Here is a 72,089-nt window from a genome sequence, read left to right on the forward strand (position 1 = left end):
GCTGGGTGCAAAGTGCCGGGTGCAAAGTGCCGGGTGCAAAGTGCTGGGTGCAAAGTGCCAGGGCTGGGGCAAAGTTTCTTGAACAGTAATAGTCCACCTCTTTTCAGAATGTTTGGGGTTATTTTGTTTCATAAATATTGTGTTTGGGTTTTTGTACTTTGAACATATTGTTTTTTTATTACATCATAACAAAATAAGAATGTTAATGTAAATTTTAAGTTGTTTTTTAACATCCAGTTCATTAAATTTTAAATAAACAAAAAATTTGCATATTGTTTTTTTTTATCCGATTAATCGATTAATCGAAAAAATAATCGGCCAACTAATCGATTATTAAAATAATCGTAAGTTGCAGCCCTACTTAACAGTAAGGATTATTTATAACTTTATTATGTATAATATTATGTATTTAGTATCTGCTTCATAATGAATCCGCAGAAGAAAAAACAGTATGTTCATGTCACAGCCAATATGGGTGTAATATATGTGATTTTTTTTATGTTATTTTCTGTACTATAACCTTTAATTTTCACAACAATGAAGACTTTGAGGATGACACTTTTAATGCAGAAGCGTAATAACAGTTACGTATGCACCTCTCATTGAATAATGTATTTATCAACCTGTGGTTATGTCAAGATGCCCTCACACCTCCATTTCTGGGGGCTCACTAGTTTAATTCATGCCATATCTTAAATTGCATCAGCCTTTTATTTACACCAGGTCTTAATTTTATGTCAGACAATACATGTGCAAATGGCATTAAGCTGGAATTCTCGTAATATTTTGTATTTACTATTGCATATCCAATCTCAGTCTCTCTACCACGGCAAAGTGTGTGGAATTACAGAACATAAAGAAAACACTGTGTGCGACTTGCCATGTTTAACTCTATTACAAGGATTCTCATGTGCCAGATTTCCTTCACAATCAGTTCCCTTATTTTATGGATAGATTCATGCTTGTTTCAGCAATTGACAGATTGTACAGGTCTTCGAAGAAGCTACAGACACATTTTAATGGGAATCCTCTATGTAAGATAGCTGAAATGCTTGACTAAGCCAAACTATATAACTACTAAAAAGCAATACAGTAATTAAACTTAAAATAAGTAACAGTATTTAATTATAAATGCTTTGCATTTTTCTGTTACGACATTCTACAGACCATTTACATTGGCATCTTAGCTTTGGTATTCACCCAACTCTTGGGTAAGACAATGGCAAATTAATAAATAAATTAAACTATTTAGTATATAATACAAAGTTAGACATGTATGTCCACTTCTGTGTATTATCTACAATTCATCCAGTTTGAATTATCACATTTTCTAGACTGTTTTTAGGAAAGGACTGGCCATTGGACACACTGTGAAGGTGTTCAGTGGGATTTTGGGGATTACATTGTTTTCTAATGCAATATAATGGAATATGTTTGCCATTACATATTGTGCCAGCTTTGATGATGTAATCTCCTTCAGGGCAGTATCGTTGTAACTTCTCAGGACACGTGTTTCCCAGAAAGCACAATGTTTGATTTGTAATATATCATTGCCAAAGACTTTTACTTTAAAGCGATTAAGATTAAACAAGCAAGAAATGACTGCAATTGTATTAAAACTGAGAAACACATCAGTATAATTAATGGCAACTATGTGGCATGCAGTGCTATAAAATAATTAAACACCTATAGATAATAAACCATAGCATATTTTTGTCTAATTGTCAGTTTGTTTGTAGCTGTGTTTTCTGAGAGTTTTTGTCCCTGTGGATTAGTTGCTATACATTTTTCTCATTCTCTGCTTCCAGAAATAAAGATAACTGGACATTGTTACTGCCTCTAGTGGCACGCGTGCCAGAGATGCAGCTGCCATCATATATATATAAGGAACATTATATTTCTCATTATTGAGGTGTAAGGGACCAGAACACACATGGTATTTGGTCTTCTCTTGCCTATCTTATCACTGACGTATGGGAACTGATTAAAGACTCCAGGGACAATTCATCTGCTCTGCAGATAATTCATTCACAGTTAAATAACTCACTCATCATATAAACATGTTGTCTGACATTAAAAACACAAATACATATTTTAATATCACCGCTTTAATTAGAGTTTAATAGTTACATTTAATAGTTTAATAGTTACATTTCTAATATCAGCATTAGACACAGGGTACTATGTGTTCTAAATACATGGCAGACACGTTCTTGATTGCCAGAAAAAATATTTGCCTGTGTGTAACTGTCTCCACGTGTTTATGAGTGTTTCAGCTCTTCATCAAGTCAGCTTCTTATCTGAAAATTTGAGTGAAGAACTTTAAGAGCCTGATTTGAAGAGGGTTACAAGAAACTACTCATTCATAACGTATGTGTTTTGATTAAAGCAGGCATTTAAAATTATGGCACCTCTTATCAACGAAGGGGAAAGGACATCTTTTATTTAACACCAATTAGCTTTATTTTTATAATTCAAACTTTATGTAGTAAAAAATCAATACACCTTTTTTAGAAGCAACTGCTTATGTATATATTCATTAATGCTTAAATAAGCATTAATATATATATATATATATATATATATATATATATATATATATATATGGGGCCCCTTGGACCAATAGGGAATGGGGAGCATGATTGATGGCCCATGGCATTAAACAGTGTTGCAGCTGGAAGGTTATGGTGTAGATATGCTGTTATGTTGTAATATGATGTTAATTTCTCTTACCCGCTCTTGTGTTGGGATTGGAAGTTTATTGTCACAGCTGCGGTCTGGGTCCCCTGGCCAATGTGGAATCTAAGGTCATAGGAACAATCACCCATAACAAGCATGGGGAGGTGTGTTCTGCAGGGGCTTAGGGCACATGCAGGGCTAGGATTCTTGGTCAAAGTGTCATAAAGAGCTGCGTATTGGGCTTACTGCTCAACAGCTGACAGGTTGTAATTAGTGTGTGGATTTCCAGGTGTATCCCTGGCTTGGGGAATTGATGTGCAAAATTGATGTTGTAATGAAGCTGTGGCCAATGCTCCACCCCCGCAAAATGGTGTTAAGTGTCTTTATATTGGGTCTGGTCAGGTGTGGGATAGGGTTATGCTATGAGTCTAAGCAGATTATGTGGATGTACATCAAAAACATTCATTCTGTTTTTAAAATTAGGCTGTCAGAATGTGTGTTTTCTGTGGGTGATATCTAGAAGTGTGTCAATACCTTAGTTTCCACCCTGGACATTGATTTGTTATTGTAATTAGTAAAAGCTTGCTGACTCTTCTTAATTCATAAGAAAGAGGACAATAAACAAATCAATTTATGGACATAGTTGTATATGCTGCAATATGTGGTAGGTCTCATTGTATTTTATGATTTTAAATGGGTTCCAGGATAGGGTGACCACATTTTATTTCTCCCACTCAGGGACACACTATGAAGCGCATGAGACTACACACACAGGTGTGTGTGTGTGTGTGTGTGTGTATATATATATATATATATATGCATTCAAACACTTGGAATAGGGTCCAGGACATGTGGTCACCCTATTCCAGGACCTGCATGTTGATAAGGTCACAGAAGATGTGCCATTTAGAATATTTACACAGACAGCTGTAAGCTGCCTGTAAACACACTGAGATTCTCATGACTCCCTTTGTTTTTTAATGGAGAAATGAGAAGTTGTGTTTAAAGACATGTGGAGTGATAGAAATGAAAGAGTACAGAAGTGAACAAAAGGATACAGAAAGCACATATGCATACGTCTCCCATACTTACCAACATTACGGTATTTCATGCAGAGACATTAGTGTGCTCGATGCATCCTAAACTTTCATTGGACCCAATAAACGAAAAGTTCAGACTTAATTCTGATGGTTGGGGCTATTAAGTCAAAGTTTGAGACCATTGGGCCAAAGCATTCTTTTTATTGAAAGTGCAGTGAATAAGAGACACTTGATTAGAGACACTTACAGGAGAGGTGTTCAATAACTTAATAATAATGTATGCTTTCCTGTTACATGATAACGTCAATTGTGCAACTTCTAATCAGTTTGCATGTACCGACCGGTATTTACTGTGTGTGAGTTAAATATAAATATATAGATTTAAATGTATAGATCTGTGTTTAGAATGTGTTTGTACTGTAACTGGAGGACATCTCATGTGTGGCTGATTAGTTCCCAATGATAACCCATTCAATAACCGCATACTATGCAATTGGCCTGATTGTGGAGATGCTGTAAACCCTGGATTTAATCTAAATACCAAAGTATTAAAGGGGACACAGACTGAGACCAACTCCCCAGAGAGCTAGCTACTTGCAGATTTCCAACTGTTCCTTTTCTATTGTGTTAAACGTGTGAATATTTCCTTTCTAGTAGCACACTTTCTATTCCACAATCCATGCTGTCTAATCAAACTGCAGTTTCTAGGACCCCATAAAAACTGACAAGAGAGAGAGATGATAAGAATGAATTACAGCTGTCTAGAAGGTTGGGTTTTGTTTTTTTTGTCTCCAGCTTAGGTATTGCAAGAACCTTGTAACAAAACCCTAGGCTGTATTGCTTTAAAGGGGAAGCCCCATGGATGGTTATTGTTGACAAAAGCTTTGTTATACTTCATTCTGCTCATAAAAACTTCCTTTATCTGCAGACTTGAAAGCTGCCATTGTTGTCAGTTGGGTGATATTTTGATTGACTTTCTCCACTTAAACTCTTTATGGTAATGCAAACTAAGTCTGTGCCTCCATATACTTTCATGTGTCTGTAGGATCGACATACCATATCAGGACACATATCTTCAACAGTACCAGGAATTATATTTCTTCTCAAATATATGTTAAGTATTTTTAAATTTCAAAACAAGGGGAGAACATGGTAAAGGGGAGGGAGGAAGGGATTTAGTATTTCCATCCACCACAATATAAGAATGTCACAGCAAACATTATACAAAATACAGTTTGCATATAATAATATAAGCATGAATACATTCAGACACAAATACAATTTGAAAGAACAATATACAGGTATTACAGATCATACCATTTAAATACGGTATATATGATATAATGCAATATAATATACAGTTCCATTCTGTCCTTAAGAAAACAAATCTGAAGACAGCTAAGTCTGTGGTCATGTATAACCGTCTGATATCTAAGTACTGTAAACCACAAGAATTCTTCCCAATCTTCATAATTTTGCTACATGAGGTGAAGGTTGCCTCAGTGTCATTTCATATGCCTTGTTCTCCACTACCATTTAGACACGATTGAAAGCTCCAAAGAGCAGGGCTATCTTCTCCTTTTGTACCCTGTTATTGTTTGTGATTTTGAATTGAACCTACTGACTCTGATTTAAAGCGCTACAGAATCTGCTTGCGCTATATAAATAAATGTAATGTAATTTAGCTTGATGTTCGCTAAACCATGATGAGTTAGCAACATAAGACCTTAAATATACAGTAGATTCTTCATTTTATGTAATATTCTTATTAAAACCAGTTTGTCTAATTCTGTCCGTATGTTAATACTTTCCATAGCATTTTTTTAGAACTTTTTTATTCTATGGTTATTATTATAATTTAATTTTGGGGAAAACATTGCCAAGTCAACACTAGAGGGGAAAAAAACATTGTTCCAAAGAAAACCTCTCTGTAATTTTTCTCTCACGGACCATATGTACCCAAATATGTTAATAATATTATATTTTAAAGGGCATTTGATCACAGTTGAACAGGAATCACATGTCGCTTAATTGGAACATTATGCAAAAGACTGATAACTGTTAAGATAGAGATTTTAGCAGTTTGATCACTTCTTTGTATTAACTTGCTCACTAATACAGAATAATAAATCTTACTAAATGTTCTTATAGGTTTTGTAATGAATGATCACATTACATTACATTACATTGTAATCAGTCATATTTTTTCCAAGTTTCATATGCCAAACAAAAAAGTCTTAACCAATTAAAAAAAAACAATGCAACGGGGCTCTTTGGGGACCTTGCTGACTGTGGGCATCAGAGCTTCTGGTAGCTCTATCATCATCCTACAAATTACCCCTTGCACTTGTCAGACTCCACCCTATATATTTAGCTGTGTAACATTAGAGAGGTAGCCCTTCTGTCGCATAAAAGAGGGCCATTCACCCTACAAGATGATCAGACTGCCAGGCAAATACTTTGGGGAGATCAGATATTGACCTTGCAGCTGGTCCATTAAGTCTATGGAAGTGTTTCCTTAGCCGGCACAGCCTGCAAAGTACGCAGTATCCATGCTTTATACACCCAATCAGTTCTCAGATGGCTGGGAACTGATATCATATCCCAGCAGTCAACAGAGAAAATGGTGGTGCGGAAATACCCATGGTGGAAGACGGGGGATCACTCATGTCTAAATATGACCAGGTTTTGCATCTGATATATTATTCCAGTTAAACCTTCTGTGCAGCATCCATTCCCATTCTACTGTGTCACATGGCACATGAGCACCTCAGAGGGTTCTTATGTTTTCAATGAAACATTAGAAGCTTACAAAACATTTAGTAGCAATGAAAGAAATACAAAAAATCTTCATTGAACATATACAGTATTTGTACTGCCTGCAACAATATATGTCTACCGTAGATAATAATATTATAGAAAATGGTTTTCCTTCACACACTAATGTATAATGTAATTATTAGTAAGCATACTTTACCATGGGGAAACTTGTGTCAACAGGTGCCATAAAATTACAATTTTTTCATTTCCAACAGTTTTATGTTGTTCAAACTGCAAGTTAATGCTGACAGCACCCTCTGGATACTTCACCTCTCCTTGCTACCCTCAAATGTACTCAAATAGTCAGGACTGCAGATGGACTTTACGTGCTGCCCCTGGATTTATCATCCAAGTGACTTTTGTGGATTTCGATATTGAAGAGGCTCAGAACTGCATGTATGACTCACTGTCAATAAACAATGGGGAAACCACGTCAAAATTTTGTGGAGTCACAGCAAACGGCCTCTCGTTCAACTCAACTGGGAATGAAATGATCATAACTTTTGTAAGTGACTTTAGTATCCAAAGAAAAGGATTCAATGCAACGTATAGTCATGGTAAGTACAAATTAAATTTTAAATATACTGTAGATGCATTGAAAGGAATTTTGCCTGTGGTTTGTCTTACATTAAAAACAAAAAAGGAGGTTTTTATTTTTTAGTAAAGGAATTTATAGGTTCTACTAGGCGAGATGCGGGGACTAGAGTGCTTGATGTTGTCTTTTTCTCAAATGGATGATCTTAAACATATGGACCATAAGCATGTTGTCCTGTCCTTGAATATCACCAAATCCATTAATTGGATTACATTTCTGTATTCTCCCATTTTGTGATTCATCTGAAACTGCTCCATGGTGTAACAAAGGTCTTCTACAAGATAGCACTCTAAGTGAAATATAAACACAATGGTGCTGTCATCATCCCAAGTTAAAAGTTCAGGCTCTACTCCAAAGAAAATGAGTAACACATATTTTTATGACTGTGAACATTAAACAGTTTCAGTGTTGCTGAAAAAAAATGAGTGTGGAAGGAAATGTGGGCATAGGAGGGGTAGGTAGAAAATGGTACAGGGGGAAAGAGTTGTGACAAAAGCGCAAGGGCTGAGATGGGTCTGGGGATTAGTTTTTCTTCTGGGGACGTCAGTGATGCAATAGACTTTAAGAAAGCTGTCCGGTGAAAACCTGGGGCTGAATCCATGTACGATCATAAGATACTTACTGGACCATAGTGTCCCCAGGAGTGACATGCAACTCCTTTTGAGATATAAAAAAGGCTAGGCCACATTCGCAACCAAAAAAGTAAAAACAAGCCTTCAGGGGCCTGGCTCACAGTGTAATTTCTGTTGAAACCTGTACTTATTTGGTTATACAAGTAACGTATTTATATATTTTTTCTTTTTTTAAACAGTGGCAGTATCGCTAAGAAATCAAAAAGTCATTCTACCGCAAAACCAAAATTCCAGTGTTTCTGTTTCAAACAAAGTGACTGTGCCCAATCTAAGCCAATTAACTGTATGCTTTGAGGCCACAAAAACCAGTAACAGCACAGACGACTGGAAAGCATTCTCCTACTGGATGTCCTCAACAGACTATTTTAGTTTTGGGAAGTCAACAAGTGGACATTTTATTTTGATTTCAGGCGTGCAGTGCATGCTTGATTCAATTTTACCTCTACTTCCAAACGGGGAGTTTTTGAAAGAGAGATTTCAACAGCTGTGTATTGTCTGGAATAGCCTCTCTGATGAACTTGGCGTGAGTATCAAAAACAGATATCAGAGTATCCCTTGCCCGCAATTAAAGGGCTTAACTATTCCAGGTAAAGGAAACTTAATATTAGGATCGTATGACAAGATTGGGCCACTTCAAGGAGATATATATAATTTTCGTCTTTGGGACAACGCAATGGACTCCGTGGCACTCTCAAACCTCAGCTGCGATGTGAAAGGGAACATAATAAACTGGGAAAATGATTATTGGCGCATCCCTTCATCCGCAAGAAAAGCTGAAAGCAGCCTCAGTTGTGGTAAGTTGGATTCACATCTGCTTTTCTTCTTCTGTTCCCTAGGGTATTGTGCAAAATATTGGTTTTCTACAAGGTAGAGCATATGTGTTTTATTGGCAGCATATTTTGGTGTTAGAGAAGAGAAAAGACAGCAGTTAATATGAATTATGTTCTGAATTTCTAGCATTAATAGAACAAAAAAACCCAAAACAAAAAAAACAACCCAAAAACAAAGAAGACAAGGTAGATTAACCATGAGGCAAAAGGGGCAGTTTATCAGTCTCCTCACTGCGATAATAAATATGTGAAACAAGCAGCCAGGATAGACAGTTTTCACAAACGTGAATGACTAAGAATGTAGAACATTCTAATGTTTGTTTAAATTGAGTTTTCCATGGGTTGCTGTAGAATGTGCTTTCATAGTATATCATGAAAACACAAGAGGTTTAAAATTTAGTGGAACTTCGAACTTTAGAGTTAAGAAGTAGTTATTATTTACATCTATACATACATACATACATGCTTCTTCCCTTCAGTATGGGAATATATACATGAATGCTTAATGTAGTTCTCCTAAAGAGAGAATGTTTAATTGTCTGATACTCTGTGCAGTTATCTATTTACTTGTTTTCCAGGCTACTAATTAGTAATTTTTCATAGGTTATTTATACATAGAACTGAGCAGACATTTAATTTCACTTATTCTAGAGGTGTTTTGCCTAACCTCAGAAATACTACATTAAGTAGATTATTTCATGTGCCTGCCCAATCTATTTTTGTAAAAAAAATTACCATCAAAATATTTTTTTTTTTATTCAAATCAAAAGCATTTCTTTCTATATTTCTGAGATTTATAAAGTTATTAGGTGCTGATATTTTATTTTTATGTCAGTCCCTTTCATTTATTTTTTAGACTGATTTATTGAGAACTACGGTAAGTCTGCTGCCAAAAACCATGGCAAATGTAAATATATATTTGCAATATATTAGGGTTTGGTTTTTATATACTTTGAAAGTGCTAGCTATGACATTGATTTATTATGCATACATAAACAAATTGAACAATAAAATGCATGTGATTATATGTTACGCGCTTCTTAGACTGCTTACACCCACTTGTAAAATGAATTCATTCTTCACAGCCAGATATATGTATAAGCAATTTCTTCCATAACACGCAGCTTAGAAAAGGCCATAGAGGGACCCTTTTGTTTTATGCACTCTGCTTAGATGTATGTCTTAGATTTCTGTAATTGAGTAAGTTATGTACAAATGTAATGCATTTTATTTAGGCAACTTAATTTATAAACCACCTTTCTCCTGTTTACATACACATTATTGGGATTTTTGGAGCCGTAGAACACTTTGAGATAGAGACATCAGAAGAGGAAAGAGGGACAGAGGGATTGGAACCCCAAAGAGGGCAATAACTACGCCTGGGAAGGTCAGTGGGTCGGAGCTGTGTGTTCTCATGCCCACCTGCTGACCATGTTCCTCCTGATACTCTGCTGGGTTCCCTCCCACTAAAATGTGGCCATACTACTAAGGTATCCCACACAAAGCCATTCCCCAAGAGGAGGAATAGCTTTGGAAAGCATGCCCAGGTATGATTATACTGAATCTCTCCTATCTAGAATATTGGAACCTATGCCTCCCGAAATGATGATACCTATTATGTTTGGTGCTACCATACTTCTTAGCAGAAGTTACAGTTGTTTGGGTTACAAAATAATGCTAGTTCTTGGCACACCCTCACTTATATTCATGAATATAAATAGATGCATCTTGGAGGGATAAGAACTAATAATCATCCGTAATATCAGTTAAGCTTTTGTTGCTTCAGTCATTCACATCAATGGTTGTTAAAAAACGAAACAGGTTATATCACATTCATATATGTCAGTCATGTCTGATTTGTCATGTTTTGATATTTTTAGCAAGCCTGGTTCAAGGGCTCTTACAAGTGTATTTGTGGGTACAACTGTAAATATATCATACACCAAATGACTTAACCTTATAGCCTTTATTGATTCTTACAGTATAACCTTATCATGTAGCTATAAAGTACACAGTCATCATCATTACGCATACATTTTATCTTACAGAATTGATCATAATGTGTTTTTGTGGTTTTCTTAATAGAAAGTAAGTTTGCTGAATTATTTACAACTAGCAATAGGCAGACAGTCTTCTCTTTAAAGCATATGCTAAAAAAAGTAATTGCTTTAGCATTATACATGGGAACTTCCCAGGGTAGACTACCTGGAGCTTTCCCTTTTCCATGGGGTGGCCTAGTGTAGAGCTCGAGTCCCAGACAGCTGTGCTGGGAGGGATCAGGGCAGGGAGAAGGAAAAAGTTGAGTAGGTAGAAAAAGAAGAAAATGATCCAGGGGAGCAGGATGAAACCTTGAGAGTTCAGTTACATTTCAAAATGGGCACAGAGGAACGCTTTTGTTTTAGTTTACCTCTATGCGATGGAGTCTGTTCCTCCCTGCGGGAGTGGGGTTTTCAGTCTGTGAAGCCAGCGCCACCTCCTTTATTACCATTACAGTGCATAGGTACAGGAACTGGGACATCATGTGTGACATCACACCTGACAGCCCTATAAAACCCCTGGAAACCCTAATGTCAGTGCTCTTGTATTCAGTGCCTAGCAAGTGTTTGTCAATGTGACCCTACCTCTGTGGTACCCGTTTGGACCTCTTAGTTCCTGCCCTTTTAATCCCTAGACTGTGTACTCTGATAACTCTTTGGCTGCTGCCTGCCTTTGGACCTCAGATGGTTACCGGTTAACTCTTTGCTTGCTGCCTGCCTTTTGTCCTTGAATTGTTACTGATTAACCCTTTGACTTCTACCTACCATTTTTTTCACCATTACATGTACTGTAGTAACACAATCTAATTACACACTTCTACTGTTCCTATACACATTTTTTTTCTTACTTTGAAGCAATTAGGGTCCCAAAGAGGGACTGTCCCTCATAAAGAGCTACACTGGGGAAGTATGCTTTACCAGTCTGCAACTTACAAGTTGCCTTTAACTTGGAGCCTGTGAGTTATGGCAGTGGGGATCAGTAGATCAACTAGATCTATAGCAGCTTTTGAGTTGATTGTTGAATTCCTGTTGTCTTCGGTGGGCTTACAAGGGCTGCGTGAGAATGAAGCCTAATGGCCTAATGACAAGTTTCTGTGTGAGAACCAAAATTTTGCTCCTACCTACAGCCATGGTTTTTTTTTTATTGTTACTAGCAGTTTAGATCAATCAATAACATAGAATTAATAAATAACAGATGGTTTTACAATATGTCAGGGGTTGTATGTGTATACATAATTTATATCACTTCAAACACTGTGTTTTTTTTCTTTTTTTGCAAAGGTACCTCTCTGCCGGTCACACCCTCTACAGAACCAACTACCTGTGAGAAACTGGCAGGCGTTTGTCAAGGTAGAAATGATCCATGAACATAGGGCTGTCTCTTCATAAAGTTGTTTGTGTCACGTACAATGCTATTTTTAACAAAACCTATTTAAGCAAAGACAGACCTAACATGAGATGTTAGAGATTACATTACATTATATACTATAATATTCTCTCTCTCTCTCTGGTATTGTAAGCTATGCCCCACTTTGTCTCTAAGCTATTGTACAGTAATGTGACTTTGACCTTTTTTTTTTTACAATTCTTCCTAATCTTTCTTCTGGGCTTCCCATTGTTATATGAAATAATAGGGTATTTTAACAGTATCACCTACCTGTAGAGGTGTTTCTTTTTCTAGAAACGTTCTCTGCTTGGTGAGCTGTAACAAATTATAAGCTATTTCACTGTAACAGCTATAGTTGACTATAATGTTTTAAGTGTTATTTTTTTTTGGTATGGCTACATTTTCAAGCTATGATTAACAACAAGGAGATTAAACATTGTGGATGTGTGATTTTTTTTATTTTTTTTTTACTGTATCAACAAATATATTGGTACCTAGTTTATCTATGTCATGTGCATAGGAGATAACGTTCTTCTCTTTTTCTTGAAATGTTTGTAACCTATTTTGTTATTTGGTGGAAGTAGATTAACAATTGGTAAAAAAAAAAAAGAGCAGTTGTCCCAAGTACTCTTGATTTGCAAAATCTCTTTCCAAAAGGACTTGGCTGGTGTCTATCTGAGATGTCTGCCTCATTGACCATATGACATCCTTTTGAACAATAGAAGGATAAGATGATAGGGAATATTGCATATCTGCCTTTTATTTTCTTAAGAGTAATGAAGACTACTAGTGGTGTGGTTTAAATTAAAAACACAAAAAGGGAATTCTGACTTTAAGCCATTTTTAAAATGGCGGCAAACCCAGTAAATCATTTAGGCTTAGCTATGGTACTTGCACAGGAATTGAGAATAAGGTGAGGTTCTTTGGGGTATAGTATGACTAAGGTATCTTAAAACTAGAGGTTAGAATGTAAATGTACATCACTAAGGTTTCACATTTTATCAATAAAAAATGGGTTTGCAGCTTAGATCAGTTTTCCCCAGAATGTTAAAGCATTTTGCAAAATGTCTATATAATCTTGTACTTGATGGTATATAATTCCCCTATATTACATTACAAGTATTTCTTTCATTTCCATTATCAGCTACAGTAACATCTACTATAATTCCTTCATCAACCATTGTCATCACTAACACGCCTGACATTCATACTACCAGTGTCTCATATGGTAAGAAAACAACTTCTTCCATATTTAAAATTAACACCTGCTTCGGATATTTCTTTTTCTGTATACCAGAAAAAGAATGCTTTGCTATGTACAGATGTAGTCACTTTATTCCATAAATGGCATGATTAATATACCATATCCTTAAAACCTTTTTTCACAGATCATGTCATTTACTGTTATAACCGTTTCCTTGTGCAACATCTGTGTCATTTTTGCCGTTACCAGTCTTATGAAATGCATGTGGAAATTACAAATTTCAAAATATTGTTTGCTATGCAAGGGACACTGTCAACAATATTAGCACATACGTATCCTGTTACCAGAACAGTAAATCTGCAAATATAAGCCTTTATATACCCATAGACTGAAACACAGCTAAATAATTCAATTACTTTTTGATAAATAGCAATTTCATTATTTTTTAAATTCAGTACTAACAAAAATGTCTCAGCAATATTGACAATTAAGAAAACAAATGCATTGAGGTACTTTTCTTTTTACCTAAGTGTTATTACTTAGATTATTTTATTTTTTATTTTTTTTTTAAACTTGAGCCAAGGTTGCTCAGAAGTTAATGTGAAGTTCCGGCCTGTTGATTATTTATGTGGCCGGATGGAGGGGTTCCAGTATAGTTGTTAAGAAGCCCAAGGTTTAAATAATATGTCTCATGGAGATCTTTGTAGAATGCAAATACAGAAATATTTATCTAGTAAGTGCAACACTGTTTAAAGCAGCAGTAGCCACTGGTGATTGCTATGATTCTTACCTTCTGTTGGTCTCTTTTTAGATCATGAAAGGGCCAAACCAATCACAGCAAACTTTTACTTTGCTTACTTTGATCTAACACTAAAAATTATTTTGATATCTAGCCTTTTCAGTGAATCCCAATATCAATGCTAAAATACATGATTTGCATTTCTTGACAGTGTCCTTTTAATGCATCAACAACTTTGTATTGCATAGCATACAAAGGTTTAACTTCACCTTTACAATCATTCTTACAGTTTCATTGTCTCTTTTACCAGCACATGTAACCTCTTCTTTACCGTCTATCTTGGGCCCTTTTAATACGACTGATAATATTACCACCTATATTCCTATATCTGGTAAGCATCCAATCATATAATTCGCCATGTTATTAACTCTGCCAAGGAACCAATTGTCAAGAATATATATTACAGTGTTATGGGGACTATTCTGTATGTATATGCCATTACATTAACTTAATACTACTGAAAGTATTTTTTTTTCGTAAAGATTTGTTCATTTTTACATGGTTAAGACTGATTATTTGACACTTCCAATATCAGATGGACTAGCAGGTCTTAATCTCTTATATTTAACCCTTAAATATTGCTTGGGCATAGAGTATTATTTCCTCTTGCAGCATGATAGTTTCACAAGACTTCCTGAAAAAAAACAACCGTTTTTTTCTGTTTCACTTCAAGTGAACACGTATGGGTCTCTGTTATAGCCTAGCTATGATTAAGTGAGAGCGGAGGATTTCTGCTTCAAGTGACCGTCTTATATGTATGTGTTGATAGGAAATAGGACATGAAATGATGTTGCCCTTATATTGCAACATAAGATTAAAGCTAAATATTTTTGTTTAAAAATATCATTAATTTCTTTTAAAATTATAACCCGTAGACAACTAATATGACAGGGCTGGGTTTTCATTCCAGCTGCTCCATGTGACCCACTCATCATCCCACAAGGTTGATACTTAAAGAGTGGGATGTATTTGTGAGAAGCCTTGCCCTGAAACGGGTTGAGTATGTTCAAAATAGTTTTAAGAAGGTCAGAAATTAACATTGCATGGGCAGGCATGGCTTCAGTGAATTGATCTCCCTTTGCGGTATGGAGCACCCCTACAAAAAAATTGTTCTAGGTACTTGCCTTACATGCCTTATAAAAGTAAAGTCCTGAGTTTTGTAAATTGTGTACCATGATAATGCCACATATAATTAAATATGTTTAATGTTTTCTTTCTTATAAAAACTTAACGAATATCTTATCTCTGGATAGAGAATATACAATTGATCATAGGTGAATTCATTTAGGGAACCATTGACCTATTTTCCAATGTATTTTTTCTAACATACAATTACTGTATAGGGGGCAAAATAAATCAATCTTTATCTCCAAGCAAGAAATGCATGCTCACTTTTTAATATTTTAAAATACTTAACTTATGTTCTTCCTTTTAATATTTAAAATACTTAATTTAACTCTTGAAAGACGTGAAATGGTACTATTCAAGTTTACATATTTATTGTCTTTTTTACCAGCTACTGTAGCTTCGCCACCTACCATGATAACCACTAACATGAATGATACTAACAGCACCGATATCCCCAAACGTGGTAAGAAATGCATTTTATAATCTATATTTTCAGAAATACTTTGAAATATATGACAAAACATATATTGAAATAGAAATTATCACAAAGCACTAGCTACAATGTTTACACTTAATACAGCTACCAAGTTTTGTCTGTCACTTCTGTGGAATGGAGTGAATTTGGTGCAAGAGCTGGAACGGATCTGTTCACTAAGCCCCCAAGGATGCCGAGTTCTCTCTCAAATTATTATTGATAGATCAAAATCTGATTTTCATTCCCACAAAGTAAACTTGGCTGGGACCCTACTGGAGTCTGCAGATAAACTTGGCAGCAACGCTTGGCAGCATGGATACCCTGTTTGATCGACTGTTGGTTTTAAGCCTATAAATGCATGAGGAATTAACATTTAAGACCAGGTTTTGAGGCTTCCGCATCAGTTAGTAGAATCAATACTGCTTCAATACTGTTTTTACTTATTTAAATTCGTATAAAAGCAAATAATGATTGTTCTTACTAGTTAAAAAAGTAAAATCCAACGTGTCATGTTTTGTTAAATAAACAAGTGGTAAAATGTATTGACTTAATTTGATTCTAATCTGTTGTTCTATTAAAGAGAAAATGTAAAACATAAAAGTAGGGGTAATAACATAACAAAAAATATTTTTATTTTTGCCACCCTCTCATCAAGTAACACTGTAATATACCTAACCCCTGCATGACCAGAGCTATGTTGAACTCAAAGGACTTGAGGTTTATTGCCATTTTTTGTTTTTGTAACAACCCACGCAGATTATATATTCTTTCAGGGCAAGGTGGGTGTTGCACACCCTTTGCAATTTTTCTTAGGATTTCTTCCACAGAGTGGGTTTTGCTACTGAAAAAGCATAATATCCCACATGAATAGGTTTTGCACTAATGTTGAGGGGGATTAGTGCACAAATTGATGTCAGCACTAACACCACAGTGAAAGAATGCCAAATTCCAGGAATTATCCAGGACGTAATAGTACTTTCTGGGGTCCTGAAATGTTTAAAGTGGTTCACCAAAATTAAACTTGTGATTAATCAATAGACAATAATAGCTGCCTATACGTTTATCTGATATTTTTACCCTTCTTTGGTGGCACAAAATCGGCCTTACTCTATTCTTCTTAAATATAGTGTTTTGGTAAATGACAATCACATGGAAATATTATTTATACACCATTACTATTAAGAAAAATGAATACAGTAATGCTTAATAAGCAGTTTGAACTGATTTATTATTGGTTTGTTATTAATGTTTTCCTCTTTGCATAAGTAACAACTTTTTTTCCGATCCACTTACTGTTTGGCATAACATGCAGATTTGCAGGAACTGAAAGTTCCTGGTACATTTCCCATCAGAATGAAGAGAGACGCAGTGACACGTTCCTGGACTAACTTCCAGCTGCAATTGCAGGACTCAAAAATTAAAGGCGTTAAAAACATAGGAATCATCTCCACTCCAATTGTTTGGCCAGTAAAACAAAGACCTCAATTTTCAGAGAAAGAGATCACAGCAAACGACCAGGAAGACCTTAAAAATATAGGCAATGTTTTGTTTGCACCCACCGAGTCTTTACTAACGATGTCAATGTATCATAGAACAACAATAGAAGTTGCAAACCATAACACTGTTGAGACCCAGTCTACTCACACAGTCCTTTCATCTTATAATCTTATCTCATCCATTCCTATTAATGGTTCAAGACTGTTGTTTCCAATCAGCAACAAAGAAGATGAACTTTTGCAACAAGAGGCAGAAGGTTCTGGAACTGAAACAAGTCGAAATTTACTTTCCAGTTTGAATAGCACACAGCGTAGCAATATGAATAGGACTTGGGCGTTATTTTGGAGTTTACACTCCCACAATAGGACTTCCACACTTCATCATCGTAATGAAGACATAATTGCAGGGCTTGGTGATGAGAACATTAAAGTTTCGCATACGTTTCATGAACTTTTACATGTAAATGCCTCTGTTCCACCTCAGTTATCAGTTGTATCACCTCAGAGTTTTTTGTTATCAGAAAAAGATGAACTTGGAGCACATGGTTTATTCCTTATATTAAACAAAACATACGTGGGAAGTGTTCGGGCCACACTAATGGCTGATGACTCAAATTCATTAAAGGCAACTATAGATAAAGATGTCAAAATTGACAGACTTGATAATTTTCTGACAACCACCCCCTATAGTTTGCAAACTACTAACCACTCCAGTAACTTAGCATCTCCTATGTTACGAAATAAATTTATACATTCTGAAAGCAAAAAAGACAATGACGTTTTTCTGGAAATCTCGCCCACATGTGACAAGTTTTCTAGTTGCACCTCTTTGAAAACTGGATTTGGTATATTTTTGCCAGCACAGTTATCAGCAAGTTTAGCTGCACTTCAAGCAAAAATGGACCACTCCACTGCAATGTACACACAGTCATCACTAGATCCTTCACAAAGTCTTGTGGACCAAACACAAGTTGTCAGAAGTAGCTTAAATGAAACCAACCAATTTGTTTTTCAAAATGAAATGTTAATACCATTTGATATTCCCCTTTCACTTCCAGTTATAGATGCTTCAAATGTATTGACAGTAAGTTATGATTTTGTATTTTCCCAAGAACAAGACCAATCATCAGATCAGGGTCATTATTATAATATCAGGACATCGAGTCAAAGGGTGCTAGTTCATCAAAGCACATCTATAGCCCTAGAGAATCTATTATTCTCCTTTGAGGGTCCTAATTTTAAACCAACTGCAAAGCTTCCATTTGACGGTTCCTCTGTGGAAGTCATACTTAGCCCTGATCCCAATACTGGACCACGCGTAGAAGAGTATGATCGGGCTAATGTGCATTTTTCAGGTGACAATGATTTTTTGGAAGGGGATATTTTTTTTTTTAATTCCAGAATTTATGGAGTTGAAAATGTGGCAAACATAAAAGATGTTCCACCAAGCCTAAGTAAAGATGTGAATATTTTTCCAACAAAAACTGACCCTCCTAATCCAGAAGGTGAATATAGTATTTCTGACCATCCAAAAGTGTTGTATAGTGATTTACTTTTACAGGGTGACATTTTACCCTCAAATACTATGTATTCCCCTACTATTAGTGAAAGCTTCCAAACTGAAGAAAGATTGGATGTTTCTAGTGCATGGTATAATAAAGAAGGAAAGTCTTTTGCTGAAAGTATAAAGTTGTCTAATGTGTACTCTGTGCTTCAAAAACAAGCAACCACTGATAAAGGAAACACAAACGAGCATTCCCCATGTTCATTAGAGAAATCATTTAATCAAGGTCTGAACCGTTCACAAAATCAGCAAGCCATATTTAATCACAACAATATTCAAGCTCAAAGCAGCTTTCAAAACACAGAAATGTTTTACTTAGAACCAGACATGGGTCTTTTAACAAAAGAATCTGTCTACCTTGGGGTAGATTTAAAACCATCCCAGGTATTTTTTAACCAGTTGGATTATACAGCCATGTCTGTAGACATTGAGCTTGGCAAGTATTTTGAAACTCCTCCACTGAGTCAGACCTTAAGTAATTCACTGTCAGTTACCTCTGAATCTCTCTGGGCAGCTGCCAAAAGTCACATATCTGTAGTAGATAAGCAAAGCCATGGTGACATTAATCCAAGTATAATGGTTTTCTATAATATTGGTAGTAACAAGGTGACCCCTGATGATGGGGAGACAATCCTAGAAGAGGGATCCAATTCTACACATCCAAAAGGAGATGCTAGTACCTTTGAACTATCTTTTATAAGTACTAGCACCTACATAAATACAGAATGGCTTTACTGGATAATCACAACCTCTTTTGAGGTACCAGCTGGATATGAACACACACAGAAGATTTCTTCTCAGATGGACGTTTCAGCAACTCATAAAGCAATGCAACCTATGAGTTCATTATTTGGAATCCCAAACACTTCAGAAAGTCACCTCTTTAGCACTAAGACATCAACAAAAGAACCCCCAAATGACACATTTGTCTCTGGCATACAGCAACCATATGTGTTAGATGTTAAAGAAGATTTGTTTAACAGTGCTGATCCACAGTACGTTAGCTCTGAACCACTAATTCCGCTTGCTTGGCCACTGACATTCCAGAATTGTGATTGTGGTACTACCAGTGATGTGGCCTGTTTGTGCGGACTGGAAGTTAACAGCAGTATGTGAAAATGTATATGTAGTTTTAGATACTATGTTTCATATAGTCCAAGGTTTAGTAACCTGCTACTTTTCAGCTGGTAGTGTTGATCTACAACTTCCATATCTGCTGATATGATGGAGGTTATAATACATTACCAGTTGGAGTATTCTCAGCTTATCTGTAGTGCTTTAGTGCAATGGTATTTAGAGACATATTAGTTATCGCATTTAGCACATTTTGGTTTGCTTCTTCTAGGTAAATGCAACTCTATTGTTTCTGTAGTAACTGAGCCACGCTATGTAATAATTTAGTTGTTGTAGTTCCATGAAGTATCTAGAAGGGGCATTTATCTAAGTCATCATTTGGGTTTTCCCTCTTTAGAAGGCTTAACTTGTTGTTTCCACTTCTGGTTTTCATGTTAAAATTAACTACGCCGTTTCTGCTATTTATTAACTGTGATAAATTCCCCATATTTATTGTTATTATTATTATTAGACTTTTCTAACTTTCTAAATGACACTCTTGGGAGACTGCAAAAACCCAGATATAATGTACATTTATATAAATGTTTCCATTATACCTTATGCCCTACATTTATATGTGCTCTTATTTGTGTTCTAACATTTCACATGAAAGGTCCTTCTTAACTAGTTCCTTATATGGTAATGCATTGTGTTAACCCCTTAATGAAAAAGTATGTACTTTATACGGGCTCAAAATGCATTGATTTCAATGGGGTTAGGGACTGCCCATTGTCCTTAAGGGGTTAATTGTGTCCTTGTGTTAATTCAATATACACAAAGAGAGGATAGTGCAATTAGAATTGTTTACAACATTAACCTTTTATTTGTTACCATATAATGTACTGAATGTAGCTGCACATTCATTAGGCTCTTGTAATGCAAGCTTGAGTTAGTTACAGTTAATTTGTACCTGTAACCAAGCCATTACTGAGATGCAAGGTAGGGTTGCCCCCCATTCTAGTTTGTTACCTTTAATCTGTTGGTTGCCAAGGTGAACTGAGGATAAATTTAAAATGATAGTAAAACAGATTTTTGTAGAATCTTCCCATAGGGGAAAAACCTGCCAGAGTCAAGTTGCTGTCTCAGGCTTAGTAAACAGACACTTTAGAGGACATTCAATTTAGAAGACATTGTGGAAAATTACATCTGATGCACATGCTCTGAGATGTGTATGAACGTTGAATGTAATCACAACCAGTGTGAATATTTTATGATGACTATTTCCAACCTCAGTTCAACATAATTTCAACCACAATTGGAACTTTACTGCTTAGTATGATGGACTATCCCCTTTAACTCTTTAATCCCTACGCATTGAATGCAGTCTCCCCGGAATGTAAAAAAGTAGTTTTCTAATTTTCCACTAATTTGTAATATGCTTTTAGTAACACCACCTAGTGGCAGGTATCAAGTTGAACCAGTTTTACTGGTTTATGATGCAGACAAACATGACATAATATGAATATATAGCTAAAGGAAGTTATACGGAGCCAAAATAGGTATTCTATTGTTAAAAAAAACCCAAAAAACTTCTAAGAAAGCACTTGTTAAACATGTACATAGCTCCTGTGCACTGAGATGTTGCAACTCGAAACTTGCTTGTTTTATATCCATACAAAATAAACATATTCACTCATCACCATACAAATAACCAATTTATGTCTCAGGTTTCATAACCTAACTTTCAGGAGCATTTATTTCTCTATTTTTATCAAAACTGAAACCTGTTATTGGGATCATTTTTACATTTCACTTTGGTGGTAGAATAACCATATTAGGATTTTGGTGACTTTCCATAGGAACTAATCCTAGATAAAACAAACTACTAGTAATTAACCATCATTTTTCAGAGAGTATATTTTAATATTATTTTGTTTTTCTATGCAGCTGGGACATTTTATAGGATTTCTATTACAGTTGTTAACATCAATCCTAAAGATCAATCAAGTGTGCAAAGTTTAGTGTATACTTGGGTAAGTAACTAGATATTTATTTGTTGTGTCAGTGTTTGTTTGAGTATATAATAATATATTATTTTTAACTTTTTAACTTGGTTCACTTACTGCATTGCAATTATTATTGTATTTGTACACATCCTTAATTGAAAACATCAATATCCTTCAGTATCTTTTATCAATACCTTTAGATAGAGTATTCTGAAAGAATTTACTTTTACTAGTGAGAATGATGCTTTGAACTAAATGCATGTTGTATACGGGCATACCTATACGAACTAGCTTGACTGCTTAGAGATTTTGGTATTATATTTCATTCATAAAAAAAATAATAAAATCCAATGGGTGCATCAATAACTTCAGTATATTCACTCAGGCAGTATTTAAAAATGCCTTGATTCACATATGCCTTCAATTACAGGATTACTGTAGAATTCTAGGAAATAGCGAAATGGTGTGTAACAAGAACGTAGAAACATAAATAAAATCATAATAATGTCTGTTTATATACCATGGGCTGTATCTATGTAGCTAGTGTACTTTATTTAAATTGGGCTTTGATAAGTTTAAGCTTTTATAGAATTATTATTTAAGGCAATAATATTTTTTTCTTGCTGTATTATTGTTTCTTCCAAGAAAATAATGTTTGAAGTTATATTTTTTACTTTCTTCTACCACACTTGTAGTTGAATTTGACATTCCAGAACTGGAACTACACAGTTTACGTAGTAAATATAAGGTAAGTTGTAATTGCATGTTTCATATTAAACCTATGGTAAATTTGTAGGTTTATCAGTCCTAAATTCTAATATATAGCTTTATATCAAACCAAATTTGACCATTTTATTTTGAGGCCTAATGTGCATCATCTTTTAGCTTAACAGAACAGTCTTGTCCCCAAAATTGTATTTTAAATCTTTATTTTCATTTAATCTTTCAAAATATAAGCAAACGACAAGGGGAGGTCACCCACATGATAAATCTCTTCCTTACAAAGCGGTTATGTTATAACGAGAAGGTGTACAGTGTTAACATATAAGGAATAGTGAAGCAATGCCGTCTTTACTTTGTATCAAGCTTGTATGGTTGTCATATCTGGTTGAAAATATGATACAATAAAATAAGGAGCAATAGAATAAAATAAAAACAAATCTAACCAACCACAATCATGCATTTCACTATGGGTGGGTATAATCCAGGGCCAGACTGGTGGAGCGGCCCTGGCACTTTAAGTCTATATAGTCCAGCTGTAGTCCATATATCATGCAGCTTGGCATATCCAGCCGCTGGCTGCACGGTGAACCATCTAAACTATATATAAAAAATGAACTAAAAAGTTCAGAGCTGTAGGCATAATGGATTTTTCGTCATACAAATTGGTGCATGCATTGTTATTATACATTATTGGAGTTAGAAAATGACAATTTGGTCTCATTTAACTGTTCTTATGGCTGCCTCGGCTGAAACAAGAAAGCATTAGTAAGTAAACTTCTTGCACGTGCTCAGTAATACTTCCAGTGGGAATAGCAGCAGCTAGCACAACATCAATATTCAGATAGAATAGGGGATAGAGTCCCATTTGATTTCAATAGGAGCTCAGCTTTACAAGTTCCACTGAGCATGTACGAGAAGTGTTCACATCAATGTTCCCTGCTGTCGGTAAAGGCATTGAAGGAGGGGTAACATTTTTTATTTTGTAAATATAGTAACTAAAGAATAGCGTCAGTGATCAGCATGCATGTAAAATACAATAAAGTCCATATAAAATCTACACCAATATGTCTTTAAAAAAAACCACTGGGCTCTTCCTCCACCCTGATCATAGGTGAGAAGGGAAGAGTCCAGGCTGCATATTCACCAATTCTTACAGGTATATTTGTCTTGTCTGGAGTAGGTTTGTGTGAAATATTAAATTTCATTAGTATTCATGAAATTCTTAGTTAACCATGTTCCATAAAATGAACCCTTTTGCATGTGGTAAGGCAGTCCAAATAGGTGCCATTGTCTGTTGAGCTTTTGTTCCTTGTAAATAGGAAGCCATCCTGGCCCTTTTGGTTCAGATCCCCCTAATTGCCCCATAAAACACCCCAAATTACCTTAATGGGAAAAAAGGAATGAAGGAGGATAAGGACACATATATATGGTAAAAGAATAAACCTGCATGAATTGTGTTTAATTAAGCAGGGGGGAACACTTACTACCTCCAACTCTCTTCTCATACCTCACCTTATAAAATAATACAATGGTTTAATAATACGCAGGGTAATATTTTTAATGATTCAGTGATGCATAGTGCTAAATGTGGTTAATGCTCCGTATTTAGAACATTTCGCATGGTTTAAAATGTGATCTATGAACTATTGTGATCTAGAAGAACTACGTGTTATTTTAATTCCAGCATACAGCAGACGAATGAGAGAAATGCACGAGATGCGAAAGATCTCAGCCAGAAAAGGTACTGAACCATATATTTTATTTACATGTACATATTTGACATAGTTGATATTTTTTATAGTCTGTATGATTTGTTTACTCATATGAATTGTATACTACTGTACTACTACTGACATGGCCTGTACACATGGGGCTACATTTGCCGCATGTAGACCTATGGTTCTCACTAAAATTAACACAAGGGTATCTTGGCAAGTCCGCTGATACCTTGATCAGCAACTGAATTTAGGAGGTACTTAAGTAGAGTAAATTCAGTTGTAACAACTATAGGGACGCTTAGCTAGAGGAGTGATTTTGTGGAGCCCATGTAAAACAATTTTAATGAGGATAGTGGACAAAGTTAACGTTAAAATAACCGGTAGCATTTAGAATCAAGAATCTTTGGGAGTTCTGTCTGTAACTAAAATTGTAATAATGGTACAAGAAAAAATAAAAGATGAAAAACACCCTCACGTGTCTAAAGTGGAAAATAATAATATATAAATATACTACCCACAGGTTCTGCAGCTCCCAAAACAACACTCCTCACAAGTGTATCACAACAATATATCGAACAAGGGGCGCAAGGACATGTGGAGAAAAAAATAACAATACAATAGTGTAGCAAATTCAAACAGTATATCTGTGTGGTGTATATATAATGCACTCACAAGAGTAACTGGGGATAGAGGCTCATCAGGTAGCAACTAATCTTGGCAGATCCTGAAATGTAGATGAAAAACCGCCAATAGTGCAGTATGGTAAAAGATATATTTAATAAGAAAAAAACTGGATAAACTCACAAATCAGTTGGCACAACAGAAATGTTATGCTAAAAGCACACTATAGAAACAAGCATCCAGCAGAATACAGGATATCCGTATGGAAGAAGATCTCTACGCGTTTCACCAAACTTGTTGGCTTCTTCAGGAGAAAAATATAAATAATACACAATAAAAATGCATTAAAATAAAGTAAAGCTGCAGTCTATATGTCCTCGTCCGTTGATTCTGTTTTTAAAGATTCCCGGTAACATTCTGGCCCACTCGCGTCCTCGAACGATTACGTCATCACGTTCCCACGTGTCGGCGTAATCGCGTAGCTCCCATCATCCTTTCCCAGCGTCACGCCTTCTTTCTATAGCCGTATTTCGCCGCGACCGCATCATCGCAATCACTCCACCGTTCCCTCACCATTCTGTCCTTCCAGAATGTGTTCAATAAAGATGATTCACATAACGAGGTAAAAAAAGTTTTTCATTTATCTTTCGCCTTTCTCTTTGAGGGATTCCGGTCATCTCGGGCACAGATATCGGAAAAGACACCCCGGACAAGGACAGAGATAATAAATAAATAGGCATTTAAAAACGAAACAATATAAATGTGTTATAAATATGTTATAGCCAAATAAATGAATATATAGAAACGAAACAATATAAATGTATATTAAGTATGTTATAGCCAATATATGAGGACCAGAAGAAAGGTAGGTGTAAATATAAATACATAAAGCAAAAAGGGGATAAAATAAGATAAAGTAAAAATGTAGGCTGAAACGATCAAAGGGATAGAGAGAGAGAATGCATTAAATGGTGAATTGGATAAAGATATAATATGAATATCAATATATATATATAAGAATATTTAATAATTAAATGTGTATATAGACTCATTATGTAATTAAAAAATTAAAAATTATAAAACTATGTGAAAAATGATGTATATAAATATAGATAATGTATAGTTAATATGGTAAAGATATTAAAAATATAAATATATAAAAAAAAAAAAAAAAAAAAAAAAATTATATAAAAAATGTATAAAATATATAAATAATTTAAATGAATGTTGATATGTCCAATTCAACATTTAAACCTTCCTTCTTATAAGTTTGAAATTTGTATATCCACTCAGTCTCTCTTTTACTTAACATTTCTTTAATATCTCCACCTCTCCAATGGGGAGATACCATGTCTATCCCTACCATCTTAAAATCAGGTAGGGAGAACTTATCACAATTAACACAGTGTTTAGGAACACTGTGTTTAAGATTTTTATTTCTTATTCCCCCCAAATGTTCCAGACCCCTTATTTTCAATTCTCTTGATGTGCGGCCTATGTATTGAATGCCGCACTTGCATTCTAAAAGATAAATTACATTTTTTGTTGTACAATGAATAAAGTGTCGAATTTCGTATTCTTTTTTTGTAATGGTACATTTAAATGTGGTAATCTTTTTATTTTGTAGGTTACATGTCTTACAGAATTTACATACCCCACATCGGTGGAAACCTAGAGGCTTTTGTGTTAGAAAATGCTCTTCTGTTTGGATTCTCGGAAGAGCACTAGGTGCCACTATATTTTTCAAATTATTCAATTTTTTATATATGATTCTTGGTTCTTCCGGTAAGTGGTTTTGTAGAATATTATCTCCCTGTAGTATAGGCCAACATTTTTTGATGGCTCTCTTAATCTGTGCCGCTCTATCATTGTACTGAGTAACAAAAGCAAAATTAAAATTAAAATCCATATTTCCTGGTGATTTTTCTTTATTTAATAACAAATCTCCCCTCTTTGTATTTTTAACTTGTATGAAACTGTCTATTAACAATTTTTCAGGAAAATTTCTTTCTTCGAATTTCTTAATTAAATGTTGGCTTTGTGACATGAAATCTTTATCTTGTGTACAATTCTTGCGAATCCTCGCCAATTGTCCTTTCGGAATATTTTTAAGCCATTGCGGATGATGACGGCTAGAAAAGTCAATGAAGCCGTTTCCGTCAGTTGGTTTGAAGAAAGTTTTAGTATCTATTTTTTCATTTATTACACCCATTAAAGTGAGATCCAAGAAATCTATTTGATTTTTATTTATATTAAAAGTAAATTTTAAATTATAATCATTTTTATTGATATGTACTAGGAACTTATCCAAATCCTCCATTGGTCCATTCCAAATGATTAGGACATCGTCAATGTAGCGTCTCCAGAGGACCAGATTTGCACCAAACGGGTTATTATTCCAGATGTTATTGGACTCCCAATCTGCCACATATAGATTGGCATAGCTTGGTGCAACATTTAATTAAGAAATTCGAAGAAAGAAATTTTCCTGAAAAATTGTTAATAGACAGTTTCATACAAGTTAAAAATACAAAGAGGGGAGATTTGTTATTAAATAAAGAAAAATCACCAGGAAATATGGATTTTAATTTTAATTTTGCTTTTGTTACTCAGTACAATGATAGAGCGGCACAGATTAAGAGAGCCATCAAAAAATGTTGGCCTATACTACAGGGAGATAATATTCTACAAAACCACTTACCGGAAGAACCAAGAATCATATATAAAAAATTGAATAATTTGAAAAATATAGTGGCACCTAGTGCTCTTCCGAGAATCCAAACAGAAGAGCATTTTCTAACACAAAAGCCTCTAGGTTTCCACCGATGTGGGGTATGTAAATTCTGTAAGACATGTAACCTACAAAATAAAAAGATTACCACATTTAAATGTACCATTACAAAAAAAGAATACGAAATTCGACACTTTATTCATTGTACAACAAAAAATGTAATTTATCTTTTAGAATGCAAGTGCGGCATTCAATACATAGGCCGCACATCAAGAGAATTGAAAATAAGGGGTCTGGAACATTTGGGGGGAATAAGAAATAAAAATCTTAAACACAGTGTTCCTAAACACTGTGTTAATTGTGATAAGTTCTCCCTACCTGATTTTAAGATGGTAGGGATAGACATGGTATCTCCCCATTGGAGAGGTGGAGATATTAAAGAAATGTTAAGTAAAAGAGAGACTGAGTGGATATACAAATTTCAAACTTATAAGAAGGAAGGTTTAAATGTTGAATTGGACATATCAACATTCATTTAAATTATTTATATATTTTATACATTTTTTATATAATTTTTTTTTTTTTTTTTTTTTTTTTTATATATTTATATTTTTAATATCTTTACCATATTAACTATACATTATCTATATTTATATACATCATTTTTCACATAGTTTTATAATTTTTAATTTTTTAATTACATAATGAGTCTATATACACATTTAATTATTAAATATTCTTATATATATATATTGATATTCATATTATATCTTTATCCAATTCACCATTTAATGCATTCTCTCTCTCTATCCCTTTGATCGTTTCAGCCTACATTTTTACTTTATCTTATTTTATCCCCTTTTTGCTTTATGTATTTATATTTACACCTACCTTTCTTCTGGTCCTCATATATTGGCTATAACATACTTAATATACATTTATATTGTTTCGTTTCTATATATTCATTTATTTGGCTATAACATATTTATAACACATTTATATTGTTTCGTTTTTAAATGCCTATTTATTTATTATCTCTGTCCTTGTCCGGGGTGTCTTTTCCGATATCTGTGCCCGAGATGACCGGAATCCCTCAAAGAGAAAGGCGAAAGATAAATGAAAAACTTTTTTTACCTCGTTATGTGAATCATCTTTATTGAACACATTCTGGAAGGACAGAATGGTGAGGGAACGGTGGAGTGATTGCGATGATGCGGTCGCGGCGAAATACGGCTATAGAAAGAAGGCGTGACGCTGGGAAAGGATGATGGGAGCTACGCGATTACGCCGACACGTGGGAACGTGATGACGTAATCGTTCGAGGACGCGAGTGGGCCAGAATGTTACCGGGAATCTTTAAAAACAGAATCAACGGACGAGGACATATAGACTGCAGCTTTACTTTATTTTAATGCATTTTTATTGTGTATTATTTATATTTTTCTCCTGAAGAAGCCAACAAGTTTGGTGAAACGCGTAGAGATCTTCTTCCATACGGATATCCTGTATTCTGCTGGATGCTTGTTTCTATAGTGTGCTTTTAGCATAACATTTCTGTTGTGCCAACTGATTTGTGAGTTTATCCAGTTTTTTTCTTATTAAATATATCTTTTACCATACTGCACTATTGGCGGTTTTTCATCTACATTTCAGGATCTGCCAAGATTAGTTGCTACCTGATGAGCCTCTATCCCCAGTTACTCTTGTGAGTGCATTATATATACACCACACAGATATACTGTTTGAATTTGCTACACTATTGTATTGTAACTAAAATTGGCCAGACCCAACTATGTTGTGTTCTTTTCATTCCAGCATGACGCAGAGTATGAAAAGGCATGTCCGAGATGTAAACCAGCTCAATGATAAAAGGTAATGAAGTACAGTAAACTATTTTCATCATGTTCTATAGAGGAAGTCTAATATTAAATAGTTAATACAACATCAGTAATACATGAACCTTTTATGTTACTTGGTGCATTTTGTTCCATACTGAGAAAGACAATGGTGAGTATATATGTTCTATGCTGGAATAGAATAAAGTCCTTTATCAAATTATCCACAGCACATTTCATCTATCATCAGCCATCAACAATCTAAGCTTAAATAAAGTCAGGGTACAAAAAAGAGCAACTGTACTTTTACTGTATGTAAAACCCATTGAGCCAAATGTGAACAAGGGCCAAAAACATTTGTTACTTAATCATACTTATCAATTGCCAAGATTGGTTTTGCCAGCTATTCATATAGATCACAGACTGCCAGATTTTTTTAAAAAAACAGCACCACTGGATGAAAATCATAATAAGCTGCTAACTTTATTGGAATATTTTGGACAAAATGTTATCCCTATTGCTAGTACTTAATACTGTTTGTAATTGTTCTGTGCTCCTTGCTCAGTATTCAGCAGAACCAAGGAAGATATGCCAGGGCTGTGACTGCCATCAGTAATCAAAGGTAATTAACTGTATACGTGTGTCAATAACACAACAAATTTGTTCATCAGTGTTTTTTTGGACCATACCATACACAAAAACAATGTGAACAGCAGCCTAGTACTATTACAATAGGAAAGTGCAGCTACACTCCACTTCTTGTTTGGGGGGGGGGTAGAATGAAATAGATGTGAACACCAGAAGCTCCAACAATAACAACCATCACATAACTATTCAAACTACTTCCAAATTCTGTAACACATTTCATTTATTTAAAGGGATAGTAGATTCTCAATTCTGATTCTAGGTTACTTGTCACGTCTGTCTAATATTCACAACTCCTGCATAGACATTATTCCTTCTAAAGATCATATATGGCACCTCTATATGTGCTTAACCAGTGTAACTTAAGTGAGGCTTGTCCAGAATATGACTACCAAAGTATTTAAACCAATATATGTACATTTTAACTGTACGTGTTGGATGTCAAATTATAGTCATAGATGTACAATATACACTTTGGGTTTCAAAGATAGGACAAAAGAATAAAAAAGGCGACTTACCCCTCTTTAACAAAATACACACAATGTTATTGGCTAATTAATTGTGTATTTTTAACTTTGCTTTTATAATGGGGCCTAAAATATCTAAAATATTCTGGTGCTGAAATGTCTCTATGTCAGAAGTCAACATTTCATATTTAGTTGAAAAATGTTCAAGTTGCACACATAGCACTTCATGCTTTTTATTGTTGTATCATTACCATGAAATGTCTGTGTAACATTGAGTTTACTTGTATTACAGCTTCGATGTATGGGCACTTTTGGTGTATAACAACACCAATAATGTCGTCTTACCAAAAGACACAATTTATCAAAAACTGCTTGAACATAATAATTCCATAGATAAGGACCTGAGATTAGAATCTGTTGTTGTTTCCCCAGTTGGTAAGTTTGCTTCTAAATGCTTTGGATTTGTAGTCTGGAAAGGATTCAAGAGATGATTTGAAAAAAAAAAAAGTTAGCATTTCCTAATGTCATGTTACAGAAAATGAAGTATGTTAAGGAAAAGTGCTTTATGTTTTGGCCACTTTACAGAACCGTTATTCCTTCTCTATGTTGTGTTTTCTTTTACAATTTTTTGTTAGATGAGTGGTCTTTAGCACTTACTACGAAGCCAGTACTGGGCAAATGCATGTGTAGTGTACATTGTTCTACAGGATGTCTTTCGATTGATATTTTGATTAGGAAAGTAATTTCAAAACATTCCAGAATAGACCCAATGTAATATGCATGTAATTATTTCTTTAATAACGAAATTCACAGTTAACATGCAACATAGAGTACTTTATGTTTATATTCAAATGTAACATCTGTTTCAGAAGTATGCGAAGCAGAGCAAAACCCAGAGTCCTATAACTGGCCAGCAACTAGGCCAATAGTGCTTCAAACCATACAGTGCCCAAACAACAAAGGACAACTAGCCTCAAGGATGTGGTAAGAAATACAAAAAACTTTTTTTTGTAAGTACATTTTATCAGAGATTTCTTACATGGACATCTTAGACTGTATTCCTGCTAGAATTTTCTGATTTCTAATGTGGCAAATCCAAACAATTTTACAAATTCCCGCAACAAAAATTAAATAATAATTGCTTCTGTAAAAGAAAGTTGCTCATAAAGGGCATAGGCATTCAGTCCCATGGCAGATTAACTATGTATTCCAGATAATTGTTATTACGGTACTCTGTGTGTTGATTCATAATGTTAAGAGGTTGAATGCGACCATTGGCAGAAAATTTTTTTTTTTTTCCTTCAAAAATGAATGGAGTAATAGAGTACAGAGAATTAGATGTTTGCTAAATTCAGTCAAGTTTTGTCAAGGATTATCATAACATATGTTTATATTGTAGTTATTGTAGTTCTTAATTTCCTTTCTTTAGCTTTTTAGATTTGCAAAACTTCACGTCTCACTGGGGATCTCCCAATTTGATAAACTGCACTGGTAAGCATGGACTTGGATAATGTGGAAACTCTATTATAATCAATGATACAGTTAGCAGCAAAGTTCATACAGCAAATTGTAGTTATGTTTAATGCATAAAGTAGAAATGCATTAAGGGAATCTTCAGACAATATATGCAAGTAAACTGTTACTGAATACAATAAGAAAAATGTAACAAAATAAGTAGTTACATTGTAAAACCTAGCAACACTTTTTTTTGAATGGATGTTCAAATTCTCTCTTTTTTCAGATACAGAAAATGCTGAAGAATTAGCAAACCAGCTGCTCAATATGACTGGTGGTGGACAGACGTTGACGCAAGAGAAAGTTGATGATGTTGTCCAGACACTAAAAAAAATAGTCAATGATGCAGATATCAATGCTGCTTTGGGGTCAACTGTCATAAATGTATTTTCCAATATCTTGAACAGCTCGGACGCTGTTTTAGCAAAATCCTCTTCTAAGTAAGTAGTTTGCCGGATCTTACTGATGTGTCCAGTAGCCTGATTAGTTATTTAAAAAACTGCAATGAAGAATAGTAAGAGCAATAACTCTAGAAGATGACACAGAAGAGACAGAATAAGTTCAGCTACTCGAAATGTACACTTCATATGGGATTAACGTACACTGTATTGCTACAGGGAAGATTCCAAATGTAATGTAAACATGTCATGTAGGCATGTAGAAATAAAATAGTAATACCACCCCCTCGAAAAAACCCAAAATTGTTTGTTTCTTATTTTCTTCTTTTGGTATCATTAAATATGACAGAAAAAAAGTATTTAGCTCCTTATTACTAACATTGTTACAGTATGTTCTAGACACAGCATAAGGTACCTTATTCCATCCAAATGTTGGTTTTAAGTGGACTTTCAGTTGTTCTGTAAAATAAGTAAATAATGGACTTGCCAAAAAATCTACAAAAATCAATAGAGCATAGAAATAAATACCTTAATGTTATTAAAATAGTAAATTGTTTTTTAATGTTGTATTTACTTGTGCACCATGCTTTATCCTGTTGTTTTAATTCTTGCAGACACTGAGACCGATATTAAACATACATGTTGTTGATATGTGTTTGCAGTATATCCTGTTATTATTCTTCCTAATGAATTATGATTCGTTTCAGGGCCTTAAGAACAATTGAAGCATTGGCTCTTAAGATTCAGTTTACTGGACCATCTTTTAGTATTGTTTCAAATAACCTGGCTCTTGGGGTGTCTAAGATAAACAAAACCTCTTACCATGGCTCATCCTTCAGCATGGGTTCCCAAAGCAACAGTTCTGATTTTGGGGTAAGTCACACCCATTTATCTCACGCATTGTATTTATATGTATTGTATATGTTATTTGGGTGATTAGACATGAAAAGCAAATGGTACCGCTCTCTTTTTTGCCCTCTTTTTTGTTTCAGTTACCCATATTATTCCTTTAGAGTGTAAGCTGAGGAGCGGGGCCCTCATTAGCCCACCATTCTTGCTAGTAACTTTGTGTAAATTTACCATACAACTAGATGTGTTAATGTATATTTGTTATGTATGTGTTAACCACTCCCTTTAAATTGTATAGCGTTGTATAATCTGTTGACACTTAACAGATAATAATAATATTCACAGCAGCTTTTTATTTTATCAACAGATTGACATGGAAGACAATCAAGCCAATATGCTGGCGTCTGTTATATTGCCTTCCAACCTACTTTCAGGTTTAAGCGCCAGTGACTTTTACACAGTATCAAGAGCTCAGTTTACCTTCTTCAACAAAACAGGTCTTTTTCAGGCAAGTAAAATGATATGAAGAAGAAGAAAATGTTCTAAAAACCTGCCTTTCATAAAAATATTTAAAATATTTAGCAAAAATTAGTATTTATCTTTCAGTGCTAAAACTGATAAGGTGCATATGAGATTCTGACATACCCAACATTTTAGATTGAATGACACATACAAAGAATTAGACTATTATTTGAATCAAAATCCTATTTATAGATTTTGGCTTATTTTGGAAGAAATAATGAGCTTGTGTTATCAAATAAGAACAGCAGCTATTGTTTCAGATTGATTTCTGGATCTTTTGCTTCAGTAATTGCTTCTGTGAATGCAATTATTGGGATCTGCTTTCTAAACTAGCTGGCACAATAAAATTACCACCCAGTGAATTTATGGTTTAGGTTTTCATTCCACTGACTGATGTTGATGGCGGTTTTATATTCATATAAAAACTGTGTGCACATGTATAAAAATAAATATATTGGTTATTAACTGTGACAGTTGTGCATTGGATACTATAGAATGCAAATAGCCTTTCAGTGTGAAGCCAAATGGAAAAATATACATACACACATAAACCTTTAATAGCTGCTCATTATGTAGAAATTATCCAATGACTATTTCTTACATTTGGGAAGATCTTCTTAACTCCTCTCACTGGCCCACTGAGCTGCGAAATCAATTGAAGTTCATGCTGTTGTAGCACAGCTCCCACCTGGCCACCTCATGATGTAGTGAAGTTGTGCTCCAGGATATGATGTCATATCCCAGCATTCGGCTTCGCTACCTCGTGAGAGGTAAGGAAGACACCTTTGGTCCTTCCCTGCCCCCTTAGCCCCATCCTTCTATAGTCTTGCCCCCATCTGCTTATAGCCACGGTATCCCAGTTTGAACACCTGAAATGTTGTGGCATATGTAAAAATGGTGGCCACGGAAACACTTGAAATACTGATCACTTAATATTGTTTGCGTAACTGATCCCTAAAATAATCTGTATAAAACTGCCCCTTTAAGTGCTTTCAGAAAATGTAAAAAGTTGTACATACCTAATATATGTTTTACTTCAGCGCATTCTTTATTGTGTTGAACCTTTAATACCACCAAGTTGTTTGCCACAGCTTAGTTGCCTTGAGATTTTTATTATTTTTTCCTGTTTAAAATAGCTTGCATGAACTTTTTTGATGATGTTTTGTGCGGTACAAAATGTTATTACAGTTTGGATGGGGTAAAAGTGTTATAAATTAGAGTACAGTAAATATCATTTTTGGGAGATCCGTTTTAGCAGAGCAAATATTTGTTTTCCCATTTGGCCCTTGCAGTTTTTTCCAGTGCCCATCAGATAAGAGGCAAAAAGCTGTTCTCCAAAGGAAGTGATCTAACAATATTATAGCATGTTTTAAGCAGGCATTGTTTAGGCTACAGCTTGTGATATCGTTATGATGATTACAGCGAGGAAGTTCAAAAGATTTATCCATTTCACATTCTAATTTATGTGCATTCATTAAGGATGTAAAAAAACATTACACATTATGAATACTTTGAGACTATAAACAGGACATTAGGTTCTAATTATTCTTTCTTACATTTAGAAAAATAGTTCGAAAGAGGGGGTAGAGGGGAGGTCTCACACACACATATATGTATAACATGCATGTATGTGAAATAGACAGCATTTAAACCTACTGGTCTAATCTGTCAATAGAGAAAGAGGCCTTGCTAGAATTACCTTGCAGAAGAACATAAGATTGGAGGTAACAGAATAAAATGAACCAGAAACCTTAAAACAAGGGTTGCTTTAGTATTAGTTTTCATATGAAGAACACTTAAGATTTAATTTTCTATATTTTCATCTCATAATGATTCCTTTTAGTTATGCACTAGTTAGTTGAGGCAACATCCCTCATCTATATGTGTTTTTATATAGATTTTGTCTACTGGCTGGTTATTTAAAGACGAACATTTAGTCTGTGTATGCTGCTTTGTAAACATAGAGGTTTAAGTCAAATTATCTTCTACAAAACAGGATGCAGAGTTGATTAGTTCAAGTCGCACGATTCTTGGTAGCTACGTTGTGGCATGCAGTATTGGAAATCTTACGATTAGTAACCTCACAGACCCGGTCAAGATTACAGTAAAGCACAAAATATTCAAGGTAAGGAGGGCTTTGTAAAGAATACTAACACGTATACTGTGTATTTTCAAGGCATGCTGTTATATTTAATAGCTCCATCAAATCTTAAACGTGGTATAAAGGTTAGGCTTCCCTGGATGCAAGCTCCATCATTTCTATATTTATGTATTTGCAAAAAATACACACAGTGGTGTCTGTTCATATTTCAGTTCTATGGGTCTATACTTAAAGGGTATTTTGGACCTGATACCACCAATGACAAGTAAATAGAGTAATATTTATATATATATATATATATAGTTCAATAATATTGTACAGTAAATACTAAGAACGCCAAGTAAAAATCCATTATGTGAAATACATGGTTGTGTTTTCTCATAGTATATAATACCTCCAAGATATTTATATGTTTGAAGGGTATGTATGAATAGCTTAAACAAAGCTGCATAACTCCAATCCTCGAGTGTTATCCCACTTGAGCACAGGCCTCTCTATAAAACATTTATTAACTCGCTTGTTTTCATGCTAGAATACAGCTTTGATGGTTTGTGGCCCTAGGAGTGTGGAATTCTGTAGCTCTGATCTAAAAGGTTCACAATTTTGTTGATGAAAACACCAATTAAATTATCTAAAATCTCTGTGAATATGCATTTTTTACAGCATTTTAATCAATAAAGGAAGGGGTTGATTCACTAAATGTTGGGTTATTATTCTAATAGTTTAATTTGGTTTCGTTTATTTATTCAGTTTAATGTGTTTTTTAGTTTGGGGAAAGATATCTGAAGAAGACATTGATCAAATTGAAAGAATGATCACCTGTGACTAAAAACCAAATGTAAACAAAAATTATGGACCACAAACTATGGACCACCATATGTTGTCCATGGTCAGTGCCAATATTGCTCATGGTATATAGTACATATCTGCTTGCTATCTAACTTAAAATAAAACTTATATAGATAAACTAGACAGTATAGAGTCAACTTGGCTGGGTTGATATAAATCATCCTAAGGACAGGATTGTGATTTATAAAAAACTGAAATCATGATTATATTCAAGGAAATATTTTAAAAAGATGCATCTATTGTGTTTGTGTTTTTTGAGTATTACTAATAAGTTTCTCTATTTTTTTCTTTTAGGAAAATTCAAAACCAATATGCGTTTTCTGGGATACACATAAGAATTGTATGTTATTGTATTTTGTGCTATTATTATATTTGTTACAGTTGTTTTATTTTGTATACATGTTGTACACACTAGCACATCCTCAAATATCTCACAATTAGTAATTTCAGTGTTAATGCTTCAAGAATAAAGGGAATTATACCATTGTTTTATGCACTCTACAAACATTTTGAAAACTATTCTAAGGTTAGCTGTTAAAGAGGCACTCCAGCCCTATTTTCATGTTAAATGCCTATTGGAGTCTATTTTACTGCATGTAAATCAGTACACGTATTCTTTAGGTATTGGAGTTCTTCTGTCTCATTTAACTCCTCCCCTGGCTGCCTCTACTGAAAGCAGGGAGCATACTGCGGTATGCATGTGCAAATCCTAAGTAGAACTTCCATTCTAGTCCATGGGAGTGACAGCAGCCAACATATGAACAATGATGATTTTCTACCATCATGTAATTGACTTCTGGTTCAGTGACTTCAGTGAGAGTACTACAGAGCATGGGCAAGAAGCGTACATACTAATGCTTCATGGTTTCAGCAGAGGCAGCCATGGGTGTAAAATTGTCTAACTCCAGTAACTAAAGAATACATGCTTCAAATCAAATGCAGTGAAATACATTGAACTCCTTGAAAAAATTACGCCAACATGGATTAAAACTAAAACTACAATTTTAGGGTCTTTTCTGTTCCTTTATAGCTGTATTGAAAAATTACCAATTAATACATAGAAAAACATGAAACAATTTCTTGAACGCAGTAAAATTTATTAGGTTTAGATGTGGTTTTTTTTTAGACACACTTGAGGTCTAGCATACCATTATTTTAAACTAAATGCATAGCTACATTTTGTATGAATTTGTTTACTGCTTGACAAACATTTTTTATGTATAATAATGTGCTAAATTCCTGAAGGTTGTGGCTTCTCTTTTCCTCTGAAGTATTTTCCTTCCTGCACATCTTCCTTGCAATAGAGTTATGTAATAAACTACAGGAAGAAAAAGTGTACGGAGATAAATTACTTTCCCCAGCCTACTGATACAATTCATATACATTTCCTTAGATTAATAATTGCAACACATTATCATTTTGCTAGGTTAAAGTGATTGATTTTATTTGGGAAACATAATGTAAATATTCCCAGGTCAAATAGTATATGCAAGAATATCAATTAAATTTACATGTGTAAAAGACATCTACCTTAAACAAAATTGCTAAATTAAAAACATTGGATTTTAAAGGGAAATTGTAATAAAGGGATTTCTGTAAAATCTAAAAGTGATAATTATAAAGCTATATCCAAATCACACTTTGGTAATATGTTACAACATGCCCTGTTGTGATGTTATGTGGTGTTCCTATAGAACTTTTTCTTTTTCTTCACCATGAATATTAATAACTAGTTACTTAAAGATATTAAAAGTCCTTAAAAATATTAATTTAATTGTTACAAGTCCCAAGTGGTGGTAAGATTGTGCATCTATGAGTTGAAGTTTATTTAAAATCACAGCTTTAAATTTGTTATTGCCCATATAATTTATTGTGCTGCACAATAGAATTTTTTGGAGACAAATAAATGATAATATAGTACTAAACAGTATCAACAAGCATTATATACCTTTAAACCTCATTGCATTTGTACATGTTTTTTGTGTATTTCTTCAGATGGCAATGGTGGCTGGAGCCAGTCAGGCTGCACGGTACTGAGCAACGAATCCAATGCTAATGAGACAGTTTGCCTGTGCAATCACCTCACCCATTTTGGTATACTAATGGTAAGTAGATCTTTCTGTGAAATGGAATAATCTTGTTTTTCCACAACACAGCTTCAACAGGTATACAAATCTAGTAGTTGGGTTGTAGTTTTTGAAACCACACGTAGTGAGACTAGCACTAAATCCAGCTAGACTCCTTGGTCCATAGGGGATTAGTGGTACCAGATTTCTAGTCTGACTGTAAGTGTGATGTGACCTCCGTGAACATCTTATTGTCCTCTGGACAAATTAAGTACACTGTCTGGGACCTTTGCTTGAGGACAACATATTCTCCTATTGAAATGGACAGTCTAATGTCCTTGAGACCCCTTTAAAGAACTATGCACATTAATGTACTTTTATATGCACTCTTCAAAAAGAAAAAAAACACACTTACCTGACATAGACATTGCTGCTCTAGCAGCAGACTTACTCCTCCATGGTCCACTGACTGGCCACTTGAATCAGTCAATCAGTGGCAGGAAAGCACTCTCATTGAAATCAATGGCAATGCTTGCCATGCATGGGGGTCTGAACAGACCTCCACCTGCAGTGTTCATTAAGACGGCCCTGGAGCTTACTGTAGGTGAGTGTATCATGTGCAGGAAGATGGGTCCAACCAACAACTCTCCGGTGCTGCAATAGCTAGGTGGCAGGGGAACGGGCAAATGCATTTGCAAGATGGGTTCCATGAAAATTTAAAGGGGCCATACAGTTTAAAATGCCTTAAAGTACAAATGATGGCTGGAGTCTCCCTTTAATTTAGAGCTGGGTTCTTCTATGGTCTCTGTTGGTGTGCCTTCTTAATGTGTCTGGTTGATATATGCACCTTGAGTTGCACACAAATAATGCATAATAAAGCAACATTCATAATGTTTCTGCACAGGTAATAAGCTGGTATACTGTAGGCCTACAATGTACCTTGTCATGTTTCCTCATTCAGTTCTCTAGGTCTGTAAACACCATATGACTTTATTTTTTTAAATAAGGGAAGATATGTAACCTTAAAACATTTTAGCATCTGTATGTCTCTCGAGACTGCATATATAAAATATTATATATGCAGCAGGTGTGGTTAAAGGTGTTACCTTTTAAGCTCGTAAAGACATAATGCATATTTTATTGCTGATTAGGTCCATTAACCTGTATAAATAGAACTCATAAAATATTACAAGACAGGAAAACACATGGACTGAAGTTAGAGAAGATGCACTTTGCACTTATATATATATATATATATATACATATACACACGTTGTTGAAGTGTGTTAGTAAATGCTATACATGTGGAAAGTGTTTTGGCTTAGTGTGATACTTTTTTATCACTAACACTTGGTTTTGAGGATGATTTTTCCACCTCCGTTTATCAAGACCAACTTAAAGAACTGCAAACTTTGATTGGCCTATTTGACATAAGTTACACATGTGTACCCCTGTGGATCATGGGCCAGTCAAGGAGATCCTCTGATTTCCTCTGACAGGCCCAGGGAGCTGTAAAATCAAATCACTTTGTACTTTTTGTTCCATGGCCTAGAACTTGCTAAGATCCTTTAAATAAACCATTGAACGCTTTCCCTATGTATGTTTTTAATTCTAATTAACAAGCCTTTGTTATGTAGTAAGTATTTTGATGATTATATCATTATTTTAATAATGTTACTACAAATCTTACATGTTCATTGCATTGTGGATGTTTAGTGAAGAAGACATCAAATTGGTATTTATGTCAGAGTATCTTTCCCTGTATTGCCCTGTGAGACTTGTCTTATATTGCTAAACTCTGTAATTCACTTTGAAAAAGGTAAATAATCTATGAAAGAAAGACTAGTGAACACACAACATAAAGGTGGATTTAAATGAATAGTAATGAATGGCTTGTATTTTTAAGTACAATATAAATATAAGCTTTGCATTTGCTTTGGAACTTAGTTAACTCATTAAACCCCATAGACATACATGCAAAATGTTAATTTTGACTGAGACTAACATTTAGAACATTTTGGTCTGTTATGTGCTATAAGTCATAATGTGCATAACCATGGTCATTTCTTATGGTCATTTATACCCTTGTAGTCTCTTAATATACATTTTTTGTTTTACAGTGTCTAGTAGAATACTACCTATTGGGCTTAACAATATTTAGAAAACCATTCCAACAAAAATATTTTACTGCCGGCTCAGCAAGCTTTTCCAAAACAACCAAATTCTTATTCTACAGCAAGGATTTTTTTGGGGGTCAAAGAGACACCAGTAGCTAATTACTTGTGTCAAAGCAGTAAAGGAAAAAGGAAAGAACTGCATAGGAACTATGTCCACCGCCTAAATCTTGTCTCACTGGGAAACCAAAATGTATTATTATTATATGTATAACAATAATATAAATTGGATAAAGTTCTGTGAATCACGTCTTAGAATGTAATGCATTCAAATTTCCATTGCTAAGCAAAAGCCTTTCCCTAATTAAATTAAGCCAGTTGGCAAGAAATGCATTTGGTTTGCCATGGTTTTCATGTCACACTTGGCTGCCACGTTTAAGTCTGTGTTTTTTAAAATTAATGGGGTTTTTACTCTTTAAATAAAGAAAAAATCGTTTTTTCTCATTCATTCTAAAGTGATCTATTCTGCGCAACCAACATTTTGCTTCTGATTTTTTCCCCTGTTTTCTTAATAGGCTTGGTATTCATAATTAGTAACATGTTCAGTTAGATAGGACTAGGAAATATAGTCATCACAAATCAACATTTTATAACCAAAAAGTTGTTTGCTATTTTAGAGTCAGTGACACACTGCAGTGCCTTCAATGTTTCAAAAGCCTATACCACCTATAACGGTTCCTACACATGTTTTATAGAAGTCTAAAAACACACAATTGAATTTCTTATTTCTGGTGACCTTGCTGACATGCTAATACAGATTTTAAATTAGATGAGAGGAGCAGGATTTGTCCTTCAAGCAACATGTGGTGTTGTATCTGCGGTTTTATGTATATGTGGACTTGAAATCCATATGAAAACATTTTAGATATTGTATGGTGATATGTTAAATCTAACCGAAATCTAAAAGTGATCATTTCTTTTTGTAGGACCTCCAGAGAGGTGAAATTGACCAGGAAAATAACAAAATCCTTACATTTATAACATATATTGGCTGTGGGATATCAGCCATTTGTACTGCAGCAACACTTCTAACATATATCGCATTTGAGTGAGTATTATACTTAACTTACTGTCCTTTCTAGATCTATCTTCTCTTATCATGTTTCAGTCATTCGCCCCCAAAGGGTTGAACGGATAGATTACATTTAGTTGTATTGTTAGTTGTCCAATTCCTCTTCTGGACCAGACGGTGTCCTTGGCTATCTCATTCTGTTCAGAGGCTATGGGAATACCAATAAATTAAACTGATTTTAGAGAACGTAAGATAACATCACAACCAAATGAGAATGTGATCATAAACTTTTAACAGGTTGCTAGGGTATTTGACAGAAATATTTAGTCAGTGGGATTCCAATACTCCTGGCTTATAATAATACAATTATATTTTTTTCTTTTAGGAAAATACGGCGTGACTACCCTTCAAAAATCTTAATGAACCTGAGCACTGCATTGCTCTTCCTCAATCTTTTCTTTCTCCTGGATGGTTGGCTTGCATCATTCGAGATTAATGAACTCTGCATTACCGTAGCTGTCTTACTTCATTTTTTCTTGTTAGCCACATTCACATGGATGGGGTTGGAAGCTGTGCATATGTATATTGCACTAGTTAAAGTCTTCAATACATACATTAGGAGATACATTTTGAAATTCTGCATTATTGGTTGGGGTAAGTCCAACATCTAATCATACATAAACTACAGTGCTTTACAAAAGTATTTATCCCCTTGGGGTTTTTCTGATTTTGTTGCATAACAACCTGGAATTATAATGGATTTTTATTTGGGTTTTATGTAATGGACATACACAAAATAGTCCAAAATGGACATACACAAAGTAGTCGCAATTGGGGAAGTGAAATTAAGAAAATAACTTAAAAAAAAATAAATCTGAAAAAAATAAAAAATATATGCTTAAAAATACGTAAATATATATGCTGAAACATTAAATATGGTGCATACATATGTATTCACCCCCTTTTATATATAGCCCCTAAAAAAGATCTGGTGCAATTGCCTTCAGAATTCATGTAATTAAGTAAGTCCACTTGTGTGCAATCTAAGTGTCACATGATCTCAGTATATATATATATATATATATATATATATATATATATATATATATATACGCCTGTTCTGATAGGCTCCAAAGTCTGGCCACTATCAAACAAGCTGCATCATGAAAACCAAGGAGCTCCCAAAACAGGTCAGGGACACAGTTGTGGAGAAGTAAAGATCAGGGTTGGGTTATAAAAAAAAAATAAAAGATCCAAAACTTTTAACATCCCACGGAGCACCATTAAATCAATTATTAAGAAATGGAAAGAATATGGCACCACAACAAGCCTGCTGTAGAGTGACGCCTACCAAAAACTCACAGACCAAAGATAACTCTGAAGGAGCTCCAAAGCTCCACAGCGGAGATTGGAGTATCTGTCTATAGGATCGCTTTAAGCCATACACTCCGTAGAGCTGGGCTTTTTGGAAGAGTGTCCAGAAAAAAAATCATTGCTTAAAGAAAATAATAAGTAAACACATTTGCTGTTCATCCAAAAGGCATGTGAGAGACTCCCCAAACTTATGGACGAAGGTACGCTGGGCAAATGAGACTTGAATTGAGCTTTTTGTCTGTAGCAAACCCAACACCTCTCATCACCCCAAGAACACCATTCATGGTGGTGGCAGCATTATGCTGTGAGGATGTTTTCCATCGGCAGGTACAGGGAAACTGGTCAATATTGAAGAAATGATAGATGCTGCTAAAGACAGGGAAATTCTTTAGGGAAACCTGTTTCAGTCTTCCAGAGATTTGAGATATGGACAGAGGTTCATCATCCAGCAGGACAATAACCCTAAGCATACTGCTTAAACAGTTTAAGGGAAAAAGTAGTTTAAGGGGAAACATATTTAAATGTCTTGGAATGATCAAACCCCAGACCTAAATCCAATTGAGAAAATGTGGTGTGACTGTACACAATCAGAACCCACCCGACTTGAAGGACCTGGAGCAGTTTTGCCTTGAAGAATGGGCAACAATCCCAGTGTCTAGATGTGCCAAGCTTATAGGGACGTACCCCAAGATGGCTGACGTGTAAAATGAATGGCTTGGGTTGGTTTGTAAGGTATCTTAAAGAAGAGACGCATCTCTGTGCATTTAAGTCTAGAATCTCTGATTTAATTGTGAAAAAAGGGCAAGACCTCTTCATCCAGTCAACAGAATTTGTCTAGGGTCTATTATTATGGGTTTGTCCAGGGGTCCACTGATGAGCTTGCTACTAAGATGAACTATGTAGTTGTCTAGGTCCAAGCCAGTCGTAGAGTAAATAACAAAATCATTATTCATAATTATAAACACAATTACATTTCTACAGGATGTAGGCAAGGGCTGGACACTAAGAAAGGCTCAGCTCTTGACAGATTTGTAACTTAATATAAACTTGACTGGGAGCTTGCCTACCTATATTGATTAGTTACTTGTTTTTATCTTCATAGAGCCATCCTTCTATGAACTAAGAATTAATTTCAGGTGGTTTTTACAGAACCAGAATTTTGGTTAGACATCTCATGTTCATATTGACAACATGAGGACACTTTTGTATACCTTTTGTTGAGGCAAAGTTAACAGTTAACTGTATAAGAATAGGTGCTTTTTGTTTGCAAGTTATCACATTTTAAGTGCATTTGTTAAGTTGTTTTTTTTTTAAAGAAGTTAAGTCATTCAACAATATAAATATTACTTGTATTATAGGTTTGCCGGCTGTGGTGGTTGCTATTGTACTTGCGAGTACTCATAGCAATAGCGCTTATGGAAGCAGCATGTACGGGAAAAATGACGGTTACGGAGGGGATCCTTTGTAAGTAATTAATTCCAGCACAATTGTTTTTTACCTTTTATTCAGTTATTTTCGATAATTGGGCTGAATACATGTTAACAATACACACAACTTAGCACTCAGTGTTTATTTCTCCACGTGGCAACCTTTCAATCCAACTACAGGATCTTTATATTGGATTAACTGCTTTTGAGTTTAGGAATAAAACTTAGAACCTTTATATTTAGGCATCAAGGTCACAGTTTAGGTAGTAAAACACAAGAAGGGAGCCTTTTTAATAAAATTAGGAGTGCCAGAATAGGGCATGACAGAGTTAGAGGGCAGGGGAATAAGAGGTAATTTAATAATATTCTGCTTTACAAGAAGGGTAGTAGAGACCTGGAATAGTAACACAATAAAGGAATTTAAGGAATCTTGGGATGTGCATATAAAGCTATCCTGAACAAGCAAAATGTGATTGAAGACAGGCAGAAAACATGGGCCATTTGTCTTTTCCTTTCTGCCATCATTATCTTTGTATATGTGAAGTCCTTTCCCGGGAGATATTCATTAGTCATATGGTGCCCTAGGGAGATAAGGAGTGAGGTTTTCTATTGTGTAGCACAAAAAAGTATAAGGATTTAGTTTTTGTGTTTGCAAGCTTTGTATAGCACAACTATTACACAAAGCAAACAGACAGATGTCTCAATACATGTTATTAAATGAGAATAAACATTTAGAAGCAGAAAACCTCATAGTACTTTTAAGTTATTCGAAAATATATGTATTATTGGTGTTTCCTTTTAAACACCCCTTTTTAAAAGTAATAAGTAATTGCAAGCCAGTTGTAAAACCCTGATCATTTAACATCAGAAACTAAAAAAACCCTTTAAAGGTTTACTCGCATACAATATACTTTTATGGAAATAAATAATGGTAATATATAACATGCCTAAATGAATTATGGTAACTTTAATTATGGTAATTCTTTCTGTTTTAGCTGCTGGATCACAAACAACATCGTTTTCTATGTGACTTGTGTTGGTTACTTCGTAATTATGTTCCTGATGAACATAGCCATGTTCATTGTGGTGATGATCCAGATCTGTGGAAGGAATGGAAAGAGGACCAATCGTAGCATTCGGGAAGAGATCTTACGGAACCTGCGCAGCGTCGTCAGCCTAACGTTCCTTCTGGGAATGACCTGGGGTTTTGCTTTCTTTGCCTGGGGTTCCCTGACTATCACATTCATGTACTTGTTTACTATTTTCAACTCGCTGCAAGGTAACTTGTCAATGTAGACATATGACCTAACAGCATCATATCATCATGTCTGTGAATTACTTTTGTGCATATTTTTGCTTCCCTTAGCATCCAGTTATGTAGCTTTTCTTTTGTTTTGCCAACACACACACACACACAAACAGTATGCATCTATACCATATTCAAGTATATGCAGTATTGACAAAGGGTAGTGGTGTACTTTGTAGACTGCCACTAATTTCAAAAACATTTTGTTACAGGTTTATTTATATTTGTTTTCCACTGTGCATTAAAAGAAAATGTCCAAAAGCAATGGAGACGTTATCTCTGCTGTGGTAAACTCAGACTCCCTGATAATTCAGGTATGGTGTTTTCAATTAGTCATTGTACCAGATATCAGACATTGGAAAAAGCTTAACTAATAAAAACATGGACAAGTTTGTATTACAGTCACCAGGGACTCTCAGGAAGTGGGCATTAGAACGTCCTACAGCACTGATCTATAGTGGAAACCAGACAAAATGACTTGTCACTTCTGAGCTATGTAGTTCAGGAAAACCTAAAAAAAATGTAACTTTTATTGAAGCTGAGCTTTAAAATCCGCAATAAATTATTAAAATAAAAGTTTATCTAGCTGATAGAAAAAAAAACACTTGTCTAGGAATTAATGTAGAATACGGAAGATGGTGTTATATCACAAATTATAAACTATTAATGACCCCAATATATTATTATAATGTGATTGGTGATGAGTTGTAGGCAATATTTATATACCATGATATAAAAAAAGTTCAAAGAAAAACCATCACTTCATTTTACATTAATCTCCTGATTTCCGAATCATTGTAATGTGTGTTAGGAAGGTGAATTAGGAAGTGTAGACAAATGGTGTCAGTACGAATTTGCATTAGCATAACACACAGAATATTATTCTGTGTTTATTGTAAATGTCTCAGGGCTTATCTGTGGCTGTTCCTTCTCTTAAATAGGAACCTTTACTATTTTATTTTGCAGACTGGAGCAAAACGGCAACTAACAACACAAAGAAGGTCAGCTCAGATAATCTGGGGAAATCCCTTTCCTCCAGTTCAATAGGCTCGAACTCTACTTACTGGACATCTAAATCAAAATCTAGCTCCAACCCTTTCTTTAAAAGAAACAGCAGCACAGGTAAGGTCCTTGATAAAAGAATGTTTAGTAAACGTTTCCAACATATATGTGAATGTTTTTATAGTGATAATACTTTGTCTTGTGGTTGTTATCGTTGGCATTAAAAAAACAATAAACATTATTGATGTGTATTAACGAAATACAGCATCATTATTATCATTATTTGTCAGCAATTTATACAGAAAAGTTATATATACACATTTTTTGTTATCAAAAGGGTTTGTCCACTGCTGAGGTGGACACATAATACTATATTAAATCAGCCATTTGAGCAGAATTCCCAGTGGGTTGGAGAGGGTATTGTGCACAATAACGACAATTATATTGTATTTAGCTGGTTAGATTTTGAAGTTTACAGTTTGGATCATTAATTTTTTTTACAATATTGTTATTTGGCTTCCAAGTAATGCAAGCCTACTTAAAAGAGCCATTTCTAAATTTAACCTAATGCTGTATATTTCTTATGGTTAATGTTCATTTTCCTGCTGCACAATTGACCCAGACATTCATGTTTATGGTATAGATAATGGCCTCTAAGAGCATTCCTTAAACAGAGGTGGAGTCATCCAGGTAATGTTTCTTTAAGGTTTGTTGATGGATGCATGATCTTTCAACCAAAGGGTGGGGTGCTCTTGCATGAAGTCATCTAAGGGAAATTAAAAGACTTTGGTCTAATCATTCTGCTACTTCTCTTTGGGCCTTTGGTTCTCCTTTCTGGTGGTTGACAAAGATTTGCATTTGCTTTTTTTCTGCTCTGTTGCACCAAACCTGATCTGGATTCTTCTTGAAAGTGTAACACCAACAGTGTCTGAACACTGCTCTTTATTTATTAACTCTTGTGCCGGACAGCAGAGCAACACATCATGGCAGCCATGTAGCAATTTTTATTAACTTATCATTTGTACTATTTTTCCCTGTTAAAGAACGAATATGTTTCTAGTCCTGGTGTAAATTAGTAAAATTAGAAGAATGGTTGAAAGAGTAACTTGATAAATGTAAAATAATGCACTTGAGACACAAAAATCCCAAGGCGGGATACAGCATTGGGGCACTGTTCTAAGGACTTCAAAGTAAGAAGCCAATGCAATAAAGTATCACAAAACGCGAGCAGGATGCTGGGTTGTAAAACTAGATCCACTAGTAGCATGAATATGGAGTTGGCTCTGCCACATTACAGATCTCTGGTCAGACCTCACCATGAATATTGTGTACAGTTCTGGTGACTCTTACTCCAGAACGATAATGGCATTTTGGAGAGAGTTGAGAAGTGGGCTACCAAAATGGCAAATGGTTTGCAGGGTAAAAATTATCAGGAAAGACTAATGGAGCTCAATATGTATAGCTTTGAGAAAAGAAGAGAAGATGTGATAGAAACATTTACATACTTAAAAGGATTTGCCAGTGGAGCGATTGGCAAAGAGGAGCAGCCGATAAGGAATGGTGTCAGAGAAAGAGATTAATCTAGCTGTAGTGTTGAGGATGGATGAGAGTGGTGAAAGGTAGGAGGGGTAGGTCAATTAGTAGGAAGTTGTATAATCCCGGCATGATATCACAAATTCTATGTTTCTATTAATTTTGCTTGCCACTAATTGTCATTTTGGCAGTCACCAGCCACACTGGCACGACTACTACGCACATACCTAGGAAGCCCACAAGTCTTCACGAAAAGAACGCTCACTGTCATTTCATTTTGAAGTCAGGGTTGGGAGTGGAAAGAACCAGGAGAGGAATGGGTAGAGCCTATTGACACCCCCCAGTCTGAGATCAATAAGAAATGCCCCATCATGTATCATAAGAGGAGTTACAGTATATTTTCATTATTTGATCAGAGATAGTGGAGTTTTTAGTTTGAGTTGCTACCTTTTATTGGGCCAACATAGAAAAAGATAGAAAGGTACAAGCTTTTGTTACCTCAGAAGTCCCATCTCCCATTTTCTCTTTGGCTAATAAATCAATATATATGTTCACATTAAATTTTGAAGGGAGCTAATTGCTATTTTAAGCCATTTTTAGATCAGTCTTTTGTTCAGGCTTTTTTTTTAAATTATTTGTAACTAAGACTTAAACAAAAAAATATTTGTTATGCACTTTATCTACACTTAATCTACACAGTAATTAATGCTGGATTATTTTTTTTAAACTTCAAAAAAATGCACTATTTCCATATTCACTGTTCTCCACTTGCATTTACATTTAACTAGTATGTTTTCCTAAATACTGCGACCATAGGATGGGTAGAAATATAATAAATGGAGTCTATGGGGAGGCCTGGAGACCGCTTAATCTTTCACCATGTCCCCTATTCTGTGGCCAGACTCCAAAGAAGTTCTTTCTGAAATACACTGCTTCAAAAATTAAAGGGAACACTAAGATTACACATCCTAGATCTGAATGAATGAACTAATCGTATGACATACTTTCGTCTTTACATAGTTGAATGTGCTGACAACAAAATCACACAAAAATTCTCAATGGAAATCAAATTTATCAACCCATGGAGGTCTGGATATGGAGTCACACTCAAAATCAAAATGGAAAACCACACTACAGGCTGATCCAACTTTGATGTAATGTCCTTAAAACAAGTCACAATGAGGCTCAGTAGTGTGTGTGGCCTCCACGTGCCCGTACGACCTCCCTAGAACGCCTGGGCATGCTCCTGATGAGGTTGCGGATGGTCTCGTGAGGGATGTCCTCCCAGACCTGGACTAAAGCATCCGCCAACTCCTGGACAGTCTGTGGTGCAACGTGGCGTTGGTGGATGGAGCGAGACATGATGTCCCAGATGTGCTCAATCGGATTCAGGTCTGGGGAACGGGCGGGCCAGTCCATAGCATCAATGCCTTCCTCTTGCAGGAACTGCTGACACACTCCAGCCACATGAGGTCTAGCATTGTCTTGCATTAGGAGGAACCCAGGGCCAACCGCACCAGCATATGGTCTCACAAGGGGTCTGATGATCTCATCTCAGTACCTAATGACAGTCAGGCTACCTCTGGCAAGCACATGGAGGGCTGTGCGGCCCCCCAAAGAAATGCCACCCCACAGTATTACTGACCCAGACTCTGTCACGTCTGTCACATGTGCTCAGTGTGAACCTGCTTTCATCTGTGAAGAGCACAGGGCGCCAGTGGCGAATATGCCAATCCTGGTGTTCTCTGGCAAATGCCAAACATCCTGCACGCTTTTGGGCTGTGGACGTCGGGCCCTCATACCACCCTCATGGAGTCTGCTTCTGACCGTTTGAGTGGACACATGCACATTTGTGGCCTGCTGGAGGTCATTTTGCAGGGCTCTGGTAGTGCTCCTCCTGCTCCAACTGCTCCTCCACGTCTCCTGATGTACTGGCCTGTCTCCTGGTAGCGCCTCCATGCTCTGGACACTACCCTGACAGACACAGCAAACCTTCTTGCCACAGCTCGCATTGATGTGCCATCCTGGATGAGCTGCACTACCTGAGCCACTTGTGTGGGTTGTAGACACCGTCTCATGCTACCACTAGAGTGAAAGCACTGCCAGCATTCAAAAGTGACCAAAACATTAACCAGGAAGCATAGGAACTGGGAAGTAGTCTGTGGTCGACACCTGCAGAACCATTCCTTTATTGGGGGTATCTTGCTAATTGCCTATAATTTCCACTTGTTGTCTGTTCCATTTGCACAACAGCATGTGAAATTGATTGTCCATCGGTGTTGCTTCTTGAGTGGACAGTGTGATTTCACAGAAGTGTGATTGACTTTGAGTTACATTGTGTTGTTTAAGTGTTCCCTTTATTATTTTGAGCAGTGTATTTACCCCAGTGTAATAGTTCCAAAGGAGCAGTAGCCGTTCTGTGGCAAAACCAGGGCAGATCATTCTATTTCCCAAAAAGGTATCCCCTTTTACTGGCTTTTATACACTACGGAGTACTTGCCTGGCCAATCAGCTTCCTTAGAAAACATACTCAGTGCAATGGGTAAGGAACAAGGCAACATCTAGCTGAGCTAAGCCACTAGTTTACTTCCTATACCCATGGTAATAGGACCTTTATTGATGGAGGTATAGGTAGGCTTTATCTCTCCTCAGGGCAAATTGTGAGCCCACTTCCCCAGCAGACAGGATAGGAGAACAATGAAGCACTTGCTGGCCTCCTAAGGAATTCAGCCCACGTATACTCAGTTTCAACCTGTCTAAGTCTCAGGAGCTCACGTAAACTCAAGAGTAACTTATATATTAATGTACATACCAACTGGTTTGCTAGGTGTAGCATGCATGTGCACACTGCTTCAGTAAAGTCACATCACTTCAGTTAACCACTTTGCGACCTTAGTGCATACTATTATGTCTTATAAAACAGGCCCTAGAAGTCTGAGGATGTAATAGTACACGAGAAATCAGGGTGTCATTAGACAGCCTGGGAGTCTACTCTGCCAGCAGGACCTAACGTTAGTACGAGCACCAGTTACACTGGGATAATAAAGAATGCGCTGACTGCTTAGGCATTGAGCTTTCTACCTATTATCCCAAGCCAAGCCAACCCGCATTGTGGGTAAGGGCAATGGCCACAACTTTTATTATTTCCCCAGCAATGTATAATAACCCTACAACATAAAACACCCTGCCAGCTGCAGAGCAAAACCCCTCAAGCGCTTCTAAACCCCAAATTGCCCAGTGGATGCCATAAGCTGCTGACTGGGCACTCTTCCCCAAGCCTATTTGGGCAAGATCTCCACTGTGTTCTGGTTGCAACAATGTAGTGCCCACCAATGGGCTAACTGCTGGTATGCCCGAAACTGCCCACCTAGGCCAGCATATTCTCCCTTAGCAGTCCAGGGGGACACTGAGCAGAAGTCTTGGCATTCCCGGCCTGGGCTCTAGAAACAACATTGGAAATTTAAAAGGTTCCCAGAGACTCTATCCAGATTCTCTTGAAACCTCTGATGAGGTACTGCAATCACTCTGTGATCAGCAGCATTAGAGATCAAAGGGAAAAGAGCGAGAAACTGTGTGGCTCTTCATTAAAATATATAAAAAAGAAACAAAATTATAAATTAGTAAATAAACAGACCCCAGTGATGTCACATGAAATTGTAAAGCATACCATCCAGTTCCAAGAGAGATCCCTGAGGTCTTTAAAGACCTAAAAAGGATCCCCAGTCAAAAAAACTACCGAAACATTGAAAAAATTGAAAAAAATAGACATGGAAACAGTGCACAAACACATCCTTCCCAATAGAAATAAACACTAAAATGAATCCCTTCTTTGCCCCAGTCCAAAACATGGAAAATGGAAATAATTGTTGAAAAAAGGTATGCTAAAATGGTGAAAGAGTTATGGTTACTTAGGGTGGTGAACATTAACCTCAACTGCCTCAACTTTTTATAAATGGACCATTGTATAGATTCCTGGTGTACAGGGTATTTTTAGTTATCATATACAGTGCTTGACATCATGCTTTGCCTGTGACATACTCACACAAACACACTTCAGTGCATGTGCTAATTCATGACTTTATATCTCCATGGTGACTTTGGCTGGTAAAAAAAATAAAAAAAAATAATAATTGAAGAAAGCTTAGTTTCCTTGAGCACCTGCTTACAGCCTGTATTTCCTGTTACAGGGCTACCTTAGGCCTAGGCTTAATATGCCACTGCTTGACATGGTGCTATAAAGAGTGATCAGGCCTCGCCACCTGTTTGCAACTGAATAGCATTATATGCTTATACACCCAATTATATATAAATAACTACTAAATGTTGTTAGTGTTAAAGTATTTAAGAAAATATACCGCCTAGTTTTAAAATTGTCAGTAATAAACTTTACAAAATTATTGTTTAAGACAACTTGAAACTGTAAATTAAAAATAGCTACTACTTTAAATAGACATGATAGAACAGCACAATAAAAAAGGTGCATATAACTAATAAAGATATGTATATATTTTGTTTTGACAGGTTATATTTTTGGACAGAGGCCTTCTGTCAAGTTTGCACCGGTGGATGGTGAACAGACTTCAATTCTTCAAGTTCATCACGTTATTGACAAAGTCAAAGGATATTGCCATTCCCACTCTGACAACTTCTATAAAAATATCATCATGTCTGATTCTTTTAGCCATAGCACCAAATTTTAGGCCCAAGTGAAAACCACAATAATCTATGGCATGAAAATACTCTTGGCCTCACACAAATAGAAAAGGGAAAATGCATGCAAAACCAATGATTAGAAGCTAAAAGTAGAGACCCTGAATTGTCATCAAAAAAAACTTGGCTTGGAACTGGCGCTTTCCACGGTCTGCCGCTAAATGACTGCAAATATAAGAAAATCTGAAGAACTTTCAGTTTTGAAAGCCTAATTTGGCAGCCTTTGTAGGATTTCTACTTTCCGTCAATGGGATTTAAAAACGGTTTATTTTAAGGTTGATGGTGTGCGCTGCACCTTGTCTACATGGAAACCTTTGAGCAAATTCAAAAAAAATAACCTAGGGCGACCAGAAGCAACCCATATCCATTTATATACATGTCTTCTCGTAAACGGACAATGTTTTGAGCCAATGCAATTCATTTTGAATGTGTAAGTGAATGTATCTCTTAATTTATTACTGAAAACCATAGTTGTCTTAGTGGCATATACCTGTCAATAATATGAACTGTTTGTATCGAAATCCATGTTCTTTTTTACTGATGGAGTTTTCTGTTCTGTTTTTATCATATTGAAAGTTACCTATTCAGCTACAATATTTCAGCAACTATAACATACAACAAATAATAATAATATGCATATCATATAAACAGAAAATAGAACTGTTTTGCTTTGAAATTATATATTTGTAAGGGAACTATGGCACATTTTTGTGGCTTCAATTTAACAAAGCACATACCTAATTTTTGTAAAAAAAAAAAAAAAAAAAAGGGAATATTAGATTGACCAAGAATTAGTTGGATATGTTCTTAACAGCACAATATGTAACAAACAATTCCGATACACCGAAAACTTTGTAGATTGTATTTAACAGGTCATATTTTTAAAACAAGTATTGGTGGAAACCAAGGGCAAAATACTATATGTTGAATGAGCAGATAGAACATTATTTTTAAACTACTCTTTGCAACAGAATTTCTCTAGTATTAGCCTGTATAATATGGCTTATAGTCTCAAATAGAAAATATTTATTTTCACTAAAGCAAACCCTGAACACTATTTTGCTAGTTACCATGTATTAGGCATCCAAATTGTGGCGTAACACTTATAAGTGAAATCCAATTATAATTTCACTACTTAAGACTGTGTCATCGAGGCACATCATTTGTAATGTTCTTTAGGTAAGGTATTTGGGACTAAAAGTCCATATTAGCTTGTGCTTCTGAGATTGATGTCTCACATATAATGCTTGCACATACATATCGAAGTTCATGGGTGGTACTGGCCAAAATGATGGATAAAAAAAAAAGATACTTTGACCTTGCCAGTCAGGAAAATAATCTTCTAATATATTTCCTTAACCCCTTTGATTTATTTATTGTTGCTTATTATTACTGTGAAGTGTTGTGTAGCTTAGTAGTGCTATGTAACAACTGTATCTACAGGTAGACATAAATTCATAATGTATATGAGATATTATTGAACATTTTTCAGCATACGGCAATGATGCTTATGATTGTATGGCTCCCCGTGATGGCTACATATTTGCCAAGAACGCAAGGTAGATGTTCATTTTAGCATTTGTCTTGATTGTAGTTTTGTTAGTATCTGTTACGTGTCTTCAAAAAAAAATGGTTCCTTGGAAATCCCGCCATCATTTAAGCAAATTCAATCTATTGGCATTAGAAAACAAAAGCTATTATTATGGTTCTTGGAATCGTACTAGCCCTATACATAAATAGATGTAGAATTCTTCGGTATTCCAAGCTACAGTAAAATAATCTGCTGTTTTCTTTTACTTGAAATATTAAAGGTATACAAACCAATATATACAAACATATTATATAAAATCTTTACACCGCTGGATTTCACGAAAGAGGTTGTTACAGTTATTACAAGCACATCTCTATTTATCCTCAGTTAAATAATGTTCAGTGATAGATTTATGCATTTTGTTTTAATGTTTCTAGAGAAAAAAGATGATTAATAGATGCAGTTTACTTATATTCTTTTGAAACCAGTTTTGTTACACCGGATCCTCTAAATAGTCCTACTCGATGGAGGTCGTCTATGCAACATTTGGTGCCTTTACTCCTCTGCAATCAACCAATATTGCATTATTATTATTTTTTTTTGCATAAAAACACGTTGCTACCTGTTAGCCTTGGAGGTTGTTATCTAGACACAGTGACATAATCTAGTGGTAAATCAAGAATTTTCAAGAATACTTTAAGTATAAACAGAATTTAACTTATTGCTAGAAGTTTGGAATCAATCAGAATTTTAAATATAAATATGTTAAAGATAAAATATGCCAATTAAAATGTCTGCGAGTAACCTGTCAATATGAAATGTCAAATATGTTCATGTATATGTTGCAGTTTTATTTTTCTTTTATTTTACTACTGTGTAGTAGAATTTTTATTACTGTCCAATATCTCATTTTCAATTATTGTAACAGGTTTTCATGCTTTCAACACTGCTGTTTTATTGTATTCAGTCTCCTCTGTACATTATATGCTTGACTGTTCTTGACTTTTGTTTTCCTGTCAACCCCAGTTCATATAACAGTGTGGTTGGCATGGCCTGCCATGTACATATTTATTTATTTGTGTGAATGTGTCAAATAATACCGGTTTCTTAGATTTTTCCAGTACCCACCATATTATTAGCTTGTGTCACGTCAATAAGGAAAGAGGACATTTTGTGTTGTATTTAGTTGAGAGTTTTGGAAAAAATAATAACATGAGTGCCTTTCACTGTACAACTGTTACTGTGTAAAATATTAGTTATTGGACTTAGAGCAGTGAATATATCACATGTTCTAACACATGAGCAAGTGTTTTTTTTAATAAAATTTGACTTTATTTAGTTTATTCTGTTGTGGACATGATTAATACATAATTTATTTTTACATAAGCATTTTTACATAAATGGTTATACATCTCCATTGTAAGAGCACCACATTTGCTTATCATGTTAAGAAATTGATAGGACTGCATCTGAACTTTTTGTTGCTTGATCAAAGAATATATTCCTTAAGAATATGCTTTTTCACCCCGAGACTCAAGGGAAAACCCTGCTAGTCTGTAGATTTATATGAACCCCTAGAATACCATAAAATAAGACCCAACAAATCCACTGTACGTGCAGGAACCAGCTACAAAATTCAAGAGCTGTCACACTACCACTGCTGAGTCTTGTGATATTGCATCTTGTGACCATAAAAAGCTCCCACTGCCCAGAGAAATGAAAAGACGGATCTCAATATAACTGGATTATGTGTCCAGCAGATGAATCTCCAAGCACAAGGATGCAATTTCTAGTCATAATGGTGACCTTGCACCCATGTCTTGTCAAGTCTCACTACACTCTACTACTAACCCATTTGGTGCTCAACAGAAAGACATGGAATGCTTGTTCTGTACTTCATATTGTTAAGTATAATAGTGAGTATAATATGAGTTTGATTAAGTGAAATAAGGTATAAATTATGTTCTCTGTCATTTTTGTAGCATGGCAGCCATATTAATTAAAATTTCTGTATTCTATATGATGATGTGCTAAATATTTCAGATAGGGATCCCATCCTGACAACTTTAGAAAAATATTCTGTTCTATATTACCGCAAAAAACATTTATTACCGTGTTCCTCACTTGCAGGGAGGATATTTCCTGCTTAATTACTGAATCAGGAAATACCTGACCTAAGTTCATTGATATTATTTCCTTACACAGAAGAAAAATAAAGATACACATGCTGTGTTTGTTTAATAGCAACATTTCTTAGTTTGCAGGAATATTATCAGATGGGTGTATGACTGTACCACCAAGGGAAATGAATGCTTTCTGTGCACATTAAAAGGGAAAGTATAAGTGTTATTATTTAACCTTCAGTTGTGCATTATAGTTGTGAACTGGAATGGAGTAAATTCAATTTAGTTATATTATTTAAAATAATTTGTTAAAAATGAGTTCTTGCTTTAGTAAAAACAATGGACTTTATGGGTAATTTAAGAAACTATTGAAATATGTAGTTAGACTTAAATCTGGATCAGTTCAAAATATTATCGTTTGAACAACAAAACTGCACTGGTTCTCATGAAACTCCTATCATGTCACCATGTCATTAACATATCTCTAATTGAACCATGTTTTATGTATGTAAGGACTACATGAAAAAAGTACCAATCACAAAAATATCATAGAAATGATATTATATGACCTTAATATTGGACTCAGTCCTCTAATCTCACCCTAGCTGAACTATGTGCCTAGAGCATTTGCATGCTAACTGAGGAAAGGATCTCATGGAGCCCATCCTAACAGCTCAACACCCTAAACACCTACATCAAACAATATCATGTTATTTACATAAAGCAATGTTTTAGTGATTCAATCAGAGCCAGCACATCACAGAAACATACTGTTGACTATTGAGGTGCCTTGCATGTCATGAGGTTACACAGGTTTAGAAAGTGATCTTAGATTGCTTTCGTCTTCCAAACGGTGTCGCTGAAATGCCTCAATATCGAAAAACTCATCCCAGGGCACACTGTGACCACTCAGGAGAGCCGCTGCAAGCAACACAGCAAGAGGCTTGCCTCTTACATTATGGTACTACCCATCAAAAAATAAACAAGTTCCCAGGAGGTCCTCTCCAGACCGTCATGAGGTACTTAATTCAATCATGTAAGTCAATAGACCCTAGTGTGAGATAAATATATAGCGGAGTCCGGTATGCAAGCCAGGTACAGGGTATCAGAAGATCAGCAAAGTCCGTAAAACAAGCCGGGATCGGGGTATCAGAAGATCAGCAAAGTCTGTTAAACAAGCCAGGTTCAGGGTATCCAGAAGATCAGCAAAGTTCGTAAAACAAGCCAGGTTCAGAACAAAATAATAGTCAGCAATAGGAACACACAGAGAGAGAAATATACCAAGTGCCCAGCAGCAGGAGCTGCTGGTTTTTAAATGTTCCCGGGCTGGTGACGTCATCAGGAGCGCGCACGGCCCCCACCCTCCTGAAGCAGAGAAAAAGGAGGCGGGGACCGCGCGCGCCGACTAGATGCGGCGTGAACGCGGTCGAAGATGGACCCGCGTCTGTGCCGGCTGGATGCGGCGTGGGTGCTGCGGAGGACCGACCCGCAGATATTCCGGTGAGTGGCTGCGGGTCGGTCGTCCGCATGGTTGCTGACAGTTCCCCGACCTAAGGCGGGACCTCCGGGCACGCAAAAGTTTAGGACGATCAGGATGTCTGAAGTGAAAAGCACGAACCAATGCAGGAGCATGCACATCTCTCGCCGGTTCCCATAACCTATCCACTGCTTCATAGCCTTTCCAATGAATGAGATATTGTAATTGTCCTTGATGAATTCTGGAATCCAATACCTCCTCCACTTCATATTCTTCTGCGCCGTCTAAAATAACAGGTTCCGGGGCGGTAATTTGTCGTCCTGAAAATCGATTTTCAACCCATGGTTTTAATAAATATACGTGGAATACTGGGTGGATTTTCATGGTGTGTGGGAGACGTAACTTGATGGCTAATGGAGAGATAATTTCGCATATGAGATAAGGACCCACAAATCTTGGTCCTAGTTTCCGCGTAGGCCCGGATACCTTGAGATGTCTGGTGGATAGCCATACCTTGTCCCCCACTTGGTAAATAGGGGCTGGAGATCGATGGGTGTCCGCATATTGTTTATAGCGTTGCTGAGCTTGTTTCAGACTGTTGCGAATCACCATGTACGTTTGCATAAGGTTTCGTACATGTTCTGTGACAGATGGAACAGTGTTGAGGATGGGAGCCCCTGGGAGCATAGAGGGATTATAACCATAACTGGCAAAAAAAATGGAGACATCTTAATGGAACTGTGAATATGATTGTTATAAGCAAACTCTGCGAGAGGGAGGAATTGAGCCCAATCATCCTGTAAGTAAGTGGAAAAGCAGCGTAGATATTGTTCCAAGGTCTGATTGGTTCGTTCGGCTTGACCATTGCTTTGTGGGTGAAAGGCTGTAGAGAGACAGCGTTGAATGTGAAGTTCCTGGCAAAATGCTTTCCAAAATTTTGAGGTGAATTGAGTACCTCTGTCTGATACAATATTCTCTGGTAATCCGTGAAGCCTGAATATCTCCCGAGTGAATAGGATGGCCGTCTCGACAGCAGAAGGAAGCCCGGTATAAGGAATAAAGTGTGCCATCTTGGAGAAACGGTCCACTACAACCATCAGTGTGGTAAATTCTTGAGATGGAGGTAGGTCGGTAACAAAGTCCATAGAAATATTTCCCCAAGGTCTCTCTGGAACTGGAAGTGGTTGAAGAAGACCCGAAGGTCTAGAATGCATGTCTTTTGCCCTAGCACATGTAACACAGGAGGATACATATGATTGGACGTCTTGCTGCAGGTCAGGCCACCAGAAGGAACGTTTTATAAGGTGTTGGGTGACCCGAATACCTCCATGCCTGGATATCATGATGAAGTTGAAGAATCTGTAGACGGGCTTCGGGTGGAACATATATCTTTTGATGGTGGTAGTAAAGACCGTGTAAGGTTTGTCTTACCAGAAGGAATCCGATATGCAGGACTGGAACACACTTGCTCAAAAACAGAACACACGCAATGGGCCTGGTGAGGATAACAGGGCACTTGGTGGTGTAACTGTAAGCACGAGTGGTCAGAGGGCAACCGTTTAGCAGACCAGGGTCGGGACGCCAGAGGTAAACGTAGTCGGGTCGGATAGCCAAGGTCAGGATGCCAGAGGTACACGTAGTCGGGTTGGATAGCCAAGGTCAGGATGCCAGAGGTACACGTAGTAGCAGGGAGAGCCAGGGTCAGGAAACCAGAGAAACACAGGAAGCCGTTTAGCAGACCAGGGTCGGATACCGGGAGAACAGGAACAAGATATATATATATATATAGGATACGGGAGGAGCTCACGTAATACGGACAGAACCAGTATAACTGAGCACTGAGGATACTGTGCTCGAGGTTTAAATAGCCCGGGGGGGCGTTCCCCGACGTCCGGGACGTGATCGCGTCCTGCGTCGCCATAGCGACGCAGCGGAATCCAGCCGGCGGTCAGCTTCATGAATATTCATGAAGCAGCCGCGTGCGCGAGCGGCTGCTTCCAGCTCCAGTTTGCGGTGCCGGCGTTTCTGCCGGGGAGGAGAAGAGGACGGCCGGGAGCTGCTTAAGGTAGGTGCCTTACAGACCGTGGTGCCGGGATAGAGTTGGTCGTGTGGGTATGTTGGAGGGAGAGGAGTAGTTACGTAGCACATCCCAGATGGATTGAGTGGAAGCCAAGAAATGATAAGGTTGGAGAATGGTGTCAACATCACTGGTAGTAGTTAGGACCTCATCTGACAGGCGTGATAATGCGTCGGCCTTGCCATTGCGGGACCCTGGACGATAGGTGATGTGGAGCTGGAAACGTGAAAAGAAGAGTGCCCATCTGGCCTGCCGGGGTTGCAGACGTCTTGCAGAACGCAGATATTCCAGATTTTTATGATCTGTAAATACAATGATGGGGTGAGGTGCCCCTTCCAGGAGATGTCTCCACTCCTCCAAGGCCAACTTAATGGCCAGTAATTCTCGCTCTCCCACATCATAATTACGTTCAGGTGGCGTCAGTGTCCGGGAGAAGAATGCCACCGGGTGTAATTGACCATCACTCTCTTGGCGCTGAGACAAAATAGCTCCAACCGCAGTATCAGAAACATCAACCTCCAACGTGTAGGGTTTGGAAGGTTCCGGAAGCGATAGGATAGGAGCTGTGGTGAATTTTTTCTTTAACATCTCAAATGCAGATTGCGCTGCTGGCGTCCATTGAAAAGTACAGTGTTTGGAGGTAAGTCTTCGGTAAAAGTTTGCAAATCCTACAAAGCGTTGGACCCCCTTGCGGTCAGAGGGCGGAGGCCATCGTAAAACAGCTGTCACCTTTTTAGGATCCATCTTAATACAATTAGGGGATAGTATAAACCCCAAAAATTCCACAGTAGAGGTTTCGAAGACGCATTTCTCTGCTTTGGCGCATAACTGGTGTTGTCTGAGACGATTCAGTACCATCTTGACGTGTTCACGGTGAGCGGTAAGCGAGGAGGAATAAATGAGAATGTCGTCTAAGTAGATAATGATGAATTTATCCAAGATGTCCCGAAAAATATCATTTATGCAGGGGCATTACATAGTCCGAATGGCATGACCAAATATTCAAAATGACCGTATCTGGATCGGAAGGCCGTTTTCCATTCATCCCCGCTGCGTATTAGTACGAGATTATAGGCCCCCCATAGATCAAGTTTTGTGAATACCTGGGCCGTGCGGGCATGATTCATGAGCTCGGAGATTAATGGAAGAGGGTAGCGATTTTTAACAGTTATGTTATTTAACCCTCTGTAGTCGATGCACGGGCGTAATTCTCCATCCTTCTTTTTGACAAAGAAGATGCCAGCACCAGCAGGGGTGGTAGAAGGCCGGATAAAGCCCTTGGCCAAATTCTCGTCAATATAGTCTTTGAGGGTGGCAAGTTCTGGTTCTGAGAGAGGAAATATTCTTCCAAAAGGAATGGACGCACCAGGGAGGAGCTCAATGGAACAATCATATGAGCGATGCGGGGGCAACCTCTCAGCCTTTTTCTTTTCAAATACATCCAGAAATTGATGATACGCCGGAGGAATGGCGGCGGCCAAGGAATAATCAGTGGTCAGACACAATGCTGAAGTTAATAAACATTTATTGGTGCAAAATGATGAAGAAAAGGTCAATGTCCCGGTCTCCCAATTAATAACAGGATTATGACTTCGGAGCCATGGGAGGCCCAGGATGATAGGGAAAGTGGGGGCTGGAACGATGTCAAATTTGAGCAGTTCGTGATGCTTGTCACCGATGGAAACGATTAATGGAATAGTCTCTTGGGTAATCGGTCCCGACTTGAGGGGGCTGCCGTCGACCAACTGGATATAAATAGGGCTTGATCTCTGTTGTGTAGGAATTGCCCAGGAATCAATCATTGCAGAGAGGAGGATAGGCTTTTTAGTCCACTGCAAGGAAAGAGAGATTGATAAATGCCGTGTGCGAACGTGGGGTGAAATAAGTATTTTCTGGGTGAGAATATTCTTACCATCATAGTGACGGTGGTGGTTACGGCAGTTGCTAACTGTATGTCCCGGTTTACCGCAATACAGGCACAAATTCTCTGATCTGCGTCTGGATTTCTCTTCAGGTGTCAAACGGCCTTTCACAAGCCCAATCTGCATGGGTTCCTCTGTAGGAGTGGGTGCTCGTGAAGGCGGATACGGTACTGGGAAGCGGTTGAAACCTGAAGTAAAGGACGTGGGACCCCGTTCTGCTTTTCTTTCCCTCAGGCGGCGGTCAATTTGGGTCGCCAAGTGGGTAAGGTCGTCCAAGCAGTTGGGAATACCGACTCGTGCCAGCTCATCTTTAAGGGCGTCTGATAGGCCCAGACGAAATTGATCGAGTAATGCCGATTCGTTCCACGTGGTCTCTAGAGACATGCGGCAGAATTCCGTGATATATTCTTCTACCGGGCGGCGCCCTTGTTTGAGGGCCCGTAGACTAGTGGTAGCAGTGGAGACTCTAAACGGATCTTCGTACATAGAATCTAGTGCATGATGAAACGTGGCCCAAGAATCCAGGACTGGACTCTGGGTATGCAGTAAATGGTGAGCCCATAGTTGGGGTTCATCCTGGAGGAGAGAAATGACCGTATGTATCCTGACGTAATGTACGCGGTTTCAGGTTGAACAGTATCTGGCAGGATGTAATAAAGGTACGGTATTTTTTCCTGTCTCCTGCAAACTTGTCCGGAAGGACCACTTGAGGTTCTAACGTCGTGGCCCCTTCCTGGGATAAAGAAAGAGGCGGGGGGACCACAATAGGTGGACTCCCTGAAGCTGCAGGCGTTGTCTGAAGTTGTTGGAGCTGTTGATGAAGCTGGATATGGCTCGACTGAAGATCTTGGACAGACTGTGTTAATGAAGACACCTGCTGGGTGAGAGTGGACATGGCTTCCAATAAGCTTGCGGGCTCCATGTGTGACTTGGTATAATGTGAGATAAATATATAGCGGAGTCCGGTATGCAAGCCAGGTACAGGGTATCAGAAGATCAGCAAAGTCCGTAAAACAAGCCGGGATCGGGGTATCAGAAGATCAGCAAAGTCCGTTAAACAAGCCAGGTTCAGGGTATCCAGAAGATCAGCAAAGTCTGTAAAACAAGCCAGGTTCAGAACAAAATAATAGTCAGCACACAGAGAGAGAAATATACCAAGTGCCCAGCAGCAGGAGCTGCTGGTTTTTAAATGTTCCAGGGTTGGTGACGTCATCGGGAGCGCGCGCGGCCCCCACCCTCCTGAAGCAGAGAAAAAGGAGACGGGGACCGTGCGCGCCGGCTAGATGCGACGTGAACGCGGTCGAAGATGGACCCGCGTCTGTGCCGGCTGGATGCGGCGTGGGTGCTGCGGAGGACCGACCCGCGGATATTCCGGTGAGTGGCTGCGGGTCGGTCGTCCGCATGGTTGCTGACACCTAGATAACAAATCACAGTGCGATTAGTAAAATAAATAAGACTGTGGTAACATGAAAAAAAAAAATCCTAGTGATGTCACCATTAGAGGAACCATCCAGTTCCAATAAAATTCCCTCACAGCAGCTAGAACAGTTCTAACACCTATGCCAGATAAAGACCCAGCATTGTTATCAACATCGTCTTAATGAATCAGGATATTATTATTATATAATATCATTCTCAAAAATATTGACAGACAGATTGCAATCAATACTGAAGGGGACATACCAAGACATTGTGGACAATGCTATGCTTCCAACTTTGTGTCCATGGGCACCAGGAATAGTTTGCAATATACTCACAGTGAATACCTAGCATATATATATATATATATATATATATATATATATATTTAAACCCCTGGTCATTTTGTATGTTTGTCCACTGACAAAGACTTGATCAGTCTATAATTTTAATCGTAGGTTTATTTGAACAGTGAGAGGCAGAATAACAACAAAAAAATCCAGATGTCTGGCTCCAAGTTGTCTTTTTATACAGGTAACGAGCTCAGCTTATTACCTGTATAAAAGACACCTGTCCACAGAAGCAATCAATCAGATTTCAAACTCTCCACCATGGCCAAGACCAAAGAGCTGTCCAAGGATGTCAGGGACAAGATTGTAGACCTACACAAGGCTGAAATGGGCTACAAGACCATCTACAAGCAGCTTGGTGAGAAGATAACAACAGTTGGTGCGATTATTCGCAAACGGAAGAAACAAAATAACTGTCAAACTCCCTCGCTCTGGGACTCCATGCGAGATCTCACCTCGTGGAGTTTCAGGGATCATGAGAAATCCTCATGATCATGAGGAATCAGCCCAGAACTACACAGGAGGATCTTCTCAAGGATCTCAAGGCAGCTGGGACCATAGTCACCAAGAAAACAATTGGTAACACACTACGCAGTGAAGGACTGAAATCCTGCAGCGCCCGCAAGGTCCCCCGTCTGAAGTTTGCCAATGAACATCTGAATGATTCAGAGGAGAAGTGTTGTGGTCAGATGAGACCAACATTGAGCTATTTAGCATCAACTCAACTGACCTTGTTTGGAGGAGGAGGAACTGGCAAAGATGGAGGTGGAAAAATTATGCTTTGGGGGTGTTTTTCTGCTTAGGGGACAGGACAACTTCACCGCATCAAAGGGACGATGGATGGGGCGATGTACCGTCAAATCTTGGGTGAAAACCTCCTTCCCTCAGCCAGGGCATTGAAAATGGGTCGTGGATGGGTAAAATTATAGACTGCTAATGGCACTAGACAGGGTTGACCGTTGCCCCCCATGCTCTTTGTCCTTTCTCTGGAACCCTTTTTGGAAGTGATTCGGACTAATCTGGATGTTTCATGGTACCCTTCACCATTTTACCGACTCCCCATCTCCTTTTGCTCCTGCTAACTGTTTGCTGCATCTTACCTCCCTGCCAGTCTCCGTGTACAAGAGATCGGTGGTTAGGCACTTGCTGAACGAAGCTAAAGCCCTGATTCCCCTGCATTGGGGAGAGACGTCTCCGCCCTCTGTTCGGCAGTGGGTGTTGCGGTTTGAGAATGTAAGAGAAATGGAGGAGCTGGTGTCCAGATCCGATAGTCTTGGTGAAAGACATCGTCGAACCTGGTTTTACTGGTCCCGATTCTTGGTGGATCCTTCCACTCAGGTGCTATTACACTGACTTTTTCTTTAATGTTTAGAGGGCTGTATTTCCCTTGACTAAGACACTATCATATTTGTCATCATTGTTCTATAACCTATCCTGCTGTGTCAGGATCATGAGGTGTATTACTGTTTCTCTTGACGCCCCCCCATTCCTACCTGTCTTCCACCTGTTTTGTATATTTGTTGTTATAAAACAATAAAATTTGATTTATTAAAAAAAAAAAAATTATAGACTGATCCTGTCTTTGTCAGTGGGCAAACGTACAAATTCAGCAGGGGATCAAATATTTTTTTCCTTCACTGTATATCCAGAGCAATTTCATAAAAGGATTTTGCTTTCCTTACAAATGGTGGGGGCGTCATGGCAGGGCAAAAGGTATAGCTGAGTAGACATCAGGGCCACAAACAGAGGAAGGTGAGAATGTGAGACATAGACTTACTTGGCATGATTTACAGTTATGTTTTATCAGGAAAATATAAATTACTTAAACAAGGAAATTTGCTTTAGCAAGTAACTTCCTTAAGGGATGTTCAACAGTGTGAAATTACTTGGGAGGTAGCCATGAATGTGGCTTCAACTATTGTCATAGTCCTGTGGTAGCAGTATGCTTAGTTTAGATTTGTTAACAAAGTGTTATTGAATATTATTTGCTGGTTCAGGTGAAGACCAATTAAAAAGTATGATAACAGTAGCAGTCATGTCCAAAATTATTTTCAAAGAGATAAATGATGTAAAACTATTTTGCTTCACTATATCTGTTTAAAAGGAATATGTACAGGGTTTCACTTCAAAATGTTCCTTTGTAATTGGTTTCTTTCACATATGAGTTACTTGATGCTGGACATCTGAGCATAGGCAATCAGCAAGCATGTATGTATTCTCCAACTGCACCATATTTAAAGTAGAAACATGAAAGACCATTACATATTCTAAAATTAGTTTTCTGCACCTTTACCCACTACAACTTATGTTATTGGTTATTGGTATTATTGGTATTTGTTATTGGTATTTCTAAAAATTATAGTCATAGAACATGGTGACAATATTCAAAATATGGGAAAAAGATGAATCAAAGCATAATAATGATATCAGTATATTTTAGGATGATCATGATTACCCCAATTTAGGGTATGGAGGACTAGGAGCTATTTCCAGTGGGATTACCACCATGCCTCTAGAACAGTGGTCTGTATCTAAGTATCTACTCTGGCTTACCAGAAATGATGTGCTGAATAGGCATACCTGGGAACCGCTCCTCCGGTTCTCTGGGTCAAGACCCAAATCCTCCGGGTCACGGAAGCATGGTCTTGACACACCCTGCTCCACGCCCATTTTTTAATTTACATGGGGGTGTTCCCCCTGATGTGAGTGGGAACGCCCCCGACGTCAGTGGGTCCGCCCACGACTGACGTCCATGAGCAGTCCTGGCCGCGTCTTGCAAGGGAAGGCTCCGGGTAGCCGAAGCTGAGAAGTTTCCAGGTATGTGAATAGGGCTGGTATTTGAGATGTTACAGGCTTTGAGCAGGGCTGGGCATTTTAAGGCTGGCAGACGCCTGATGACATCAGTGTGGCCAGCAATTGAATATGCGTCGCCACACTCGACTTTTTTTCTGCTGAAGAAGGATTCAGTCTGGCCAATACAGCCACTGGCCTCACTCTTTAGATGGCCTGTCTTGGCCTGGCTCTGAGGAGGCTGAGGGATGTAATATTTTTACATGCTTGTGAGGTTAAACAAAATATACATTTTTATATATTGTAAAACAAATTAACATATTAAATGTATTATGCGCTGACATTTGTGATTCTTATTTATTTGCAGTGCAATATTGACCTCTGGTGTTGAATTAAAGCATTACATGAATCAAATTCAACACTTGTCTGTTCAGGCAATACTGAATAATAATAATAAACTTACCAATAAAATGCATTATTGCAAACTATTTATCAACAGCTATATGGTCATCCTATAAACAACAACATTAAATACACAACAATGGCAAAGGGATTAAGGGAGCAACTCACAATTACCATAAAGGTGGACTAGACAGCGACGCATTAAGACACAAATGGGAACAAAAGAGTGACAACACAAAGTACTACAACAGAATATAAAATTGCAGTCTCAATAATTTTCCAGTTCCTGTGTGAGTAATGATCAGGAGCGGAGTAGGGTTGAAAATCTGTCCTTGGCACTTTATGCCAAACGGTTGATTAATCACATGTGTGCAACTGTTACATATGGCCATGTGCTGCACATTTACATTATTATTATTATTTATTGTTTTATATAGCACCATCAAATTCCGTAGCGCTGTAAAATTTACATCAGCTACTTACGCTTTTCCAGTTGATACAGGCAGACACACACTAAAGAATTGGATGAGCCATACTAGTGAAAGATAGTGCTATCAAAGTCCCACTGGGTATTTGCCCATTTTGGGACCTGGTACCTTTTGGAAAATTAGCCCTGTTTTCTAAGATAAGTGAAGATGAGCATGTTTTTGTTCAAAATGTCAAAGGATATCCTAAATATTCTTCTAGGTACCCAGCTGCCATTTTTATCAGAGAAACACTGTTAAAAAATACTTTTCAGTTTACTTCCTGATATCTAAACACCTACTTCCAGTGGCGGAACTACCGGGGTCGCAGGGGTCGCGACTGCGACCGGGCCCCGGCTGCAGGGGGGCCCAAGCCAAGGGGCCGCCCGAAATCTTTTTTCCGTTTTATTTTTTTTTTAAATAAGGCAGGGGCGTCCAACATGAGACCTCGAGGTGCGGCCCGCGTAAGATCGGCAGCCAGGGCAACCGATCTTACGCGAGCCGCACCTCAAGCCCTGCTACTTACTTGTGGGAGGGTCTTCTGGACTGCACAGAGGAAGCGGAGTTCACGTGACATCCTACTTCCTCTGTGCTTTCGCAGAGAAGGCAGAGGGAGGCCGCGCCCCCTGCTGAAGTCTGTGAGCGGCATCGAGGAGCTGCAGTGCAGGTAAGGGGGTGGGGAGGGTGTTTGAATGAGTGTGTGTGATTGAGGGAATGAATCTGTGAATGAATGATTATATGAATAAATGAGTGTGTGTGTGTGTGTGTGTGTGTGATAGCATGGATGTGTAAGTGCTGGAACCTAGGCATGATGGGACTGTGATTGCTGTTAGCAATCACACTCCTATCTTGCCAAGTCAGCCAGCACATGCTGAAACCTGGCCAGCTGCCCCCCTTGTGTAGTGATGCTGCCAGCAGTATGGGGTCTGCACTTACAGCCACCCTGTACCAGCATGTACTGGCTGACTTGGCATGATAGGAGTGTGATTGCTAACAGCAATCACAGTCCCATAATGCCTAGGTTCCAGCATTTACTGGATGGATGTGTAAGTGCTGGAACCTAGGCATGATGGGACTGTGATTGCTGTTAGCAATCACACTCCTATCATGCCAAGTCAGCCAGTACATGCTGAAACCTGGCTAGCTGCCCCCCTTGTGTATTGATGCTGCCAGCAGTATGGGGTCTGCACATCACTTACAGCCACCCTGTACCAGCGTGTATTGGCTGACTTGGCATGATAGGAGTGTGATTGCTAACAGCAATCACAGTCCCATAATGCCTAGGTTCCAGAATTTACTGGATGGATGTGTAAGTGCTGGAACCTAGGCATGATGGGACTGTGACTACTGTTAGCAATCACACTCCTATCATGCCAAGTCAGCCAGTACATGCTGAAACCTAGCTAGCTGCACCCCTTGTGTAGTGATGCTGCCAGCAGTATGGGGTCTGCACATCACTTACAGCCACCCTGTACCAGCATGTACTGGCTGACTTGGCATGATAGGAGTGTGATTGCTAACATCAATCACAGCGAGGACAGTCCTATCATGCCTAGGTACCAGCATTTACTGGTTGCCTGGGTATGATAGGAGTGTGATTGCTGTTAGCAATCACACTCCTATCATGCCAAGTCATATTGCTAATTTTGTCCAATTGTGTGTTACCTACTTTTATTAAACATGTGAGTTTTTATTATTATTTTTAAAGGTGGGGGTCATTTTCGGTTTTGGCTAAGTGAACCCTGAATGTTTTGGTCCAGAATTATCATTTTAGTTCATCCCTAGAATAAATCTAGGGAATCCTGAATTTGTAGTCGCAAAACTTTCAAGGCCCAGAAATCAGTGAGAGGAAGAGTAAAGGTTTTGTGTCATTTTACTTTATTTTAATCTGCATATTTTATTAAAGGCCATATTTTTTGTCACAGTGAAAAATGAGTGCGGCCCGCGCACGTATACAATTCTGATGAAGTGGCCCACTGCAGAAAAAACTTGGACACCCCTTTGTACATGCGCCCCTTTTTCTTTGATTTTTTTACAGATATGATTCAATATGTAAATTGAATTTGTTGAAAAAAAATTGTTGGGTAAAAATCATGTTTTTTTGGGGGGTGAGGGGGTGGGGGGGCCCTTAACAGATTCTCGCACCCGGGCCCTGAGGCGTCTAGTTACGCCCCTGCCTACTTCTAGTATATTGCCTCTTGGTGGCAGGAAGACAGGGCCAGTAATGCACGTTTACCCTTTTATCAAATAGTATTTCGATAAATTGGGTTACATAAGAGGTGATGCATTGTAGATAAATCCATATTTAGGCCCTGCAAACAGAAACACGTATTATTTTTCACAGGCCTTATTTATTTATAATTGCAAAATTTGAGCCACCTTTGGTTTAATATTATTTTTGTTTTTATTACTTCAGCATTTGTCACCTTTACTGTTTCCCTGACATTTCAAAATAAAGGTTTTTTGTGACCTAAAGCATATAACATTATTTTGTGACCCTCAGGATATTTTACAAAGCCCTTTAATTTTGTAAGCTTTATTTTTTATTTCACCTTTTATTTTCACCTTTCCTTTGAGAACGTCCAATCCAGATGCAATATCTTTTCTGACTCATAATAAAATATGACCTTATTTAGTGACTATATCCTCACCAGATGTTACCTGTAGAAAGTATCATAGAGTATTATTTTTCAAATTGTGTGTGGGTCTAGTTCATTTTACAATGTAATAGAAACATTTCATCAATTTTATATTAACACACAAATGTGATTTCTTAGGTCGTTTCCATATTTAACGGACAACCCATATTTAATATGACAGATCATTATTATTATTATTTATTGGTTTATATAGTTCCTTCCTTTTCCGTAGCGCTGTAGATATTTTTTTTCCTAAATCATTTTTTGCATATCTTCAGTTGGTTCACTGAAGCTTTGTTCAATAAGATCTATTTCTCAATTACTATGCCACAGATTCAGAGGAAAATATCCCCATATGGAATAAAGCCTTGTAAAATATTATACTGTTTGTTTTACCAGACAGATTTAAAGAAAAAAAACTATATTTAAAAACCATTCACCCCCTGCTGAGATTCTGCCGACTATGTCTTTAGACACAGAAAAATTGCATACTGCTTGAAACCTATCCAAAAACATGACCAGCATATCATAGGAGTAAACTATATGCTATTTAACTTAAATAAGCCCTTTCAGTCCTACTGGGGAAAGCAGCATGATGGCACATGAACTGCATTGCTCTCCCTCTTGTGGCATCTGAACCTACCGCGAAGAGGTTGCATTTAAAATGGAGGAGGTATTGATAGGTTGACCTGTAGCTGTGTCACTATATTGCCATGTTAAGGCTCTTTTGGATGACTTAAGCCTTAACAGTTAATATGAGAAATGACTGGGCTATCCCACAATGCATCATTTTAAGATTCAAATAATCTTATATACAATAATGGAACCATTACATGCAAATATTCCACTGCTCAGTCTGGTTGAAGTCACTGTGTATGACCAGTTTTTTCCATTTTAATTTCATTCATGAAATTCAAGCAATATATAATTAAATTCTTTGTATGTATGTTTCTCATTACTTCTGATGTTTGCTTTAAAAAAATAAACAACAAGGTTCCTTTGATTATCTTTAACATATGTCAAGATCTGTGAGTGGAATATAAGTATACCAATAAAGTGCATTGCACATAATTAGACTGCTGTATTGTTGAAGGTGCTGTTCCGCTCTGCTTAATTTAACACTTAACCCCGTAAGTACAGAGCTGTTTTTTTTTGTATACTTCGTGACTATGGCTGTTTCAACATTTCTGTGGCGTTCGTGTTTAGCTGTAATTTTCTTCTCTCTCATTTACTGTACTCAAATTATATATTGTTTTATTCACAAGAAGGGTTTTCTTTAAATACCATTTTTTGATCATATCATCTAATTTACTATAAAAATGTTTTATAAAATATGGTGAAATTTGAAAAAAGCACTTTTTCTGACTTTTATTTGAAAAATCCTTTACTCATCTACAAAAGCTAATGAAAAAGCCTGCTAAATAGGTTCTAATATATGTCCTGTGTTGTTTTTGAACTTATAGGGAGTACAAATAGCATTTTGCTATTTCTAACCATTTTTTCAAAACTAGTCTGTCAGGCCCCATCCAGGCTGCGGAGCTGCTTGTCTTTTGTTTCCCTGTCTTGCTGTGGT

At 37.0% G+C, this 72,089-nt stretch overlaps 1 protein-coding gene across 1 annotated transcript; it reads left to right on the plus strand.

Moving 5' to 3' along the window:
• The first annotated feature begins 4,974 nt into the window (after positions 1–4,974).
• LOC149289866 (adhesion G protein-coupled receptor G6-like) lies at positions 4,975–53,312 on the plus strand. Its single transcript, XM_089490133.1, has 27 exons — positions 4,975–5,020; positions 6,755–7,096; positions 7,946–8,560; positions 11,914–11,982; positions 16,938–19,793; positions 21,686–21,771; positions 22,440–22,492; positions 24,152–24,208; positions 29,353–29,409; positions 29,938–29,994; positions 30,777–30,919; positions 31,354–31,468; positions 31,914–31,975; positions 32,232–32,439; positions 33,105–33,270; positions 33,614–33,754; positions 35,765–35,893; positions 36,886–36,894; positions 37,013–37,058; positions 38,714–38,823; positions 41,885–42,006; positions 42,356–42,624; positions 44,703–44,808; positions 45,767–46,050; positions 46,290–46,391; positions 47,044–47,199; positions 53,134–53,312. Exons 1-27 carry the CDS (start codon positions 4,975–4,977, stop codon positions 53,310–53,312), a joined length of 6,585 nt encoding a protein of 2,194 aa, XP_089346259.1.
• The last annotated feature ends 18,777 nt before the right edge of the window (positions 53,313–72,089 follow it).

The sequence above is a fragment of the Sceloporus occidentalis genome, unplaced genomic scaffold (genome assembly GCF_023333645.1).
Source record: "Sceloporus occidentalis isolate IW3139 unplaced genomic scaffold, rSceOcc1.0.p SCAF_42, whole genome shotgun sequence".
Classification (NCBI taxonomy): domain Eukaryota; kingdom Metazoa; phylum Chordata; class Lepidosauria; order Squamata; family Phrynosomatidae; genus Sceloporus; species Sceloporus occidentalis.

Bases quoted from the DNA above. Each gene is read 5' to 3' on its own strand.
- LOC149289866 (XM_089490133.1), top strand. From the start codon at position 4,975: ATGAATACATTCAGACACAAATACAATTTGAAAGAACAATATACAG. The intron at 5,021-6,754 runs GTATTACAGATC...CATTTCCAACAG, and splicing joins TTTGAAAGAACAATATACAG to TTTTATGTTGTTCAAACTGC. The intron at 30,920-31,353 runs GTAAGTTTGCTT...CATCTGTTTCAG, and splicing joins TGTTGTTGTTTCCCCAGTTG to AAGTATGCGAAGCAGAGCAA.